At 44.2% G+C, this 72089-nt stretch overlaps 1 protein-coding gene across 1 annotated transcript; it reads left to right on the top strand.

Moving 5' to 3' along the window:
• The first annotated feature begins 23112 nt into the window (after positions 1 to 23112).
• On the top strand, positions 23113 to 52991 carry LOC147632337 (ycf20-like protein). Its single transcript, XM_086806842.1, has 4 exons — positions 23113 to 23333; positions 23484 to 23547; positions 23717 to 23978; positions 52478 to 52991. The coding sequence occupies exons 3-4, from the start codon at positions 23740 to 23742 to the stop codon at positions 52896 to 52898; spliced, it is 660 nt and encodes a 219-aa protein (XP_086662968.1). The 5' UTR covers positions 23113 to 23333; positions 23484 to 23547; positions 23717 to 23739; the 3' UTR covers positions 52899 to 52991.
• The last annotated feature ends 19098 nt before the right edge of the window (positions 52992 to 72089 follow it).

Here is a 72089-nt window from a genome sequence, read left to right as displayed (position 1 = left end):
GGTTGAGGAGGCCTAGGATCTTGTAGCAACTCTTGCTATTGACTTAATTGCACTTCGTCCCAATATCTTGCTTCTTGTTTTGCATCCTCCAATGTTGCAGAGTGTCTAAGGATTACATGCATTTAAGCTTCTACATTTTGAAGGACATCAATGAGTCGACATTTTTTCATCCCTTCATTTGGAGCATTGGCTCCCATCTTCCTCACAATTGTTGCCATATATATATAGGCAGTGATGTGTGTGAACACACTTAGGACTGCTAGGGCACTTTTTCCCTCTTTAGGAGGTTTTTTCCCCTGGCTTGTATATACGCCCATCCTTCTAGGGCTAACTTATCTTTTGTACATTGACACAATCTAATACACTTTGTGTTGTGTGCATTCTTGCTTCTTCTTCTCCAAGCTTTGTGTGCTTTCCTGCAACCCTAATTCCAACAATTGGTATCAGAGCAGGCATCGACTCTCAGGGCTACGCCACCAGCACCCTCCGACTCACGTTCTCCGATTGAGGTGAGCTTTCACGAGCGCTTGCAGGTCCCTATACTCTGCAAATGAGCTCAGAGGGCAATGCGTTCTCAGAAATCGCATCTGAGGTCGTTTCGGGCTCCGTTTTTGCATTTCAAGTTTTGCACAGGTGTTTTCGTCATTTTCTGCAGAATTTTTGACAGTGCAGTTTTCTGCAAAACAAGCATACGTACTCTACTGTGGACCGTGCTACATAGCACGAGTTGTTTTCTATTCAGTCTTTGCTTCATTACAGGTAGCTTTTGCATCAGTTTCAGTCAGTGGCCATGGCTGATAACAGCAATGATGTATTTCGTATGTTATCTGATGACAAATTGGATGGAGACAGTAACTACCCACTTTGGGCAGACATGATTCAGCATGTTTTGGTTGCAAAAGGAGTGTAAAACATTGTGTAGGGTATGGATGTACGTCCAGGTTCTGTGGATGTAGGATCTGTTGAGGATGTTGCAGGTTCTAGCAGCTCTACTATTGCTGCTGTTTTACCCACTGTGCTGAACAAGCTCGTTGGGATGGTAAAGATGCGTAGGCTCATGCCTTGATTGCACTTTCTGTCAAACGTAACATCACCCCACATATTCGTTCAACTAAAATAGCAAAATAGGCTTGGGATATTCTAGCTGGTTTGTATGCAGGTCGTAACGAGGCAAAAATCGCTTACATGCGTAAAGAGCTAGAATTGAAGATTATGCAGGAAGATGATGACATGAATGTTTTTCTTACTGAGATTAAAGATCTTAAAGAACAGTTGATTTCTGCAGGTGAGATTATTCCTGATCATTCTCTTGTGCAGACTGTTCTTGATGCTTTACCTGAGACATATCAGACTTTTGTTTCCACGTGGAGACTTCTTACTGAGAGACAGACCTGATGCTATCAAGTATGATACTTTAGTCAACAAGCCCTTGCAAGAAGCGCAGTCTAGGCAAAATAGGGCCAAGCAGCATGCAGTTGATCAAGCATTTATTGCTACCCAGCAGCAGAGAAGAAGTGGTAAGGCAGTCCCTTCCACTGTTTCTTCTCCTATTAGTAGGTCTGCAACTTCTTCTCCTTCCACAGGTAGTAACAATAAGTCTGAGAAGGCTCTTGATAAAGGCAAGAAAAAGACCAAGTGCAACTATTGTAAGGCAAATGATCATGTCATTAAGAATTGCCCTAAGCTAAAGGCTAAAGAGGCAAAGAAGAAAGAGTCAAATGCAGCCACAATAGCGGATGCTTTTACAAATGCAGATTCTGCAAATGTTGTGCAGGATACAAAATGGGCGTTTAGCGTGTATTGCCAGTATGACCCATCTGTACATGATGCATGTTTGGCAGTTTCTGTTGACTCTCATGTATGGTATTTTGACAGTGGTGCTACAAAGCACATTACCTCGCATCGTGATATGTTCACTTCTCTTGAGGCTGTCCCTAATAGGAATACTGTCACATGTGCCAATAATGCTTCTTACCCAGTGAAGGGCGTTGGTAAAATTATGCTTACTGCTGCAAATGGCAGCGCTTTCACACTTTCAGATGCTTTGTATGTGCCAGGGATAAAGAAGAATCTATTGTCTGTCTCTGCGCTTGCTAGACTTGGACTTGTAGTCAAATTTGTGGATGACAGATGTACTGTTCATGATTTGACTTCTGGTGATACGATTGTTGTATCTGGCACCTTGTTTCGTGGGCTGTATAGGCTCAATTCTTTTGACAAGTGTGTGGAAGATTCAGCAAATGCAGTTTCTGATGAAAAGGCAGTTTCAGATGCAAAACTATGGCATGCTCGTTTTGGTCATCTGAACTTTGCTAGTTTGCTGCGTTTGCAGAAATTTGATATGGTTGCTTCATTGCCCCCTCTTGAGGCACCATTGAAACATGTTTGTGAAGGCTGTATTTTGGGCAAAATGCAGCGTTCTGCGTTTCCAAAGGATGGTTCTGTGCGAGCCATTCGCAAATTGCAACTTGTACATAGTGATGTGTGTGGGCCTATGCAAACTTCGTCATTTGGTAATACTTGTACTTCGTGACTTTCATTGATGATTACTCAAGGCATGCATGGGTATATCCACTGAAGGCAAAGTCCAAAGTGTTTTTGTGCTTTAAACAGTTTTTGCTTATGGTTAAAAATGTAGCCAATTGTAATGTGGGCACCCTCCATTCTGATCGAGGGGGGGAGTACATGTCTAAAGAGTTTGATGCATTTCTGGCTAGTCATGGGATAAAACACCAATGTACAGTGCCGTATACCCCTCAGCGAAATGGTGTTGCTAAGAGGAAAAACAGGTCACTTAAGGAGATGGCACGATGTATGGTCAAGAGCAAAGCTTTGTCACATGCGTTTTGGCTTGAGGCTGTCATGTGTGCTGCATATGTACTCAATAGGTGTCCCACTAAGGCCTTGCAGTCTATTACTCGATACGAAGCTTGGCATGGCAGGAAGCCTTCTATTGGTCACTTGCGTGTCTTTGGTTGCTTGGCCTATGCTTTAGTGCCTGTGCAACAACGCAGAAAATTGGATGATAAGGCTGTCAAATGCATTTTTGTTGGTTACAGTGCTGAGAGCAAGGGTTACAGATTGTATCATCCGCAGTCAAAGCGTATCTTGATTAGTCGAGATGTTGTTTTTGTGGAAGATGCTGTGCAGCCTTTGTTATCATGTACCAAAGAGACAGGTGTGAGCTCACGGGATGTATTTGATAAGTTGTTGCCTCTATTTACAGGTGGGAATTCAAATGTAAGTCCTAATGAGGCAAATATTCAGCCTATGCAGATTTCAAATGACATCATAGATCAGCCTATTTCTGATGCAGATTTACAGGATATAATTCATGAGGATAGGGCTAAAAATGAGCAGGCTAGAGGTATGCCTAAATGGTTGGTGCAAACCTTGCGTGATAGTAAAATTGATGCATCTATATCTAGTCATACTCATTTAGGTTTTCAACATGCCTCTTATGCATCAGATTGTTATGCTTTGGCTGTGTCTAGTATGTGTGAAGAGGAAGAACCTCTTTCATTTGATGAGGCACAAAAATCAGAAAATTGGTTGGCTGCAATGCAAAGTGAATATGATGCTATAATGAAGAATGGTACATGGTCTTTGTGTGATTTGCCTATTGGTAAAAAGGCCATTGGATGTAAGTGGGTTTTTAAGTTGAAACGAAAGCCAGATGGCAGTGTTGATCGCTATAAGGCCAGACTTGTTACAAAGGGTTATGCTCAAGAAAAGGGCATTGATTTTGATGAGACCTTTACTCCCACTTGTCGTATGACTACCATTCGTAGCATTTGTGCATTGGCAGCTCATAATGGTTGGAATGTACATCAACTGGACATAAAGACTGCATTCTTGAATGGAGATTTGCATGAGGAGGTGTATGTATCGCAGTCTCGTGGTTTTGTTCAAAGAGGGCAGGAAAACAAAGTGTGCAGGTTGAAAAAGGCTTTATATGGTTTAAAGCAAGCTCCACGAGCTTGGTATGAAAAGATACATGCATATTTGACTGCACATGGGTTTCAGAATAGTCCAACAGAAAGCACTTTATATGTTAAACGTGTGGATGGTGTACATCTAATCATTGCTCTCTATGTCGATGACATGCTGCTCACAGGACCAAATGAAAGTCATATTGCTGATTTTAAGGCTGATTTGAATGCCTCTTTTGAGATGTCAGATTTGGGGCATTTGCATCATTATTTGGGGATACAATTTAAGCAGTGTGATGGAGGTATTGCTTTGTGTCAGACAAAGTATATTGAGACATTGTTGCGGAGATTTGGCCGTGAAGACTGCAAGCCTATTGCTACTCCAATGGAGACAGTTTTGAAGTTGAGTCTTCATGATGCTGGAGATCACTTTGATGTCACACTCTATCAGACAGCTGTTGGTTGCCTCATTTATGTATGCATTACGAGGCCGGACATTCAGTTTGCAGTCTCACAGGTGAGCAGGTTTATGCATAGCCCAGGGTCTCAGCATTGGAAGGCAGTTAAATGCATCTTTTGCTACTTGAGTGGCACCATACATCTTGGGTTGTTTTATCCCAAGGGGGGATCGTTGTTTGCTGCCAGATTTACATGCTTTTTTGGACTCAGATTGGGCTAGTTGCTATGATACAAGAGTGTCCACAAGTGGTTTTTGTTTCATGTTCGGTAGCTCATGCATATCTTGGTTGAGCAAGAAGCAACCTACTGTGGCCACCTCTAGTTGTGAAGCTGAGTACAGGGCAGCTTTCACAGCTACGGTTGAGTGTGTGTGGCTCAGACGGCTTATGGCTGATTTGGGTGTTGGACAGGAGTCTGCCACCTCTATCTTCACTGACAGTCAGAGCGCATTGGCAGTTGCGAGAAACCTAGTTTTTCATGCTCGCACAAAGCACATTGAGGTGCATTATCACTATGTCAGGGAGAGACTCTCAGCAGGAGAGATTAGCTTGGCCTATGTGCCAACACAAGACAACCTCGCCGATCTTTTCACAAAGGCGCTTCCTCGTGTGAGAAGTTCGAAGCTTTCCACAAAGCTTTGGGCTTGCTCCCCTTTGTGGACTGATCTACTTCGGGCATGGCACTCCCCTATACATGAGTGCCAGCTCTCGTTCACACCATCACTCCTAGGGGGGATTTGTTGCCATATATATATAGGCAGTGATGTGTGTGAACACACTTAGGACCACTGGGGCACTTTTTCCCTCTTTAGGAGGTTTTTTCCCCCGGCTTGTATATACGCCCATCCTTCTAGGGCTAACTTATCTTTTGTACATTGACACAATCTAATACACTTTGTGTTGTGTGCATTCTTGCTTCTTCTTCTCCAAGCTTTGTGTGCTTTCCTGCAACCCTAATTCCAACAACCATCATTTCCATTCATTCGATATAATGATCAATGCTCTCATTTATGCCTTAAGACAAATACTCTAGTTGTTGTGCTTTGCGGTATTGGAAACCGTCCCTTCTAAATTTGATGAGAAAATCTTGTGATAGATCATCGTAAGTTTCTTTTGATATGGCATCTAGATTCCCATACCAACTAGTAGCCTCATCCTTTAAAGTAGATAGGAAGATATGTAACTTTTGGACATCGTCTAAAATTTCATTAGCCATACATGTGACCTCAAATCATTATTTGTGAGCATCAGGATCTTCATCCCAAAGTCCCCCAAACTAGGTGAATTTTGTTAAACGGACTATAGCTCTAGGTGCTAGGACTACGTTGTTTCAAAGAAAAGCACACTTAAGCCTAAGTCTTCTTCTTCAAAGAGATTTAGTGGCTTTTGTTTGTGTAAATGAAATAATTATCTAAATCCAAAATTCTTGTTTTCTTCAAAGTCACTAACTTTCCCTCGAACAATTTGAGAGGGTGTGCAGTTTTAGGCACTACCTTCCTCTTTGTCACTCTTATTCTTATTACTCTTTCATCTTCTTTAATTGGGCTTATATTGGGTTGGTATCCGTTGTCATAACTACAAAGAATGGAAACAATTCGGTCTCAGTATTATGGATCGTTCTCAAATACACTAGAGGCTGTCCCTATTATGTATCCTTCATTTGCATTTATACTAGCCGATGTTTCTCCTCTAAATCCTTCTTCTAATAATTTGTTCAGCCTCTCCAACCGTTTTTCTATACATTGGTTATGTTCTTTGTCTCTACGCTATTGTCTCTCCTCTCTTTCTCTTCTCCTAGCTTCCCTACTACTTTCACCATTCATCTATTCAATGTTTTTGCTCCTCTCTTTCTCTTCTCCTAGCTTCCCTACTAATTTCACCACTCATCTATTCTAATTCTAACTAACTTCCTTCTCAATTCCACTCTATCTCTTCATCTAAATAACTAATAACTTCTTCTATGGTTGGTAACAATGTGGAGACTTCACTCATTAGTAATTGTTGTGCAAAGGCTACACTACAATGGTGGAGAAATTCTTTATGGGCCCTCTAAAGTATGCTAGTCTGCCAATTAGGCATATAAGTTCTATCTGTATGAATGGCATGTCCATTTATAAATAAAGTAATTGCTTTATAGTTCATCCCATAGAGTTTCTAAGTCTTCTAGTCCCTTTTTAAATTTTGGATAGAAATTCACTTTTATTTCACTACAAAGGATAAAGTGTTTGCTCAGATCTTGTAATGTACTTTGTAGGGAATGCCTATCGTTGACCTAGGTTCTCTCGAATACCCACTATAGTTAGAAAAGTGAATAGTTTCTAATTCTACCTTATCTACTAAACCTCTAATAGTTTCTAATTCTACCTTATCTACTAAACCTCATATGCGTAGCTAATTCAATCACGAAGGAACTAGGGTTAGCATCTTCTATATATTCCAAATCATAGATGTTTACAAACAAGGTTAAGCCCTTCTATTTGGTTCCTTCTTCACTAGTTTCTCCCTCATCCACTCCCTTATTTATCTCTTCTTCTTGGGTTTCTTCTCTAGAATCCACCGTGTCTACATTTTTCTTTGTCTTAATGACTCTAAAATAGACACTATGGTTTCCATGATTAAGCTATCTATGATTACCCTCTTTGCATTTTTTGGGAGGTTATTTACCCATCCTAGATTGATATCACTCATTAATCTACCCTTTTAGCAATGTTTCCAATCTCCGGGCATGCAAACATACCAAAAATGACCCTTTAAACTACTATCACATCAACATGCTTATTGGTTAACCAGGTATTAGGTTATTATGTTATGTAAGGATTATTTAGAGAGCAAAATTGCCATTATTACATAATCCTCTTCTTTCTTTCCTTTCTATGGCCTTCCCATTTGTCTCCCTCATTCTCCTTTATAGTCCAATTACATTTTCTTACTTCTAATTCATCTCACATTAGCTTAACTATTTAACTATCTAAATCATACAGATGATAACCTCAAGAAATCTAGGGTAAGGAGTACTTCATTTTGGATGATCACTCCTACACTAACTTAGATAATTAACACATATCTATATGTTTTTTGCTCCATCTTAGTTTAGATTGAATTTGGACCACCCTTAATATTACCATTGTCGTAACTAGAAAATTAGACTAGTCATAAAAATATTTCCTTACTACTTGATTGGTGTTTGCATTATGCTTAAATTCAATTATTTTCCATAGGAGCACCTTACTCGTGGTACCATTTTGCCTTGCAAACCTTCTAAGACCTCCGACACTTCATATATCCAGCAACAGCCTTGATGAATCTTCATCAACATATTCCGAGGATGGAATTTGCCTTGCAGACCTTCTAAGACCTCCGACACTTCATATATCCAGCAACAGCCTTGATGAATCTTCATCAACATATTCCGAGGATGGAATTTGTATTAGGAAGGGGGGCATGTTAACCCTGATTGGACACCTCTCCAATGTCGACACCATCCATTGGCAACCATCACTTCATTTTGCCGTTGACATAAAAAATGCTAACATTGTATATTTTACGTGTGCAATCGTTGCTTGTCTATGAAAGGCGCGCCACAAGATTAATTATGGAGATTACATTCTTAGATTAAGTGTTTGCACAAGCCTAGGCGGCCCTGGATAGCCATGGATCTATATTTTAAGTATGGACGCCTAAGATGTGAAGCTTGGGGGGCCAAGATAAGGGTCATTTTGTATTCTCACCATTCATTCTCTTATGCAACTAATAGAGTGCTCTTCTTCTCTACTCTCTTGCTCTCTTGTGTGTCTTTCTTGCTTACCTAATTCAATTAGAGCTACTATATTCTCATTGTGTATGTGTGAGTACATGTGACAGAGGGAGATTGAGTGAGAGGTGGGTTGAGATTCCATTGGAGTGCGGTGGTGACGTTGGAGTGGATCTTGGAGTGTGGATGCATAGCAACATTGTCTCCTACAAGAATCCAAGCACAAATTCATGAGGCGAGTTACACACCTTGCCTAAGTAATTGTGAGCTAGGTTATGGAAGATTAGCTTCTTGGTTTGAGCTGTTTTATGCTCCCGAGTGCGGTTAGGCAAAACCCCACGACCTTGGCTAGTTCTTGCACTCTTTCTATGGTGCAAGGTCTTCCTATCAGGAAATAATGTTGATTATTAGGGTATTTATTGCATCCGAGCTCCAACATATATGAGAATGAATGGAAATGATGCATCAGCTACTACTACTAACTCTAGGTTTACACAATTCACTGACCTTTTGAGTGAGACACTCCATCTAAAAGAGCAAGTAATAATGTTGATTATTAGGGTGTTTATGGCATTCAAGCTCCAATATATATGAGAATGAATGGAAATGATGCATCACCTACTACTAACTCTGGGTTTACACACTTCACTGACCTTGTGAGTGAGACACTCCACCTAACAGAGAAGCATGCCACTTATATTAGGAGGACAGATAACCATCCTCTATGGGGTGCAGTTGAGAATACTATTAGCTTTTTGTTGGTAATGATTCAATACAATCATGGACATTGATCTTAAGTTCTTTTTCATTTTGGCAAGTGGCTCCTTGTTGGTACTTTCACAATGGAGGGGGAACTAGTCCTTGATTGCTTTGCAGGAAATCTCACGCATGTTTAATTTCAATTTCTCCATCGAAGACATGATCGTTTCTGCTCGTTCGTATCTTGAGGATAAAGGGCAGCAATTTCAGCATACCACTTGAGTACAATCACGTTTGACGGTGTCCAGTACGTGCATGTGAATGATATCGTGCCTTCAACAACCCTGAGACAAAAGTTAAACACGGATGTTTTAAAGGTGCCAGATGATAAGAAGAAGATACACAGTAAGTGCCCCATTCACAATCACAAGTGTCGTCTCATTGCTTACCACTATGGATTTATCTGCTACCTGCATGTGCTGCTTGAGGATGAAGAAGTTGCAAATGAAAAAATTGAGGAGAAGCCAAAGGAACCTCCAAGAGCAGAAGATGAAGTTCAAGAGATTGTGGAGGAGATAAACTTGGCTACAGAGAGGGACTTGAGTGAGCAGTTGGATATTGATGCGCTCAGAAGAGAAGACACCTTAGTGGTGTTACAGGTGACGAGCAGCCCTCTATGATAGAGGAAGCAGGGGACATTCCAACCCCAATACTCCCCACATTTCCTATTGGTAAAAAAGAATATTTGTTAATTACAGATAGTCAATCTCTCTTTGACATAAGGAAAGACTACTCTTTGGCCATCATTGCACAGAATCTTGAGGAAGATGAAGATTTTGTGGATCCAGATTTGGATAAGTATCTCTTATTGGATTCAAATGTCAAGGACAGTGAGTTCCATTCTGCTTCTGCCGACACATTATCCATGATGTACAAGGATGCAAAAAGCTATGAATCCAATCTTCCCACTGAAGGGGAATTTCAGGCCATGGGAAGGGAAGGGGCATCCTCATCGACGGTCCAAGACACTAACTCAACAATCAATATATGGACAAATGATTTACTTGTTAATGACAAAAATCAGAAGGTGTGTTTACTTGTTAATTACTTTTTATCGTGCTGCTGAGTAGCTTATTCTATTTGTTGTGTTGGCTCATCGACGATATTGTTTTGCAGCTGGTTATGTTTGAGGATGAGTTTCTCGGTCGTGGAGCAGGCAAACGCGTGGGAGGACTCGGAATGGACTCAGCACTGGAAGAGTACATAAATCGATTGAAGTTTCCACAATTCATTATATTCCACAAGAAATTCTCGAAAGACAATGCAAAATTTCCTTTGTTTGTAATCAAGACATTATCCAAATACCTTGGGGCATATCCCGTCAGGTGGAATGCAGACAAAGTCATTATATCCGAGTCTAATAAATTTTACCTCAAACGATCCCAACGACAATATATTGTTTTCAGAACACTAAACCATCTAGGATCGTCTTTTAGAATAGATGTATTAAGTGCCCTGTTCATCAGTGTGATGGTAACCCTTTCTAACTTTCTCTCCTTCACAATTTGACACTCATCAAGCTTTAGCACAAATTTGAGGACACCATCACATTCTTCATGAGTAACTTCAAACAACTGAACAGCATATGATTGTAAGGCCTCCAAGTCGTAAAAAAAATTCTTGTATCTATTGTAGACCACATCTCCTGTTGGTGCAGTATAGGTGTCTTCAATATGAAATGGGGTTCCTAGTGCTTGTAGTACCTCTTCGTTTACTTGTTTACGCATTTTTTTTAACCAACAAAGAAGGTGTCTTCAATATGAAAATATTATTGTATCTATTGTAGACCACATCTCCTGTTGGTGCAGTATAGGTGTCTTCAATATGAAATGGGGTTCCTAGTGCTTGCAGTACCTCTTCGTTTACTTGTTTACGCATTTTTTTTTACCAACAAAGAAGGATTTGGCAATAATGATCCTTTCATACTAGAATCCTTCATCTTTTTCTGCAAAGTCTTATAAATGGCTAAGTACCCTCTGCGTGTTTTACCAGCCTCATCAAGTATTGCCTGGATGTCCTGTGGATTGAGTTGATTATCTTTGAAAAAGTCGTCTATTTGCTTTTCTGAGACATTCTTATATTTCTTCTTGTTCATCAGTGCTTCTGCATACTGGCAATCTAAAAGAAGACTTAATTGTGAGCCAGAAGGTTCTATCGTTGATTCTTTATCAAGGTGCAATAATGATCTATATCATATTGAAATGTAGAAATTGATATACATGAACATATGCAATAATGATTGCTATTCATAAAATATTACAATAGAAACAATAAACCAGTTAATAGAAAGGAGCTTACTTGATTGCATGTATTCTCTTCTTGATGCCACCACCTCCTAGCTTCATTTGCTCAATATCCCTTAGTTTTTTTTGTCATTTACGGCGGAGACCTAATGAGGTCTGCTTATGTCTTAATTCAGACATTTGTTTTTCAAGCCCTGAAATGGTTTCCTTATTTCTTAACACAATGCTCCATGGTTTTCTTCAAATAAATGTTCTCCTTCTCAAACAAATCTCTTTCTAATTTAAGAACATTGCTTGTTGCTTCCAAATGATGTGTATATCCTAGGAGTCCATTATAGTCATCTCCAACAAAGTTAAGCAGAGATGTCATATTCCTAATTGGGGATGTGGAGTTTGTAAAAGGGTCTTTTAGATATAACCTCCCATCAATCCATAAATCTATGTTTTTCTTCCCTTGCATCCTCAACATTTCTTTAGAAGTAGTACACAAAGTATTAGGTTTATTTCTCTTACTTAGAGGTTCATATTCATGTTCGAGCTCGATGTGCAGGTTGTAAATGTCTCTTTTCTCTGTATTCCTCCTTGCTCTTGATCCCTCTACCATCCTCTTGATTCTCTCTGTGTTCCTCCTTGCTCTTGATCCCTCTACCATCCTCTTGATTCTCTCTGTGTTCCTCCTTGCTCTTGATTAGTAGAAAAATCTGAATGGAAAGAGAAAGGTGACAAAATAGTAAAAAGAAGTAAAAAGTCCAACTAATTTGCAAAAAAAACCTTGATTTTAAAGGTACCAATACCTGCAAACTTTGATATGTAATAACTTCAAAATTTGAGGTAAAGTTTCTTGTAGGGAGGGAAGTCAAAAACCTTCAAAATTTGAGGTGAAATTTCTTGCAGGGAGGGAGCTCGAACTATTTTTGGATAATCCTTGGTTCAAATTTCAAGAAATATTCTATTTCGGCTTGTACATAGAGATTTTGAGATATAAGCCATTAAACTTGGAGAATTGACCAATTCATTGTTCACGTAGTACATATAGTACATGAACAGATTGAAGACTTCGAGAACTGGCAATATTCTATCATTTTTATGTACATTTAAGAATAGAAATATATCTTCTATATCTCAAGAAAATGCCAAGAGAAAATACGCCAAAATCAAATTCACCTTATTTTTTAGGCTTTTTGGATTCTCTCTCTCTCTAAGCTTAGTTGGCACTTCTTAGAGGGCCCAAAGTTGAGTCCAAAATTCCCCTAATGTTGGGTGTAGTATAGTATCATTGTTGCAGAGAATACAACAGTTTGTGTAGTATAGTACCGATGTAGAGAATATAACAGTTTGTGCATGTCAAACAAGAGTGTTGTTTTTTGGTGAGTTTGTGTTGTAGACAAGATGTCAAATGATGGAATTAATTAGATTGTTTGTAGATATCTTGACAAGAATAACTTCCATGCTTAGAGGTTTAGATTAACAAATTTCCTGATGGGAAAAGGCTACTAGGACTGCATTGAAGGTGAACATGAGGAGGTACCAGAGATACCTAAGATTAATCCAACATGAGGAGGCACCAGAGATACCTAAGATTAATCCAATTGCTGCAGATGTAAAAGAATACAAGGATTGGAATCAAGGAGCAAGAGGCAAGTCATGTATTGGCTTTGTATTAGCATACAGGATGCCAAGTCACCCAATGAGGCATGGGACACCCTGGTGAAGTTGTATGAAACTAACACCAAGGCACGAAAGATTCAGTTGAAGAATGAGCTCCATACTGTGGAGAAGAAAAACATGTCTATGAATGATTATGTCTTGAAGATCAAGGACATTGTGGAATCCCTTGCAACTATTGGTGTTTTGTTGATGATGATGATAAGGCATAAGTATGTCTATGTCGTCTCAGGCCACAATACAAGGCATTCAAGACGTCTATTCAGGACTCAAGAGAACATTCCCAACTTTAAGTGTCAGCTCGTGTTGAGCTTGACATCTCAATAGGCTAGAGAGGAGCTAGACTTTTTTGGCTTGTTACATGGAGATGTTGTGCTTACCTAGGGGACTTGTCATGGAGATGGGTTATGGTACTACCCTCATGCTTAGGGATTATATGGATTTAGGGCGTACGTATGTGGCATTTGACACAGATGTTGATGTTATTCCGTGATTGTGGTGATTGTGTGCAGCCTCTTGTGAGAGCCATGGAGAGTAAGAGGGCTCATCTCATGATGATCCCTTGAGCTCCTTCCTTGATGATGATCTTGACATGCATGCCATTGGGGGAATCCTTATGACTAGTGAGGCCTTCACTTTACTCAATACTCTTTCTTTATTGGGTTTTGTATGCCTTTTTTGAGACATCTACCTTGGGTTTTTGTATCTTAAATGATACTACTAGTCTATGTGTGTGGTAATATTTATGTGCCAGTGCTTGTTGGAGTCATATTTACAAACAACCTTGGAACTATGCATGGTTTTTATTATTATTATCGTGCAATTTGTAATGTTGTTTGGTTTTTAAGACTTGGTTGTTTTATTCATTATTATGACAACATCCGAATGGGATCGTTAAACAAATTGTTTAGTTTTGCAACACTTACGTTGCACAACACTTGGAAAATAGATGCCTCTATTTTAGGTGTGCCTAGGCCTGCTCTAGGAGTATGGAAAGATACAAGGGAGACTACCATTTTGAAGGATGAGATGGAGTAAATGAAAGTTTCTAGGTTTGTTTTTTATACAAAATGGAGTATTCCTCAAGCCAACAAAGTGTTCGTCACACGTGCCAAGTCATTTGCATCCATGCCATATTGATGGAAAGTGGTAAGATCAAGAAGTGCTAAATAAAGGGTTCCATGAGCATGTTGAAAAAGGAGAGAGCATTGTTGTAGAGGTTGTCAAAGAGATGATTGTGCTATGTAATGAAGTGCACATCTTCTATGTTAGAATAGAGGGTCGAAAGCTAAAGAGATAAATAACTCTATGACAAACTTAGAATTTCCATGGTGCACTTGTGAAGATTTCATGGTACATAAGAGCAAGGCAGGTCCATATATGCCTTGCAAGCATATATATACTTTATTTTCTTGCAAGTGTTGGGTTTAAATAGAAAAGCTCATGAATTTATCCACCAAGCCGCACTCACTAAAGTGGAGCTTTTCCAAGCCTTGTGTGGAAGGAGATATCATGTCAACCTTCAAGGATAGCACTTAGGGTTATTCTAGCCATGGGTCTATATAGATGCTAAGTAGGGTGTAGAAATTTTTTAGTAGTGCTTTTATTCCAGTGTTGTGACCCTAGTTGTTGTACACACGGTTGCCCATTTCCATTTTTGAGAGGTTGGAAAGACATATTGCTAAGTAATTTTTCTGTTTTGAGTATATATGCATGTGACTGTTTTGAGTATCTATGCATGTGACTGGTTTGAAGGGATGTGTTGCATTTATTTCATTTTGAGTTTTTATGCAATTTGTTAGTATAAAATGCTTGTTAAGGTCAAGTTAACATGTTATCGTTTAAGGAATTTTGTTAAGGGAATGTAAATTTAATTAGAGGTTTTATGGATGTCCCATGAGGGTGTATTGGAATGCATTGGTCGGTTTTCTCTTGTGTATTGGTTTCAAGTGTTCCCAAGATTGCTTGATTAGAATAGTGTTGACCTTTGATATTATTATAACCCTATTTATCATGTAAATAAAGTTATTCTAGGTATTGTCTTCCGTGGCGATGTAGTTTGTGAATTGCATCTTAGTGATACATGGATGCCACATTATCATTGAAGTTCTGGGATAAAGGAATTTCAAATACTCGATATCTTGCATTGTGTTAATGTATTTTTTATTCAAGTGAGTTTCTACTATGATCAGGCTTGCTTTATAATTACTAGATTGGCCTTACATATCTATTTGTTGTACTACCTTAGTGTTTGTGAGTCTTCTATGTGTGGAGGTCAATATGAATATTCTATATCATGAATCGTGTTAGTATTTTTTTGCTTCAAATTAGTCTCTATTACAATCAAGCTTACTCAACAATTATAGTATCTCCCTTTTGGACTCATGCAATTTTTCCTCTTTGTGCTTGGTAGTCTTTGTATGTGATTGGTATTTAGGATCACTTTTTTTAGCACAATTTACTCTAGGTACTGTCTTGTGAGGTGGTGTAGGTTAATTGAATCTTAGCGAGCTTACATTTATGTTGTTTTATCATTTCATGTTCATTTCTCTCATGCTCGCTCGATTTTAATATATAACTCGATTTCCTTCGCTCAATGTTTCCCAATGCACATCATATGAGAGCAATGAGATGAATTATCAGCATAAGCAGGTGAATTATTAAAATACCCTGTAATAAAAGCATTTGATAGCCATGGATATGCTCAAAAATATTGCCATAATGCATCCCTGGCCGCTAAAGTTTGTGAGGCATAAACACTTGCAAATTCATACAGCTCATCACCAATCATTCAAATGAGGTTGATAAGAGTATTAGAAAAGGCTTGCTTTCCCACATAAAAGATGTGATAACCAAAGAAAACCCATGTCTACAAGCAAAAGCATGCTGATTATGCTCTTGCAAACAAACTATATGTGGCTACATAGTATTCACATAGGACAAAAAAGCCTCCATTTATTTGCATCACAAAGACCTTGCACATTATATGTAAAGCATTTGATTGGATATACATATGGACAACGAGTGTTAGCAAAATAGGTTACCCTTCAACTTGCATGGTTGCCTGGCTCTTCTCCCTGTATCACTATGCAGTGCATAAAGTGGAATATCATCATGAACATTGCTCACATGTAAAAGATTGCCAGAGCCAACATATACATCAGGATTTGACACAATTTGTGAAAACAAGGGGTTACCCCTCACAACTACAGCCCACATTTTTCCCACACATGTAACATTTTTGAAGCACCCTAGAAGTTTGCCCCATTGTGGAGGTTCCTTCTATCCAATTACGAGACACTATAGGTCTTCGTCTGAGAGGCACAGTTTTCTTGGGTGTCTGCCATGCATTTGGTCTTGTTTTTCCTTTTCTTTCCCTTTTGTAATAGGAGGGCTTACTGTGCCAATTTTTACTTATCCCTTATCTTGTGTGACATTCAGGCATGCACGACATTTTTACCCTTGTGTTGTTACATGGGTACAATAGGGACAACCTCTGAAGGTGGCATTGCTATTTTAATGGCGGCCGCAAAAGAACTAATGGTCATTTCGATGTCGTGTGCCCAAACTTTCTGTAAGAGAAACATAAGCTAGTAAAATAAAAAGAACTAATGGTCATTTCGATGCCATGTGCCCAAACTTTGTGTAAGAGAAACATAAGCTAGTAAAATTGCCCCATTTGAGCTTGAAGAAAGCTTCCTGTTTCTAGAGTCCATGCAGCTCAACATCCAAGGCCACTCGGGAAGGAGTTGGTTTATCTGTATCATCCCAAAGGACGCAAAATCTATTGACACTTCCCGAAGACCTGGGAGGGCAAACCACTTTGCTTAGTGATTCTACCAGAAAAGTTAAAGTAGGGTGCATATCAACAGGAAGCTTAGCAACTTCCACATAGAGCATCTATGTTTGATGAAGCTTTGATAATCCTTTATAGGCAACCATGGGTATACATGCACCATCTGCTGCCCATAAAAAGAGGTGACTTTTCCAAAATAGTTTGTTTATGCTGCAGATTAGTAAGTAGAACCTCATATAAGCCTCGAGCAGTAAAGTAGTAGACCTCAACAAAGCATCCTTCAACCATGGATTTAACTCACTGCTACTCGACATTAGCACTTGCAGGCATTTTTCCAAGAAAAAAAAGGATCACATCTCTCTGTGAGAGTTTCATTATAGGGTTTAATACCTAGCCAGTGTTGCCATATATATAGGCAGTGATGTGTGTGAACACACTTAGGACCGTCGGGGCACTTTTTCCCTCTTTAGGAGGTTTTTTTTCCCTGCTTGTATATACGCCCATCATTCTAAGGCTAACTTATCTTTGTACATTGACACAATCTAATACATTGTGTGTTGTATGCATTCTTGCTTCTTCTTCTCCAAGCTTTGTGTGCTTTCCTGCAACCCTAATTCCAACAATTGGTATCAGAGCAGGCATCGGCTCCCAGGGCTACGCCGCTAGCACCCTCCGACGCACGTTCTCCGATTGAGGTGAGCTTTCACGAACGCTTGCAGGTCCCTATACTCTGCAAGTAAGCCCGTAGGGTGTTGCCTTCTCGAAAATTGCATCTGAGGTCGTTTTGGGCTCCGTTTTTGCATTACAAGTTATGTACAGCTGTTTTCGTCATTTTGTGCAAAAATTTTGACAGTGCAGTTTTCTACAAAACAGGCATATGTATTCTATTGTGGACCGTGCTACATAGCACGAGTTGTTTTCTGTTCAATCTTTGCTTCATTACAGGTAGCTTTTGCATCAGTTTCAGTCAGTGGCCATGGGTGATAACAGCAATGATGTATTTCACATGTTGTCTGCTGATGACAAACTGGATGGAGACAACAACTACCCACTTTGGGCATACATGATGCAGCATGTTTTGGTTACAAAAGGAGTGTGGAACATTGTGCAGGGTATGGATGTACGTCCAGGTTCTGTGGATGCAAGATCTGTTGAGGATGTTGCAGGTTCTAGCAGCTCTACTGTTGCTGCTGTTTTACCCACAGTTGAACAAACTCGTTGGGATGGTAAAGATGCGCAGGCTCATGCCTTGATTGCACTTTCGATCAAACGTAACATCACTCCACATATTCGTTCAGCTAAAACAGCAAAACAGGCTTGGGATATTCTAGCTGGTTTGTATGCAGGGTCGTAACGAGGCAAAAATCTCTTACCTGTGTAAACAGCTAGAATCGAAGATTATGTAGGAAGATGATGACATGAATGTTTTTCTTGCTGAGATTAAAGATCTCAAGGAATAATTGATTTCTGCAGGTGAGATTATTCCTAATCATTCTCTTGTGCAAACTGTTCTTGATGCTTTACCTGAGTCATATTAGATTTTTGCTTCCACGTGGAGACTTGTTACTGTGAGGACAGAACTGATGTTGTCAAGTGTGATACTTTAGTCAACAAGCTTTTGCAAGAAGCGTAGTCCAGGCAAAATAGGGCTAGGCAGCGTGCAGTTGATCAGGCATTTGTTGCTGCCTAGCAGAGAAGAAGTGGTAAGGCAGCCCCTTCCACTGTTTCTTCTCCTAGTAGTAGGTCTACAACTTCTTCTCCTTCCACAGGTAGCAACAATAGGTCTAAGAAGGCTCTTGATAAAGGCAAGAAAAAGATCAGGTGCAACTATTGTAAGGCAACTAATCATGTCATTAAGAATTGCCCTAAGCTAAAGGCTAAAGAGGCAAAGAAGAAAGAGTCAAATGCAGCCACAATAGCGGATGCTTCTACAAATGCAGATTCTGCAAATGTTGTGCAGAGAATGGGCGTTTAGCGTGTATTACCAGTATGACCCATCTGCACATGATGCATGTTTGGCAGTTTCTGTTGACTCTGATGTATGGTATTTTGACAGTGGTGCTACAGTGGTGCTACAAAGCACATTACCTTGCATCGTGATATGTTCACTTGTCTTGAGGCTGTCCCTAATGGGAATACTGTCACATGTGCCAATAATGCTTCTTACCTAGTGAAGGGCGTTGGTAAAATTATGCTTACTGCGGCAAATGGCAGCGCTTTCACACTTTCAGATGCTTTGTATGTGCCAGGGATAAAGAAGAATCTATTGTCTGTCTCTGCGCTTGCTAGACTTGGACTTGTAGTCAAATTTGTGGATGACAGATGTACTGTTCATGATTTGACTTCTGGTGATACGATTATTGCATCTGGCACCTTGTTTCGTGGGCTGTATAGGCTCAATTCTTATGACAAGTGTGGAAGATTTAGCAAATGCAGTTTCTGATGAAAAGGCAGTTTCAGATGCAAAACTATGGCATGCTCGTTTTGGTCATCTGAACTTTGCTAGTTTGCTGTGTTTGCAGAAATTTGATATGGTTGCTTCATTGCCCCCTCTTGAGGCACCATTGAAACATGTTTGTGAAGGCTGTATTTTGGGCAAAATGTAGCGTTCTGCGTTTCCAAAGGATGGTTCTGTGTGGGCCACTCGCAAATTGTAACTTGTACATAGTGATGTATGTGGGCCTATGCAAACTCCGTCATTTGGTAAACACTTGTACTTCGTGACTTTCATTGATGATTACTCAAGGCATGCATGGGTATATCCACTGAAGGCAAAGTCCAAAGTGTTTTTGTGCTTCAAACAGTTTTTGCTTATGGTTGAAAATGTATCCAATTGTACTGTGGGCACCCTCCGTTCTGATCGAGGGGGGTAGTACATGTCTAAAGAGTTTGATGCATTTCTGGCTAGTCATGGTGTTGCTAAGAGGAAAAACAGGTCACTTATGGAGATGGCACGATGTATGGTCAAGAGCCAAGCTTTGCCACATGCGTTTTGGCTTGAGGCTATCATGTGTGCTTCATATGTACTCAACAGGTGTCCCACTAAGGCCTTGCAGTTTGTTACTCCATACAAAGCTTGGCATGGCAGGAAGCCTTCTATTGGTCACTTGCGTGTCTTTGGTTGCTTGGCCTATGCTTTAGTGCCTGTGCAACAACGTAGAAAATTGGATGATAAGGTCAAATGCATTTTTGTTGTTACAGTGCTGAGAGCAAGGGTTACAAATTGTATCATCTGCAGTCAAAGCGTATCTTGATTAGTCGAGATGTTGCTTTTGTGGAAGATGCTGTACAACCTTTGTTATCAAGTACCAAAGAGACAGGTGTGAGTTCACGGGATGTATTTGATACGTTGTTGCCTCTGTTTACAGGTGGGAATTCAAATATAAGTCCTAATGAGGCAAATATTCAGCCTATGTAGATTTCAAACAACATCATAGATCAGCCTATTTCTGATGCAGATTTACAGGATGTAATTTATGAGGATAGGGCTGAAAATGAGAAGGCTAGAGGTATGCCTAAATGGCTGGTGCAAACCTTGCGTGATAGTAAAATTGATGTACTTATTTCTAGTCGTACTCGTTCAGGTTTTCAGCATGCCTCTTATGCATCGGATTGTTATGCTTTGGCTGTGTCTAGTATGTGTGAAGAGGAAGAACCTCTTTCATTTGATGAGGCAAAAAATCAGAAAATTGGTTGGCTGCAATGCAAAGTGAATATGATGCTATAATGAAGAATGGTATATGGTCTTTATGTGATTTGCCTATTGGTAAAAAGGTCATTGGATGTAAGTGGGTTTTTAAGTTGAAACGAAAGCCAGATGGTAGTGTTGATCGCTATAAGGCTAGACTTGTTGCAAAGGGTTATGCTCAAGAAAAGGGCATTGATTTTGATGAGACCTTTGCTCCCACTTGTCGTATGACTACCATTCGTAGCATTTGTGCATTGGCAGCTCATAATGGTTGGAATGTACATCAGTTGGACATAAAGACTGCGTTCTTGAATGGAGATTTGCATGACGAGGTGTATGTATCGCAGCCTCGTGGTTTTGTTCAAAGAGGGCAGGAAAACAAAGTGTGCAGGTTGAAAAAGGCTTTATATGGTTTAAAGCAAGCTCCACGAGCTTGGTAAGAAAAGATACATGCATATTTGACTGCACATGGTTTTCAGAATAGTCCAACAGAAAGCACTTTGTATGTTAAACGTGTGGATGATGTACATCTAATCATTGCTCTCTATGTCGATGACATGCTGCTCATAGGACTAAATGAGAGTCATATTGCTGATTTTAAGGCTGATTTGAATGCCTCTTTTGAGATGTCAGATTTGGGGCATTTGCATCATTATTTGGGGATACAATTTAAGCAGTGTGATGGAGGTATTGCTTTGTGTCAGACAAAGTATATTGAGACATTGTTGCGGAGATTTGGCCTTAAAGACTACAAGCCTATTGCTACTCCAATGGAGACAGGTTTGAAGTTGAGTCTTCATGATGCTGGAGATCACTTTGATGTCACACTCTATCAGACATTGTTGCGGAGATTTGGCCTTAAAGACTACAAGCCTATTGCTACTCCAATGGAGACAGGTTTGAAGTTGAGTCTTCATGATGCTGGAGATCACTTTGATGTCACACTCTATCAGACAGCTGTTGGTTGCCTCATTTATGTATGCATTACGAGGCCAAACATTCAGTTTGCAGTCTCACAGGTGAGCAGGTTTATGCATAGCCTAGGGTCTTAGCATTAGAAGGCAGCTAAACGTATCTTTCGCACTTGAGTGGCACCATACATCTTGGGTTGTTTTATCCCAAGGGGGGATCGTTGCTGCCAGATTTACATGCTTTTTCGGACTCAGATTGGGCTTGTTGCTATGAAACAAGAGTGTCCACAAGTGGTTTTTGTTTCATGCTCGGTAGCTCATGCATATCTTGGTTGAGCAAGAAGCAACCTACTGTGGCCACTTCTAGTTGTGAAGCTGAGTACAGGGCAGCTTTCACAACTACGGTTGAGTGTGTGTGGCTCAGACGGCTTATGGTGGCTGACTTGGGTGTTGGACAGGAGTCTGCCCACCACTATCTACACTGACAGTCAGAGTGCATTGGCAGTTGCGAAAAACCTAGTTTTTCATGCTCGCACAAAGCACATTGAGGTGCATTATCACTATGTCAGGGAGAGACTCTCAGCAGGAGAGATCAGCTTCCCCCTGCTTGTATATACACCCATCATTCTAGGGCTAACTTATCTTTGTACATTGACACAATCTAATACACTGTGTGTTGTGTGCATTCTTGCTTCTTCTTCTCCAAGCTTTGTGTGCTTTCCTGCAACCCTAATTCCAACAGCCAGGAACCCACAAACAAAATTGAGGAACATCTTCATCCCAAGCTTTCTGATCTCAGCAAAACCTTCTTAAAGGGTGTCAAATGAATGTTGTAGATCGGGATTGGAGCAACGAGAGGAGAGCAATTTAGATTGTTGAGAGTTTCCTCCTATTTTTCTTCTCTTGGGCTCAATAGAGGGATCTCTCCATTTGTACACTTCTGTAGGAGAAGCCATTTAAGGGAAGCAGCAAGTATGAACAAGAAGAAATAGGCTTCAATAAAGATGAGGCCAAGAAGGGGACATGAGGTGACTACACAGTAGTAAGAGCAGATGATAGCAAGTACAAACAAGAGATGATGAGCAGATGTAGGGGCAGTAACTGTACTTGACAGCCAATAAAAATAATCCTTTAGGAACAGCCAGCCAACTGCTTTCTGCAAGGGAGGAGATCAAACAAAGAGCAGGAAATGACAATCGCGATGGACAACTAGCAAGAAGAAGAGATGGAGGTGGTCGATGACAAACAGGAGCAGCAAACACAGGCGAGCAGTACACTCTGTTTTCACACTGGTCACATACGCGAGTAGCTACCACGTAGTTCACAACGTAAGCGAGGAGCTACCAAACAAGTTGCAAGCACACGTGAGCCACACACACATGAAAACACACACACACACACACACACACCACTTTTACACACAAACACACATATATATGGGGTTACACCACATGAACACATACATATATATGCTTGAAGACTTGAGTATGGGGAATGTAGAACCTGGACCCCAAGGCTAGGGGATGCCATTGCCAAGTCAATCATTAGTGCCCATATAACCACATTAATGCCTCTTTGGCTATAGCCCTGACACCCTCATCTCCCAGCGAGGAGGTGTTGTACCCACTCCTGAAAGGGAAGGCATGGTATCGTACCTAATCTACAAAAAAAGGGAGAATATACATTGAAATGACATTTGAGTGCTCATCTAGTTTTATATAGCCTTCACCTTGTGTATATTTTCTCTTTTATATATACTTCATTCTATAGAATTTCAATTTTTTATTCTATATGTTTAAGATTTTTGTGTAGATGAAGGTTTTTCAATTTGTGGAAAGGATTTCAATGTCGTGTAGAAGGTTTTTATTTGTTGTAAACAATGTTTTTCGTGGACACTTGGAATTTTGGACCGTGACGTCGCATGGGCGGCGAAACGGGCGGGCAATTCTGTGTGTACATATCGTTCACGAGATTGGCATCAACAGATGCGCACGTGCTCTTGCTTGCTGCTCTCTTACTTAACGAATGTTTCAAAAGACTCTAATGAGAAGCTGTGTTTCCTAGAGAGAGAGAGAGAGAGAGAGAGAGAGAGAGAGAGGCTTCACAATGCTTGCACTCATCAGCAACAAGGTATTCTTTTGCACAGTATACATTGCTGTTTTAAACTAACCCATAATGCTAATTTTTGAAACATCTATGATTTATAGGGCCTTTTTTTTGTTGAATATTACTCCACATCTGTGACTTCTAGACATATTCTAATTCCCATTTCCACATCAGGGTTAGGTTTATATACAGGAAAAAGATGGAAGCAGGACTGGGATGCATAAATCTGCCTTTTTATGTAAGAGACCCAGTGCAACCATTGCAAGGCATTTTGAAATTAACATCTATCCCCCTGTAAATTTGGGTTCTTTGATTGTAGTGAGTAGTCTTTGGATGTGTCATACTCTTATCAAAGACACTTCCTTTATGATTTGGAGAATAGATGACTCACATGTTTCAATTTGCAGAGCTGCCCAACTACTAGTGGGCGATGGCACCGAACTGCCTGCATTTTTCATATGGATGTTCCCAGATGGTCTGGAGTGTGACCAGCTCTCAAGTGTTCTCGACTTCATTGCTTTCCAACACAGGCTTCTCTTCTGATGTTTTCCATAGAACGCTGGCTGGCTATAATGTAGGGAGCACATGGGAAAGTGGAGCATTTCACATGGCAACCTATCGCTATCAGTCATGCATCTACGGCTTGTCATCCAGGGCTTTTAACCTAAGGTACTTCCTTTTTCGAATGCATTCAGATTTTCTTTCTTTTTTTAATGCACTCAGTTTTATATTATGACAAAACTGTCTCTAGTAGGAATGTGTTATTCACATGTTCAGACTTTGCCTGCTTGTATTACTTAATGGGCCCCTGGTGGAGTCTAGTACGTCGATCTTGCAGATTTTGTAAGGTTAGGATTACATGAGGAACTTCTCAACATTGTTAAAAAATGGTTTCATGAGGGCATACAGAAGTGATTTGCTAGTAGCATTCATCCTGCACTCAGCCAAGGGACACCTATCCAGTTCATATGGGCCTAGATCCTCCTTGCTCCCTAGGGTAGAGCGTGGAGAGGTGCCTATGGCTGACTGAAAAGCAGGATCTCTACCCGGAAGAGAGAAAAAAAGTGATTGCTGATTTGAGGAGCACGGAGCATGGAGCACGGATCAGCCCTCTTCTCTCTTGTCTTGCAACAATTACCCTTCTTTTCTTTGCTTTCTGATGCAGGAACACCCTATATTACGTTCTCTTCTCTTCTTCTCTATCACGATGGTGGATCTGTCTTTTGAGGGCGATGTGCATGCCAAGGGCCATCATGAATATGCTGAGGAAGCCGAAGAACAGGAGGTCGAAGTGGAGTATGTGGAAAAAGATGAAATGGATCAGCGTAAGGAGGAGATGTGGCTTATGCGAGTGCAACTTAAACTATTACAGCGCTCTATTTTGAACCCACCTAAGCAAAGCTTAAGATCGATTCACTCCCGACATGTTTAGGCATAGACTTGGACCCACCCTCTTTCTGAGCCCCCAAGGCTCGGATGAGGATCTTGATCTGGAACTAATTGGTTTGCTTGTCCTCACTGGGTGACAGCTAACATTTTGAGGGAACGGCCAGCTCTTTGGAGCCCCTGCCGACCACAGAGGGAGTCCGCCCAAGGCTGGACATTGCCCCTCCAAAATGCTGTTGTTGCAGAGGAGGATGACATCTAACATGCAACATTGATTTTAATGGCCTGACTATCCACTGTTTATTTAAGTATGTGGATCTGTTTTTCTTTGGTTTCATGTTTATTATCTTAAGTTTACACATAAAACTTTTGTAACACTTTTCAGTCTGAGACACATCGAGTCTTACGTGGATGTTACTGATCTCTCTCTCTCTCTCTCTCTCTCTCTCTCTCTCCTTACGTGCGTGTGACAGCCTCTATTTGGCGGCGGGCGCTCAAGGTTCTCGTGCTGGTCGCGCTGCGCTTTGAGCCTACGCTGTACGGTCTGTGCTGCGCTTCGAGCCTACTGCACACGCTCAAGTCTCTCTCTCTCTCTCTCTCTCTCTCTCTCTCTCTCTCTCTCTCTCTCTGTGTTCGCGCTGCGTGCTGGTGGTCTCCCTCGCTCTCTTGCGCTGCTCGCCGCTGGCCTGCTTACACTGCGCACCCCTGCTGGCAGCACTGCTGTGCTGACCTGCTTCCGTGCTGTATACAGGCGCACTTCCACTCACTGCGTGTTCCGCCCTGCGCCCCTGCTTCCGTGCTGTACACAGGCGCACTTCCACTGTGTGTTCCGCCGTCCCTTTTCCCACCTGCCCTTGCTCAGGCCCCCAAGGCAGCAACTAGGGGAAATAACACAATGAACTTACAGGAGCTGGAGGCATACATCAAGACAGTGGACGACAACACCAAGAAATTACTGGGCGAACAAAAGAAGGTGCTGGACAGGGTCCTGAACCAACATGAAAAACAGTTGAAAGGCCTCCACAAGGAGATACAAGGAAAGAACAACAGGATTGAAGAACTGACAGCCCAAGTGAACCACCAGGAAGAGGTGATTCAGATGCTTGAAAGAGACCCAGCTGCAACAAACAGGAATGCCAGAAAATGCCCCAATGATAGGGGAACTCCGGGCAGAAATGGAAGCCCTAAAGGCTACGGTCAAGGACCACACAGTGGAGGAAGGGTTTAAGGACTGACTTAGAGCAGTTGAAAGTTGCGAGTGATAAGCTGCGGGAAGAACTGCAGACCACGAAGAAAGATTGGGTGGAGGTGGTGAAGAAGCACAAACCCCCGCAGAGCATCATACATGAGACTCTCGAGGAGGAGAAACGCAGGAATGATAGGGCCCTCCATGTGCGAGTACGGGAGCTACAGGCAGGAATGATAGGACCCTCCATGTGCGAGTACGGGAGCTACAGGCAGGGGCTTCCCCAAAGGAGGATGCCATAACACTTTGCCAGATGCTAGGAGTGAACGGGATCGCCCCCCCCTTTGTAGACACATGGAGGGCAGGAAAGGATATGACACGAGAGCGACCCCTCATCATTAGATTCCCTGATGCCACCAGCAAACAGGGCTTCTTAGACAGGCGGGCTGCCCTCAAGGGCACACAGGTGTACATGGGAGATGATCTCACTCCAGCAGAGGTGGCACACCGGCGTGAGGTGATGGTGACTGTTCATGAGGCCCGCAGAGCAGGCAAGTGGGCTATCTACAGTGATGGTAGAGTCATTATCACTGAGCGCCGTCCCAAATAGGGATGCGGGGTCTATGAGACCAAACACCTGGGGTTGGCAGTATGGAACTGCAATGGCATGCTGTGGTCGAATCCAGGAGGCTTGAGCGAGATTCTCACAGGCAGGGATGTCATTTTTTTTTTTACAGAGACTCATCAAAGCCCTGAGAGGGGCTTACCATACATAGCCGGGTATGAGTGGGAGTCAGCTTTTCAAGGTGAGACCCGCACATCAAGAGGAGTACGTGGCTCTGGGGGGGGGGGTAGCTGTCCTTTTTAGATCCCATCTCCGATAGATCCTCAGCATCGTCCGGAAGGATGAGGATGCCCGATATCTTTGGGTGCGGCTACAGCTTAGCAGTGACAGAGTCATCCACATTGCTGTGTGTTATTTTGTACCACGCCACTCCCCTTACGCCGCACAGCATGGTTGGTCACTGTACTTACCATTATATGAGGATATCATGGAGTTCTCACAGTTGGGGCAGTCCTCCTACTCGGGGATTTCAGCGCTAGGACGGGAAGTCAGTAGGTCCCACTACTCGATCTAGACGACCCTATCAGACTACAGGAGCTGGACATCACTGACACAGGGCTGCAGCGATCATCACAGGACCGTGAGGAGGTCACAGTGTCCGGGAGAGATTTCTTATAGCTAGGAGCTGTACATGGTCTTGTTATCTATAACGGGATGTCCCGATGGCCCTCCTCTGGCGCCCTCACCTCCTTCCCTTGCTCAGGAGGTACTAGCACTGTGGACTACCTTATGGGATCTCCGGCTTTGGCACACCTTATCCCCGACTTCTCCATTCCGCCACCCCCTTTTGAAGCTGACCATGCCTACCTCTCTTTCACTCTTACCTGCACACCACCCGTCCCTCCACCACCTCCCCCCATCTCACATTACACTCAGGTCCTCTTTGATCACGAGCTTGATCTTGTTTACTCCAACCACATCTACCACCAACTCCAGGATGTGGAGCCTACTGTCCCCCTATCCACCCTCACAACACAACTCACCACCATACTCCACACACCTGCCACAGCTGCTTTCGTCTGCACGCGGGGGTCTACCGCCAAGCCACCTTGCGGTTCCATGCCCCAGAACTGTTGGTATGATGAGGAATGTCGGGCCACACGCTCCCGTCTTAAGCATGAGGTATGGATTGGGCAAATCACGAAGCGCCAAGTGCAACGGATTTCTCAACGGCTCACCCGACGCAAGAAACGAGAGTTCTATGCTCGAAAAGAGGATGAGTTATACCGACTTTTCTTAGGGCCGAACTGCAAAGAGGCATGGAGGAAACTCCGAGAACATCACCCCACACCTATCACCTGCCTAGACACATGGCACTCCTATGCACGCTCCCTCTATCATATCCCCCATCAGCCACCCCTACCCCCACCACCAGACCCCTGCCCCACCACCTCCACCTTCTTCACAAAGGGGATGGTCCTCAAGGCCATTCGTAGACTACGCAATGGGCGAGCCCAAGATCATGAGGGACCCACTGCCGAGTACATCTCACATGCCCATGATACCCTAGCGCCCCTACTAGCCTACATGTTTAATAGAGCCCTTTGTGAAGGATTTCCACCGTCTTGGTCCACCAACACCATCACCCCCATCCTCAAAGCCGGAGATCCACTTGATCCTAATAACTACAGGACTATCATGATTGGCCACACATTGGCAAACTCTATGGATCAATGCTAGAGGCGGAGCTCAGTTCATTTGCAGAGAGCCAGGGATGCAGAGCCTCAGGACAGGTTGGCTTTTGGAGGAGCTACTCTACGCTTGACCACATCTTCACCCTCTGTGCCATCATCGAGGAGGGTAGAGCACGACACCAGAGGATTTACTGCTGCTTTGTGGATTTCCGTAAAGCTTTTGATACTTTACCCTGAGCCCGCCTCTTACACCGTCTACAGGAGATCGGAGTCCCATCTGACATGGTTTGGAGCATTATCGCCCTCTACGAGTCCGTCACCGGACGAGTGAGAGCCCTAGGAGCTACATCACAGGAGATTTCCAGCACCATTGGGGTGAAATAGGGCTGCCCTCTATCTCCCACTCTTTTCGGCCTCTACATTGATGAGATCTCGAGCTTTATTGATGGATTAGGCGGGGCTGTTCCCGCACTGGCAGGCATATTGATCCCCATACTACTTTATGCAGATGACATCGTTCTCCTCTCAGACTCAGCCGAAGGGCTTCAGAGACAGTTGGATGCCTTACATGACTTTTGCACTCAGCGGGACCTCTCTGTTAACCTCGGTAAAACCAAGGTAATGGTCTTCAATACCTCTCGCCCCATCACATCCAGATTAAGCTTCACATATAGAGGGGATCCTGTGGAGATTGTCTCATCCTATGTCTACCTTGGTGTCACTTTCAGTGGCCCACGCTTTACCATGCTTCCCGCATCACATGCTAGAGTGATGCGAGGATATGCAGCCTTGAGCTTACTTGAGCGGCAGTGCTTCCAGGCACATTTCCAGGAGCCCAAGACGAAGGGCTGGCTTTTTGACACCCTCGTCACACTAGCCTTGATGTATGGAGCAGCTTTCTGGGGCCAGATTTATCCGACGAGGATTGGCAGCGAGTTGAGAGGCCCCGGGTCATGATGTTCTCCCTGTCATGTGCATCATAGATGCCATGGACAATCTCAGGGCTAGATCCAGAGGGGGCAAACCATAATCTCCAAGTGCACAAAAGCTGGAGTCTTCACGGTTATTGCTGAGGAATCATCACCCTTCTCGGTGAGCCGCTTAGGACATTTTCTCCAATAATGGTCTTTCTTGCCACAATTGTTACAGGTTCTCTTTGCCTTCAAGGCCTCACGATCCACGTCGGGCTCCTGCCCGGAAGACTTCTCCTGTGAAGACTTCCCTTTGTCCTTATTGCGGCCATGCGACCGCTGGCGAATCAAGGCCTCAGAACCATAGTAACATGGGACGGGGAACGGGGACGGGGACGGGGAACGGTAAAAGGCATGGAATGGGGACGGGGGGGGACGGGGACGGCATATGGAATATGCAATTTATTGACTACAAAGCACACTAAATAAAATAACATTTATGTTTTTACACTTTGAACATTCAAGGCATCACTTTAAATGCACACAATGTGGCGCAAACACCGAATAGGCGCTAATAAGACTTAAGTACACCGACAAAGTTCAAACCAATATATCAGCATGGAATGATGATCACTATCAAATAACAAAAGACTAGTGTCTACAATGCACACAAAGTGCTGAGTCAAGACTCAAAAGTAAAAACAATGAAACATAGCTAAATGATAAATCATAGAGCTTGCAATGCTCAATTAGAGGCTGGAGCGTGAGAAGTACTGGCGTCATGATCATGGCTGCCTACATGACCAGTCTGAAAGGTAGTGGCATCATCCTTTGGGCTCTGTTGTGTCTCCACATGCTCATTTCCCTCCTCTTGCTCCATCTCCCACTGAGTAAAGGGATCTGCCTTTGCAATCGCACCCTTGCAAAGCATTCGCAAGTTTGCGCTTACAAAGACAAGATCATTGGCCTTTTCTACACCAAGGCGGTTCCTCTTCTTTGTTGCAATATGGCTGTAAGAACTCCAAAGCTGCTCCAAACAAGAGGAACTTACAGCTTGGCTGAGAATGCAGATAGCCAAGTGTTGGAGCTTTGGCCCATCTGAACCATAGTCTTCCCACCACAAAGCAGCCCCAACCTTCAACCTATCCTTCTGTGCATCCGCACAACCAAAAGCACCACGAAAGGACCTGTATGCAGCAAGCTGGTCTCTGATTTTGCGCCTAATGCCTCCATATGGCACTAGACGATCCAAGATATGCCTCCAACCATCACAGACCTCTTTGTCACTCTCTTGTCCATTACCCTGAAACTCAGGGTCCACCATATATGCAGCTGCATGCATAGGAGAGGCTTAGGAGTTCCACCTCGTCACACATAAGAAACGAATCTCCTCGTATCTGTCCTCATCGGGCTCTAACTCTTGCAACTTCTCTATCATTCTATCCATTGCCTCATACACCTTCTCGATGCATGACTGCATAGCATCTACAAGTCTCAACAAGTGGACAATAGGCCTCACCATAGCATCAATGCGTTTCACATCCTCCCAAAAGGAAGTGCTCTCTGCATGCTCCTTGCATAATATGCCTATGGCTGTTGAAGCCAATGCAGAAGTGGTGAGCTCGTCTCGCTGATGAAGAGCTGCCTTAATGCACCACTGCACTCCCTCAAGCGGGCTAGCATCAAGAAGTTGAAGGCAAATCGGGTGTCTGAGTATTTGAGAAGTGAGAGCCTTGATTTCTTGGAGAACTCGTGGCGGAGGAAGTGGTGGTTCAAGACAAATGTGACCATTTGATTGGCCTCCTGAATGATTAGCTCAATCCATGCCATCTTTCCAATATCCTTTAAAAGATTGTTCAAACAATGTGCCATACAATATGAAACAGTCATGTGTGGATACATGCCCTCAATAATAGCTCCAGCTGCCCTATTTGCAGCCTCGCCATCTGCAACAAAACCCACCACATATTCCGGGTCCATGAGCTCAATGCCACTTGCCCACTCTGCTGCAAGCACATCTGCACTCTTCCCTGTTCCCGAGGCATCACGTGAAGCAATAAAGTACATCTCGCCACGGGAATATGCAATGAGACCATGGATGGATTGCTTTCGTGTGTCACTCCATCCATCTGCAATGAGTGACACTCCATTCTTTGCCCATAGCCGCTTTGTGTTCTTTGCAGCTTGCTCGACAAGGCACTTCTCCTTGTCGAGCAATGTGGTGCGCAGAGACTCCGATGATGCGGGGGTGTGGTTTGGACCATACTCCCCAATCCTCTTCACCATAGCCTTGAAGTACTCGGATTTGATTACAAAAAGAAACAAGTGAACTTTCAAGAATGAAACTTAGAAAAATCATGTCAAGAGGGAAGAGTCAAGGCTTACATAGCAGTACGGAAAGCAATATGGTCATGGAAGAAGAAACGAGCCACAGCTGTATCAACCTCTTCCTTCTTCTTAGGATCCCAACTTCCCTCGAGTGTACTCTGTCGCGCTGCGCGGGTGTGGGCATCGCAAAGGAACCTACACCATGTGGCTGTGGTGTAGATGTGGTAGATGCACCCCCTGACCCTGAAACAGACCCCTCAAGTGGTGTCACAAATGCTGGAGGATCCACAGCCACACGTGCCGGCCTTGCAAGTCTCAAAGCCTCATGCCCGGCAATGCGCTCAAGAAGCTCCCTTCTCTTCTCCAATGTGATTCCCATGCAAAATCAAACCTCGTGCCCGAACTCATGCATAAGGTGGGCTCTCACTTTGTCTGACCCACTCGTCTGCCTATAGGGGCAAAGCTTGCAAGACCACGGGCGTGAACCTCCTCCACTTCCAGGGCGGTTGGCATTAACCTCTTCCCACCATGACCAACCATCGGTTCTTCTAGCACCACCATGACGTGTGGAGCCGAAGGTTGCTTGTGAAGAAGATGCCATGAGAGAGGGTGAAAGTTGAGAGAGAGAGAGAGAGAGAGATTAACGTTTACGAGAGGCCAAAGTCGGCCTATGAGACAAAAAAAAATACAACAGTGTTCTTCCGGTCATCGGAAGAAAAGAAAGAAAAGAAAAAGTGTGCATGTGTCTGGATACAACTGTGAATCATCATGGATCGGTGGAGCCCATATACAAACAATATAAGGGGGGGTGGGGATGTGGATGGAGTGCTAAGGCAAGATGCATCTCTATATGCTGAAGGGGTAGTACAAGCATGCTATGCAGATCTATGTCTAACTCCATCCAGTGCCATAAGAGGGATATAAGATATCATACATCGCCGATGCTGAGGCTGTGAATGGCGTGAACATGTACCCTGAGTCCGAATGAAAGCGAGCTAGCCTCTCCTGTGTCTCCATCTGGTGTCTCATTCGGATAGCTGCTATCTCTCGGGGTGACGGAGTCGGGGTGCTCTATGTCCAGTCTGTCTAGGTCTCCTCCAGGCTCTCAATTCCTCTGCTCTCTGTGCGGTCACCCCACGTGGTACATCAGCTGGCATTGGCATAGCTCTCTGAAAGAAATCTGTGAGCTGGGACTGTCTCCCACCCCTGGTGGGAGCGGGTGTCTGGAGGAGTCTCTCTCGAGAACTATGAAGCTCTTGTAATATGCGGAAGCTTCGGAGAAGGATCGGTACTTCAAAACTCAGAAATCAGCACTCTTTTCGCGACGGAATTAACGCACAAACTGAAAGACGATGTGCAGAAAATAGAGAGAGAAGGGGGAGATGGAGAGGACACAGTATTGGGTCCCAATTACCCTCTGTAGGGCCCCCACCACGGATGGTGTATTTGCTTTATTAGAATGATGTAAATCTGAAAACAAATACAAAGTACTTGACCTTTTCTTGGCTGGAAAACCTGCCCTTGACCTTCAGTCCTTCACCCCTTTGCTTTAGCAAGTTCTTGGCTGTCCTGGCCCTTGTTTGCTTGGAGCACTTGGTGAATTATGAGATGGATTCATGGATTATGGGCTGGGGTATTTATACTCCACATAGCATCCAGTCGGCTGGCTTCAGGAAGCTCCACGACTGGTCTTTAATTAATAAAATGCTTTCACACTTTAATTAATGCTGTTCAGCCTACGCCTGCCTGCTGGACAGATTCCAGGCTGCTGGGCACCATGCGCATGGGTGTGGGACTGCCCCCCACACCTGGCCGACTGGCTGGGTAGGGTTTCTAACCCTATCGGCTGCCTGTCCAGCAGCCCTAGGGCTGGCCGACAGCCCTTCTAGCCCATGCCTTGGCTGGTGGGCAAAGCTTGGGCCCTCCTGGCCCCTTGGGGGTGGTTCTACACCTCCCCCATGCCCATACTAAGAGTGCAAGAGTACTGGGGTAGCCCTATGGGCTGGCCCCATCTTTACATGCAAACCTACATGCCTACAGAGGCCTGGCATCCAGTTGCAAACCAGATACACAGAACATCTGACATCATTCCAGAGGGAGACTCACAGCGCGGACTGGCACTGCTTCATGTGCAGGACAGTGCACACCTGACCTTGGACTCATGTGCAGGACAATGCACACCTGACCTCGGACGACTGAGATGGATCCCTGGCTGACTCGTCCCGGACTGGGCTCACATGGGACCAGTTCACCATCCCAGGTCATGCACCTTCTGTACAGAAATGTCTACGTGGCATCCAAGTGCGGGATGCACGTGACATCCCCTTCTGCTTAACTTGACGGAAGCTGCATAGCCTCCAAATAATCCGTCAATAATGCCGGATAGTCTTCGAAAAATTCTTTGTCGAGCCATACAGCTTCATGAGTTCCTCGGTCCTGAAACTTCGTGAGAAACTGTCGTAGTCTTCGGCCTGAGCCATGCTTGAAACGGTGCAGAAGGATCTGTTCTGGAACCATTACTTCTGCTTCATCAATGATGTCTGGTTCCGCTTCGTCTTTGACCTCTAAAGGGGGTGGACCTGCATATGGCTTTAACCAACTGACATGAAATACATCGTGCATAGTCCAACTCGGAGGTAGCTTTAACTGCATAGACACCTCATTAATCTTTTTCCGGATGGGGAATGGTCCGAAGCTCCTGAAAGACAACTTTGGGCATCGCTTGCCCACCTACTTCAATCTTTGCTTCATAATCCGAAGATACACCCTTCCGAAAACTTCATGTCCCTTCGGTCTTTATTGTGGCCTGTCGAGTGTAGGCCTCTTGCGCTTTAGCCAATCTGTCTTTAACGGACTCTAGGATCTCCTGGTAAGACTCCGTCACTCTGTTCGCCTCCGGTACTGAAGACGAAGTCCTGGCTAACAACGACTGGAAAGGCCTTCCAAACGCTGCCTCATATGGAGTCCTGCCAATAGCTGAAGAAAAAGAGTCATGCAAAACAGCTTGAACTAAAGGCAAAAACGATTCCCACTTACCTTGTTGATCGTGGACATAACACTTCAGCACATCAAAGGCGAACTGGTTGTATATCTCTGTCTGGCCATCTGTCTGTGGGTGGAATGCACTGGAAAAACTCAACTTAGTACCAAAATTATCAAACAATGCCCTCCAAAAATGACTGGTAAACTTGGCATCTCGGTCTGACACTATGGTCCTAGGAATCCCACCAATCGGGTACCAATGCCGAATGAATAGCTGGGCAACATCCTCGGCGGTCACATTGGCCCTGCAAGGAATAAGCATAACAATTTGCTGAACCTGTCAACAATAGTTAAACACTGTGTATTACGCTTACTCGGACTGGGAGGCAGATTTGTGACAAAGTCCATCGAAATATCCTGGAAAGGATCCTCAGGAATTGGCAAAGGCTGTAACAACCCTATCTTCTTTCCACGAGGAGCTTTCACCTTCTGACAAATGTCACAGCGTTATACATATGTAAACACATCACGCCTCATCTTTGGCCAATAGTATTGCCGTTTTAATTTCTCCAGAGTCGAATTCATGCCTCTATGACCACCTGTAATGGCGTCATGAGCATCATGGAGAAGAGTTGCCCGGAATGATTTCATGACACATAGTCGGCCTTTGTAGAAAAGCCAACCATCGCGTATCAGAAAATGGCATGGTCCTGTGGCATCCAATGCCTGTTCCCACTGTGTACCGAATTCCTCGGAATCCGCGTACGTGTGCTTCATGTCTTCTAGTCCTGTACCAACAAGGTCAAGTCTAGTGGTCTGAATCGCAGATACTTGTCCCTTCCTGCTCAAAGCATCGGCCACTGGATTGGCCTTTCTTGGAAGGTACTCAATCATGCCACCGAACTGCTGGAATATCTGGCTCCAGCGGTGTTGTCGATCACTCCACTGTGCACTTGGCATCGTCTGAATCTAGCGTAATGCCTGATGGTCAGTGCGAACCTCGAAGTCACGGCCATACAGGAAATGTTTCCAATGTTTCAAGGCCTGTATAACTGCTAGGAGTTCACGATCATAGACTGAGTAGTTCTTTTCGGCGGGCAGTAACTTACGAGACATGTAAGCTACTGGATGACCATTCTGTTGCAATACACCTCCAATTGCGATGTTACTCGCATTGGTGATCACTTGGAATGGTTCGTCCCACGAGGCAAGGGCTAAACAAGGCGCTTCTGACAAAGCCACCTTGAGGTTTTGGAATGCCTCCAACGCTCGTGGAGTCATTCGAATCTTTTGCCTCCTTGTTTTCACTCCCTTTAGCAGATCGGTGAGGTCTGTCGAGAGATCAGAAAACTTGTCAATGTGGGTGGAATATGCCTGGCATATACCCACAAATGATCTAATGTCATAAGCGGTCTGAGGTACTTCCCAGTTAACAATCTCGGCCACTTTAGCCGGATCAAGTCGAATGCCTTTAGCACTGATTATATATCCCAAGTAATGTACCTGGAACAGATAAAATTCTGACTTCTTTTCATTGACATAGAGCTCGTTGCTTTCCAGCAACTTAAGGACTTTCTCCACATCAATGTCATGCTGCTCAACTGTAGCTGAAAATATGAGTATGTCGTCCAGAAATATGAACACACACTCTCCAATCAACTCCCGGAAAATACGCATCATCATGCGGTTAAATGTAGCTGGGGCGTTCGTCAAACCAAATGGCATGACCACAAATTCATAGTGGGCCCGTTCTGTACGGAAGGCTGTCTTGGGGATGTCCCCCTCTACAATCCGTACCTGGTGGTACCCACTCTTTAAATCCAATTTAGAGAACACCTTAGCTCCATTCAGCCTCTCGAGAATATAGTCAATTCGAGGCATCGGGAATCTGCTCTTGATAGTCAGCTTGTTGAGTGCACGATAATCGACACACAACCGAGAAGACCCATCTTTTTTCTTGACAAATAAGATCGGTGCTGCAAATGGCGACACGCTTGGGCGGATGAAGCCAGCTTGCAACAATTCTTGGAGTTGGCGGTCCAACTCCGATTCCATTGCCTTAGAAAGGCGATACGGGAACTTGCTCGGGGGTTCCGAGCCTGGGAGGAGGTCAATCTTGTGATCCTCCGGTCTGGACGGGGGGAGCTGGGGAGGGAGACTGTCCCGAAGAAAAATCTTCTGGAACTTTTCGTGGAGAACCGAGTACTTCTCGGAAGCACTGGCCACCGTCTGGGCTGTCTGGATGTAAATCATCGCACACTGTGCGCCTTTCCTGACTGCTCGCTTAGCCTGCAAGTGGCTTATGAGCGGAAAGTTTGGAATACCTGGCTCACATTTAATGGTCACCGGGGTGTTTGACACATTCTGATCAATCTGGAACGTGTGCTTGTCCCACTTGAGATCAGGGAGAAACTTGTGAAACCACTGGATACCCAAAATTATGTCTGCTCCTACAAGAGGGGCAACCATAAAGTCACGCACAAACTCTATGCCCTGAATCACTAATTTAGCACCTAGAGCTTCATACTTGACGCTCGTTGTCATACCTGTGCTAAAACCCTCAACCTGTTTGTCCACCGGAGTCAGCTCGAAACGGGCACGCCTAGCGGCCTCTTCCGTGACCACATCCTCCGTGCTGCCGCTGTCAAACAAGACAACGACTCTCTGGCCACCTATGTAGCCCAAGGACTTGAGCAATTCGTTGCGCTCATACTCCTGGTCATGGGCGTCCTTCTGCTTATCTTCGAGCTCCCGGCTAATAATTGCTCCAACTGAAGCACCGGGGGTTGAAGAACTAGGGGTAGCCGCTGGGGTCTGTGTGGGAGCTGTGCTCACCACGGAAGCTGTGGAGGCGGCGGCGGCCTTTGGAGGCTTCTTCGGACAATCCCGAGAAGTATGTCCTTTTGTGTGACAGAAGTAACATCTACCCTCCTTCCTGTACTGAGAAAGCTCCTCAGCACTCAACTTGCCACCTGTCTTGCCTGCCTCCGCTTTCTGGTCTGGAGTAAGCTTAGACGCATTGTTCGAGTTCTTGGAGCCAGAGGCTCCCGGGCTCTGTCCTGGGGAAGATCCCGTCTGGTTCTGGCTTTTGCCCCCCGAGGCGTTAGCCTTGGGAGAAGCCGGCTGGGAAGTCTTGGGCTTGCCACCATTGTGTTTCATTTCTGCACTCTGCGCAAGCGAGAGTGCGTCCTCAAAGGTGGCTGGTCTAAACATACGCACCTCCCATTGGATTTGCGTGTCCAGGCCATACAAAAACTGCCCTTTCTTGTCCGTATCAGATAAGCCTAATTGCAGACACAAGGTCGAAATTCTATTGGCAAACTGAAGGACTGGTTGCGCGTTCTGACGCGCTCCCCTGAACTCGTCTTCGAGTCGCTTAAGGTAGTGGGGCGGTAGAAACCGCTGCTTAAGGTCACGGACGAACTCGTCCCACACATAAGCTGCCATACCTGCTCTGGTGTGGGCATGAGCCCACTGAGTCCACCAAGGAATGGCCTCACCTTCCAAATACCAACTAGCTAAGATCACTTTGTCAATATCTGTTTTCCTAACTGCGGCAAAGTAAGCTTCAAATTGATGTAACCATGAATAAAGAGTAGTGGGATCGAGTTTACCATTGTACTTACTGAAATTCATTTTCTCGGGAAAATGATTCGAGGGCGCCGCCGGTGTCAATCTGGCGTCCAAAGCTCTGAGGTAACGCTCGTGTTCCACTCGTCGCATGGCGTCGTCTTCGCGTTGTCGAATCTCCAATGCGCGCATCTGCATCTCAAGCAAGGAGCTTGGCTGTGGCTGTGACCCTGCGAGAGGGTCCCTGTGACGAGGATCTGGTATCTGGGATACGGAAGGAGAGGGAGGAGGAGATGGAAAACGCGACGCTGGAGAGCGAGAACGCTCCTCCAGAGCCAAAATCCGCGCCTTCTGCTCACCCAACTTGGTTGTCTGGTCTGCGATTGCTCGCATCATCTGCTGGAACATGTCTGTTACACTCAAGCCGGGTGCCCTAGCTGGGCTGCCTGGTGCACTCTGGTCCCATGGTTCTGGTTCTCTCTCGTCGCCGAAGCTCGCCATAGCGGGAAAATGCAATTCCTTTCCGGAACGCAATCTGACCATCCACTATCTGTGTGGGAGACTTCCGGAGGCTTCCGGAGGCTAAAAACCAACCGTCCTTCGAGGGACAGGAGTCACTCCGAAAGGGGTAGTCCACCGGCGTCTAAAAACCAACCACACGAGCGAAAAAATTTTCTGGTATTCTTTGCTGAATCTTTGTCCTTGAAGTGAGCTCTGATACCACTGTAATATGCGGAAGCTTCGGAGAAGGATCAGTACTTCAAAACTCAGAAATCAGCACTCTTTTCGTGACGGAATTAACGCACAAACTGAAAGACGATGTGCAGAAAATAGAGAGAAGGGGGAGATGGAGAGGACACAGTATTGGGTCCCAATTACCCTCTGTAGGGCCCCCACCACGGATGGTGTATTTGCTTTATTAGAATGATGTAAATCTGAAAACAAATACAAAGTACTTGACCTTTTCTTGGCTGGAAAACCTGCCCTTGACCTTCAGTCCTTCACCCCTTTGCTTTAGCAAGTTCTTGGCTGTCCTGGCCCTTGTTTGCTTGGAGCACTTGGTGAATTATGAGATGGATTCATGGATTATGGGCTGGGGTATTTATACTCCACATAGCATCCAGTCGGCTGGCTTCAGGAAGCTCCACGACTGGTCTTTAATTAATAAAATGCTTTCACACTTTAATTAATGCTGTTCAGCCTACGCCTGCCTGCTGGACAGATTCCAGGCTGCTGGGCACCATGCGCATGGGTGTGGGACTGCCCCCCACACCTGGCCGACTGGCTGGGTAGGGTTTCTAACCCTATCGGCTGCCTGTCCAGCAGCCCTAGGGCTGGCCGACAGCCCTTCCAGCCCATGCCTTGGCTGGTGGGCAAAGCTTGGGCCCTCCTGGCCCCTTGGGGGTGGTTCTACACCTCCCCCATGCCCATACTAAGAGTGCAAGAGTACTGGGGTAGCCCTATGGGCTGGCCCCATCTTTACATGCAAACCTACATGCCTACAGAGGCCTGGCATCCAGTTGCAAACCAGATACACAGAACATCTGACATCATTCCAGAGGGAGACTCACAGCGCGGACTGGCACTGCTTCATGTGCAGGACAGTGCACACCTGACCTTGGACTCATGTGCAGGACAATGCACACCTGACCTCGGACGACTGAGATGGATCCCTGGTTGACTCGTCCCGGACTGGGCTCACATGGGACCAGTTCACCATCCTAGGTCATGCACCTTCTGTACAGAAATGTCTACGTGGCATCCAAGTGCGGGATGCACGTGACAGCTCTAGTAGTAGTCTGCCAAGCTGTCGGCGCTGGTCCGAGGCCTCCATCAACTGATGTAGTGAAGAGTGCTCCTCAAACAATCCTGCATATCTATCTCTGACCTCTGGTGGGCTCTACATCTACATACAAAGTGATCCTCAGTCTCCACCTCCTCGCGGCACAATCTGCATATCCGCTCAGCTCTGGGAACCCGTGCCGCTCTCCCAGCCTCTATCTCTAGCTGATGTGATGAGACTCGTAGCTGTCCAATAGCAACACGAGAGCTGTGTGGCATGTATACATCCATGTACCGCGGTCGCTGTATAAACCCATCCCCTGAGATGCTCATAAAGTGGTCTCTGTAATACAGCATCTTCGGTGGTAGTGGGCTCTCTGGTGCTGTCCATGTCTCCTGTATGTAGCGCTGCCATATGTCCTGTCTCATCACTCTGTTCCTCTCATTGAGAGAGAGGTAACCCCGTGGAGCAGACTGATCATACTGAAAAGGTGGCAACCGCCCAATGTCTATCCCATGATGTGAGAACCACTGTAGCATCTGTGCATACCAAGATCCAGTGTGTCCAGCCTCGGCCAGTTGTTTGGATGCCTCAAAAGCTCGGCGGGATAATCTCTCCGTGGGCATCTCCCTCATCCTGTATATAAAGGAGATCGTCTGGAACAATGCCTCCACTGCCATAGGTGGTGCAGCAAACTCAGCTCGAACAATGTCGTGCGGGACGGATGGTTTGCTGCGTATCATCCTCGAGAGCATCAAGATCTGTGGTCTCTCCAGCTGTATCCATGTGGAGGCTGCAAGCCCTGGTGCCCAAACCGCTGCTGCATACATCAAGGCTGGTGTCACTAATGTATCAAAGAGCCACCCCTTCGTGCGGGGTTCCTGAAAATGTGCCTGATGACACTGACGCTCAAGGCCAGCAAGAGCTGCATACCCCCGGCTCACTCTGCTCGGACTGCCTGAGCCATTGTCATGTGCACAGATGCCCATGGACAAGTTCCTCAGCTAGTCCAGAAAAGGCAGCCAGAAAAAGGACCATTAGAACCAGAAGATGGAGCACAGAGAGCTGTTGGCAGTGTAGACTGGAGCAGGGCTTGGAGAGCAAGAGGAAAAGCCTGTCGGCTGTACCACAAGGGAGTCGGCTGTACCAGAGGTGGAGGCGGCTGAACCAAGTTGAAGGGGGGCTGCAGGCGCATCATCGAAAACAAGCATTAATGACCAGTCGGCTGAATTAAATAAACTTTAATGAAATTATGACTGGCCAGCAGTCGGCCAGCATAAAGGGGGTCCAAGACCCATATAAAAAGGCCCAAGTGCTCATTGAATTCATTCAATCCCACTAGGGGTTTGGATCCTTAGAGGTCCCATAGGGGACAGATTTTAGGGCTAACCACCTTTTTATGAAGGCAGCCCATGGCTGCAGATATGTACCCTTTTTGTACCATAGTATATACTGAATTTCCAGCACTTCTCACTCTCTCTCTCTACCTGCGTTTTTGCATCAGAAGGTTTTCCAAGAGTGTTTAGGACTGAAAGAAGACTACCCAGAGCCTCCGCGTGTTACATTGGTATCAGAGCATCAGGCTTAGCAAAGCTAAACACTGATTCAGTCCCAGATGATGGTGTACAGGTCCAAGGTACAGGAAAGTACACGGATTCGAAGCCCAAGGCGGGAACACAGATCGGGAAGAACTCCCAGGAGGTTTGTTGGTGGTGTTCCACAGTGCCAGATGGGGATGGCAGTTCCGTGAGCCAGATAGGTTCTCAGGTAACGGTCCCAAGGGAGGTTGATCCTCCAAGGGTGATGTGAGAGTGCCAGACTCAGTTCCAGGAATGAAGACCAAGACGGTGTTCAGAGTCAGGGCAAGAACGGATTGTGGACTTGATGGAACCAGATGCATAGATCTTCGTCAGAGACAAAGTGGTTTGGAGAACAGGCCGGATGTTCAGAGAAAAAGGGTTGCCAGGGATGGATGATGACAGAGGGACTCGGGGAAAAGGATTGGGATGATGACAGTCATCCAAGAGCAGGTTGGAATCCCGTCATCAAGTTTAGCAGAGGGGGATGTCATGTGCATAGATGCCCATGGACAAGTTCCTCAGCTAGTCCAGAAAAGGCAGCTAGAAAAAGGACCATTAGAACCAGAAGATGGAGCACAGAGAGCTGTTGGCAGTGTAGACTGGAGCAGGGCTTGGAGAGCAAGAGGAAAAGCCTGTTGGCTGTACCACAAGGGAGTCGGCTGTACCAGAGGTGGAGGCGGCTGAACCAAGTTGAAGGGGGGCTGCAGGCGCATCATCGAAAACAAGCATTAATGACCAGTCGGCTGAATTAAATAAACTTTAATGAAATTATGACTGGCCAGCAGTCGGCCAGCATAAAGGGGGTCCAAGACCCATATAAAAAGGCCCAAGTGCTCCTCATTGAATTCATTCAATCCCACTAGGGGTTTGGATCCTTAGAGGTCCCATAGGGGACAGATTTTAGGGTTAACCACCTTTTTATGAAGGCAGCCCATGGCTGCAGATATGTACCCTTTTTGTACCATAGTATATACTGAATTTCCAGCACTTCTCACTCTCTCTCTCTACTCTCTCTCTACCTGCGTTTTTGCATCAGAAGGTTTCCAAGAGTGTTTAGGACTGAAAGAAGACTACCCAGAGCTTCCGCGTGTTACAGCCATGGAGAAGCGTCCAGCTGAGCTAGTAAATGTGATGCCAAGGTAAACATAAGAGCTCACCACCTCGACCCGCCCTCCTGCTAATGTGAGAGTAGTGGCTCCTGACTGCGGGTGAGGTGTGGAAGATCATAACCTTGGTTTTCCCAAGGTTCACTGTGAGACCTTGCTGTGCGCAGAAGTCATCAAGAGCCACAAGGTGTCTTTGAAGCCCAACCTGCGTGTCGGATACCAAGACGATGTCATCAGCATAAAGCATAACATGGATAGTAATACCTGATAGCTCAACCCCAAAGCCTCCTCCCTGTGTGATGTAATAGACCACCTCATCAATATAGAGCCCAAAGAGCGTGGGGGAGAGCGGGCACCCTTGCTTCACACCAATGGTGCTAGCAACTGTGTCGGACAAGCCTCCTGGGCATTGGACTCTCCCAAAGACCTGCTCATATAGCCTGTATATGCCCCACATCATGTCTGAAGGTATGCCTAGTGTCTGTAGTCGTCGAAAGAGGCGCTCTCTGGGCACAGTTTCAAATGCCTTGCGGAAATCTACAAAGCAACAATAGAGCCGTTGCCTCCGTGCCTTGGCCTGATCAATCAAGCACCTCAATGTAAAAATGTGGTCGATGGTTGAGAAAGCTTGTCGAAAGCCTGCCTGGCATGCTGCTCTCGATCCCCCAACCTCTGCATGAGTGGTCAGCTCTGCCTCCAAAACTGCCCCGTATAGTTTGGCCAATATATGGCCAATCATGATGGTCCTGTGGTTCCCGGGGTCTAGTACATCTCCCGCTTTATGGATCGGCACAATAGCGTGCATCGTCCACTCAGACAGAAACCCCTCTGACAGAGCTCTGTTGAAGAGATGAGCAAGAAATGGTGCCAATGTATCAATAGCATAGATGAGATGCTCTCCCTGTAATCCTGTATGATCTGTCGCCCATCCATGTTGGAGTTAGCATATGGCCCTCCTAACCATAGGTGGGGTGAAGAAGGTGGAGACTGTGGAGCATGGCTTTGTGGGCTGTGGTATAGGGGGCTGTGCAGGCACACCATAGAGTCTCTCTGCATATGTCTGCCAGGTCCGAGGATCGGTAATAGGTGTGGGAGGATGGGGCTCTCTGAGTCTCCTCCAAGCAGCAGCAGCATCTCTGCTCGAGCATGTGATATGTGTCCCAGTACTGAGCCTCCTCATAAGCTCGCCGCTTACGGCGGGTGAGAGTATGCATCCTCGTGCCTGCCTGTCTCTGGGTGATCTCCCCGCGAGTCCTCTGCACTTGGAGACTGCGGTAAAGGTTTCTGCACTCATCATCATACCATCGGTTCTGGGGCATGCTCCCAGATGTAGGTGGCTGTCCTGTCTGTATGTGGTATGGGAAACTCCTCGCGGCTGTGGAGTGCAGTACATGTGAGAGCTGGGAGGTGAGCATAGCCATGGGTGCCGATGGGTCTAAGGCAAATAGCTGATCATGAACATGATAGTCGTACACATCGGCTAGGTCCTGAGTGAAGTGGAAAATAGTGCGTGGTGGCTGTATGATGGGTGGGTGGGTCTCCAGTAAGCTCCTGAAAGTGAGGGATAGGTATGTATGATCCGCCCCAATGGGGCATGGTGGTACGGTGAAGTGAGACACCATATCTGCTGCCTCCCGGGATCCCATCACATAGTCCACTGTAATGTTGCCGCCCCCCACTGGGAAGCAAGTCAACCCACTTGAATTTGGCCACTGAGTCATCCCGTTATAAATAACGAGATGGTGTCGGGCCCCAAGCTCCAGCAAATGTTGCCCATATCCAGTGTTGTCAGCTCCTCCGTCAGCGGAGATCCGAGTGGTCCCTGTATCCTCTGTAGCTAGCAGCTCTAGTCTCAAGGGATCCTCAAAGTCATAGATCTGGCACTGTCTGCTCTGAGTCCGTGCATTGAAGTCCCCCATCAAGAAGACTTCTCCCAGTGTCGAATAGTATAAGATCTCCTCAGATAAGACCGAGTATGGAGACTCACTAGCCTCTCCTCCACCCGGCTCCTCGGTGGTGGCAAACCGCGACCCCTTCGGAGGAAAGTAGCAAAGAGCGATATAAATCCATCTGGTCTCCGAGAGGCGTAAGCTAATCCACATGTATCTCGCCTCCGAGTCTTGTGCTACGACTCGAACATGCTCATGTAACCCATGTCTGAAAAGCGCTGTAATACCTCCTGAACCTCGGGAGGTGGCCTATCTCATCCCCTGTCGATGAGCTGACTCCCACTGATAACCCTCAACCCGTGGTAAGCCCCTCTCCGGGCTCTCATGTGTCTCTGTCATCAAGATGATATCCCGGCCCTCCATCACCTCCTCAATTCTCCCTGGATGTGTCCATAGGACTCCATTACAGTTCCAGACTGCTATGTGTATCTCTTTGTCTTCATGTTGTTTCCTTCGTGTCTCATAGGCCAGATGGCGCTATTCGACCCTCTTCCCATCAATGTAGATGTGACCATCCCTATAATGTGCCTTCTTCCCTTCTTTGCGTGCCGCCTTGATCTTCGGCATGCATAATCTTCTGTGCTCCAGCTGCATCCCTGTGAGGTCATCATCGAAGTAGATGGGGTCCCCTGGCAAGCTCCTCAAGATAGCCCGTCTTCTCATAAAGCTCATCGTACTCTCCTCGTCCGGGAACTGTAGCACCATATCTGAGAGAGAGAGAGAGAGAGAGAGAGAGAGAGAGAGAGAGAGAGAGAGAGAGAATGAAATGTTATATTAACGTCTTCAAAAGGCCATAATGACCTATGAGACCAAAAATTTACATCATGGTGGATCTGATACAATGTCTCGATAAAAAACCAGACATTATGGTGGATCTGATACAATGTCTGGAGAGAGAGAGAGAGAGAGAGAGAGAGAGAGAGAGAGAGAAATGACCATAGGCCATAATGACCTATGAGACCAAAAAGTTACAGCATGGTGGATTTGATACAATGTCTGGATAAAAAACCAGACATCATGGTGGATCTAATACAATGTTTGGAGAGAGAGAGAGAGAGAGAGAGAGAGAGAGAGAGAGAGAGAGAGAGAGAGAGAGAGAGAGAGAAATGAAATGTTATATTAACGTCTTCAAAAGGCCATAATGACCTATGAGACCAAAAAGTTACATCATGGTGAGAGAGTGGCCCGTGAGAGAGAGAGAGAGAGAGAGAGAGAGAGAGAGAGAGAGAGAGAGAGAGAGAGAGAGTGGGGCCTGGGCCCTTGGCACTGGGAGAGAGAAAGAAAGAAAGCTGTATTAACGTCTACTAGAGGCCGAACTCGACCTATGAGACAAATCAATGTCTTCTGGATGTCCGAAGTAACTCCTCTCGGGCGATGTAGGTCCAGAGCAGCTCGTGGAGGGTCCACAAGATCCACTATGTCGGTTTCCTCCACCTCCTAGATCCGGAAGAAACTGGTGATGGTTGGCTGTCGAGGGAGGGGGCGGGGTGGCTGGGGCCTGTGTCTCAAGAAGGTGTCCCTGTGTCTGCGGAGCTTAAGCAAGAAGAGGCCCAGGCAATGCTGGTTCTGGAAGTCAATGATCCTGGAGAGTGGACCGAATCCCTCACGAAATAGACAGTGAAACCTCCCACGGATCTCATAGTATACTGGGCAGCGGCATATGTAATGCTCCTTTGTCTCAACCTCTGTGTGGCATAGTCGGCAGATCCTCTCCTCTCTGGGTGTCCATACGAGCTTCCCGGCTCTGAAGATGCGTTCAGCTCTACTTGTCTCCACTCTGAGCCTTGCATGTCACGGTTGATGGCAGCCAGGGCCCAGGCCAACGTGAGGAAAGCAACAGGCAGCTGCCAGCCACCAACGGGACGAAAGCAACGGGCAGCTGCGACGGGCAGAAGTAAAAAAAAAAAAAGCCAAAAAAGTGAAAAAAATGGCGGGAAAAAAAGTGAAAAAACGGCACAAAAAAACAACCAAAAATAAAGGTGCGCGTGGCCGTCCCATTCCAGTCCCGTCCCTGACATGCGCAGCCCGTTCCGCCGTTCCCGAGACGGCGTCCCCTTGTGATGCATCTGTCCGAGGCATCCCCTTCGTCCCCAATCGTGCCGGAACGATTCGCTGATTCGGGATTGGCCCTCCACCCCCTCCGTCCCCTGTTACTGTGCTCAGAACCTCCGCCTTGTGGAGGGTTCGAAAAACACTCTTCTTGGTCCAAGACCATAGTGATCAAGGAGAAGTAAAATGCTGAGTACTGAGAGGGCAAGTGTGACAACAATGTGATGGCCATATCCTCTGACGATATCTCTTTCCCGGCTTGGAGAACCTCTTGCTGAAGAGCCTGCAACTTGTTGATGTGCTCCCGCATCGTTGACGACTTTGCAGGAACCATCACCTGCATTTGAACTTCCAAGGAGATCCTCTTCATGGGTGATACCCTGTTGTACAGAGAAGCCAAATGTTGCCAAATCCCTCCGGCCAACGTCATATGCTTTATATGGTTGATCACCTGTGGTGTGCAATTTAGGAAGATGAAAGAACGGACGCGGGCATTAACATGATCCCATAACTGTGCTTATGCCTCCCATTCCTTCCGTATAGAGGGTAACTCCCCATCTTCCAACTCCGGCCGTGGAACCCCAACAACAATGAAATCGGCCAAGTCATAGGACTCCAAAACAGACTCCATCATTACCTTCATATGCCGTAGTTGTTCCTGTCCAACTGTCGATCCACGGGAAACGTGGGGAGAGTAGAGATCTTCACGTGCTTCTCAACCATCTGAAGTAAGTTTGCCATCGGGGGGGTTACTTTGGTCATGTGAAGGGAGGGTGGGTGGGAAAAAGGATGAAGAAGAGGCTGCAACTAATATGCAAGGTGGCTGTCCAATGGTGATGGCTGCCTTCTACCCAATCTCCAAGTCCCGAACAGCCCAAGAGATCTCCAATCAGCACCAAAAAACCAGCAGTCCCGCAAGCTCTCCAATTGTCTCCGACCTTCAAGCCACCTAGGGCTCTGATACCATGTCAGTGTTAGAAGTCATCTCCTGTCTAGTTTTATACACCAGGGCCTTTGTTGTGGGTGTGCCCGCCCTTATGAGGTGTTTTCCCATTTTTCCCCACTCTCCGTATTTTTCCCCTATTTTTTCCCATTTTTCTGAGGCTTGGGAGGGCTGCCAGAGGGTGCCAAGAGCAGTACAGTGCTGGCCGACTGGGTGTTTATCAGTCGTGGGCACTCTTGCTGCTGGCCGACTGGTTTTGATCAGTTTTGGGCACCAGATTGCTGGCCGACTGCATTTATGCAGTTGTGGACCTTTTTATCAGTCGTGGGCTTTTCCTTATGCTGGCCGAGTGCCCTTTAGGGAGGTATATATAGGTCCTCAGCCCCCATACCTCATTTGTATCATTCCTCGGGATCTTCTTGTGTATATAGAGCAGAGTTACACGCCTACATCTCTCTCTCTCTCGTGCTGTTTTTCTGCCTGCGTTTTTGCTCTCGTGTTCCCAGATTTGGTCATCATCTCCGTTGCATATTCTAACATGGTATTAGAGCCTAGGCTCTAGATAGGTCTTGGGATTTGTGTGAGCAAGAGGGGGACTGTTTTGGTGGCTGATTGGTGGACTGTTTTGGGCTGATCGGGAAGAGGAGAAGCAAGAGGAAGGTGGGCTGATTTGCTGGACAGCCACTTGCAGGTTTTATTTCTTCTTTGTTCCCATCCACCCACCCTTTTCAGAGTACATCCCCGCTATGGCAGATCTGTTTGAGATGGCCGAGAGACATGTGAAGATCCCGACACTCCCCACGTTCCCGGTGGACCGTCAGTTGGACGGGAGCAACTACGGCATGTGGAAGGTGATGATGGAATCCGTTCTGGAGTCCTACGATCTCGCTGATTTCGTCGTTGTTGTTGTTCCACGGCCGGAAGTAGAGGAAGGGGAGTTACCGTCAACCCGAAAGGACCGGGAGGCCCAGACGTAGATGTGGGATCGCGTCAACGCCAGGGTCCGTTCGTTTATTTTCCTCAATTGCACACCACAGGTAATTAATCATGTAAAGCACATGACGCTGGCCAGAGGTATATGGCAGCATTTGGCCTCACTTTACAACAGGGTATCGCCCATGAAGAGGATTTCCTTGGAAGTACAGATGCGGGTTATGAGCCCTGCAAAGTCATCGACGATGCGGGAGCATATTAACAAGCTGCAGGCTCTTCAGCAGGAAGTTCTTCAGGCTGGGAAGGAGATATCGTCAGAGGACATGGCCATCACGTTGCTGTCACATTTGCCCTCTTCGTACTCAGCATTTTACTCCTCTTTGATTACCAGTGGCAGGCTCAGCACCATCACGTGGGAGGAGCTTGTGCCCATGGTCCTGGACCAGGAGGAACGATTCACGAACCCTCCTCAGGGTGGAGGTTCGGAGGCCTTTACTGGCCAACGGTCGAAAGGCCGTAACTCGGGCAAAGGAAAGGCTTCATCGGAGAAGTCTTCTGAGAAGAAGTCCGACGCTGACCGCGAGAAACTGAAGGCAGAGAGGACCTGTAATGATTGTGGCGAGAAAGGCCACTACTGGAGGCAGTGTCCCAAGCGGAAGACCGAGAAGGGTGAAGACTCCTCAGCAATCATGAAGACTCCGGCTTTTGTGCACCTGGAGGTGATGGACACCGATGCTTCATTTTCTTCAGGCAGGGAGGAGATTGGAGGATTCTCCGCAATGGATACTCGGGAGTGGATTCTCGATAGTGGTGCTTCCAGGCACATGACTCCTTCCCGTTCCGGTTTACAGGATCTCTGCAGGCTTTCTGGTCATATTCTTACTGGTGATACGTCCACTATCCCAGTTCACAGTGAGGGCAGGATGGAGATAGTTCCCGATGGCAGAGGGGGGAAGCACTCCTCCCAGGTGTTGTATGTTCCGGCACTTGGTTTTCATCTGTTGTCAGTGCATCAGGTTTGCAAGACTGGCGTACGGGTGGAGTTTGATGAGCATTTTGTTGCTCTCCGGGACAAAGCAACAGGCCAAGTGGTTTGGGAAGGTGGAGTGGAGAATGGAGTCTACAGGCTTTCAGCACTCTCTCTCCCAGGTCCTCAGGATTGTGATAAATGGCAGTCTGGTAATGGCTACTCAAGTGTGGATACGCTGCAGGAGTGGGCTTTCCGAGACCAGGTGGTGGATAGCTTGCCAGTAGATGGCAGCAGTTGGCAGGAACTCTCCAGTACTGATGTTGGTAGTTCTTGTGTTCGTGAGTCAGAGGAAGCTGAACACGTCACTTATGCTCTGATGTCTCGTAGTGTTCGGGACATAGAACTTCTAGTAGTTGAGGATGTTCTCTCCACGGGGACCTTTCGGAAAGCCAGGCAGGTGGCAGGTGCTTACTTGCAGAAGGAGGTGGTTTCTCCAGGCTTTGTGGTTCCGGATTCAGAGGGGGTGGTTGACAGGTTTCATCAGGTTTCTAGGACTTGTTTGTGCACCGTAACAGGTGTTGATCCTTGTGAGCAGTGTGATGTCTCTATTACTCAGAAGCTGTATGGTTCATTGATCTGGTTGATGGACACCAGATTGGACGGGAGCTTCCTGATGAGGCAGTTGAGCTCTTGGTTGCAGATGTCTCTTTGGGAGGCAGGATCGCGTTTCCTGTGGTTTCTGCGGCATGCGAAGGATCATGGACTCTTGTACACAGGAGGGGGATTGTTGGATGGAGTCCGACTCCACGGTTGGAGTGACTCGGTTTGGGGAAGAGATCCGGACACGAGGGGATCTACTTATGGCCCAGGAGCAGTTTTACGGAGCAAGAGGAGGTTACATTGCAGGTTTGGGCTTCCACTGGAGGAACCCATGGTCATCTCGAGGCACTTTGTTCGTGAACAGATCGTTGTTGATGACATCTTGCTGGAGTTCTGTTCGACGGAGGACAGTACGGTGGACCTCTTCACGAAGTCGCTCTCTCAGGATTTGCTCAGGCGGCACCCCAGCTCCCAGTGGTTGGTAACACAGCCAGGAGCTGAGAGGGGGTGTTAGAAGTCATCTCCTGTCTAGTTTTATACACCAGGGCCTTTGTTGTGGGTGTGCCCGCCCTTATGAGGTGTTTTCCCATTTTTCCCCACTCTCCGTATTTTTCCCCTATTTTTTCCCATTTTTCTGAGGCTTGGGAGGGCTGCCAGAGGGTGCCAAGAGCAGTACAGTGCTGGCCGACTGGGTGTTTATCAGTCGTGGGCACTCTTGCTGCTGGCCGACTGGTTTTGATCAGTTTTGGGCACCAGATTGCTGGCCGACTGCATTTATGCAGTCGTGGACCTTTTTATCAGTCGTGGGCTTTTCCTTATGCTGGCCGACTGCCCTCTAGGGAGGTATATATAGGTCCTCAGCCCCCATACCTCATTTGTATCATTCCTCGGGATCTTCTTGTGTATATAGAGCAGAGTTACACGCCTACATCTCTCTCTCTCTTGTGCTGTTTTTCTGCCTGCGTTTTTGCTCTCGTGTTCCCAGATTTGGTCATCATCTCCGCTGCACTCTCTCTCTCTCTCTCTCTCTCTCTTGCGTTTTCTCTTCCACACACAGTTCAGTGTTTTTCTTGCTGGTGGTTCTCTTGCGTTTGCTCATCTTCATGTTGGTGTCTTGCTACGTTGTGCTCTCAACAGTTTGTCTCATATCCGCTGCGTATTCTGACTGTCAGAATACGCAGCGGATATGAGACAAACTGTTGAGAGCACAACGTAGCAAGACACCAACATGAAGATGAGCAAACGCAAGAGAACCACCAGCAAGAAAAACACTGAACTGTGTGTGGAAGAGAAAACGCAAGAGAGAGAGAGAGAGAGAGAGAGTGAGGCTGTGTGAACTCTGCACTATATACAAGATCCGGTACACAATACCCAATACTACAAGTGTGGGGGCCAGGTCAGTATATGCAAGTCGGCCAGGACATCTGCCAGTCGGCCAGGTCTGAAAACAGCCAGCCAGCACACTACTGCCCCATGACCCAGAAAAATAGGAAAACAATACGGAGAGATGGGGAAAAATGAGAAAAGGTACAGGGCGGGCACACCCACAACAAAGGCCGTATGTGAGATAATATACAGACAGGAGATGACTGCTAACACTGTTGTGGGCAGTCAATTCTGATGTGGATGTGTGTACCACAAAGAAATCTGTGATGGCTCTCTGTGATGTGTCTAATCGGAGCCGGGGATTTCTCTCAGCATGCTGCCTCAACATTACGTCCGTGTGTCGTCTGAGCTCGAGGGATTTTATTAACATCTTTATGGGGGCTTGGACATTCTCTTGTATCTGCAAGAGTCCTGGGCTCCCAAGATGGCTAGTTCTTGCATTCAGGCACACAAATAATTCACATGCAATTAAATCCATGCCATGTCCATGCATATACATTAATCTACGCATTTACACATGAAACACTATCATGCATGACTCCATGACAATGAAGAGCTTTTTGCACATGCACAAACACAGATCTCCCATCTTTCAATGCATTGTATTCATGTGCCCCTTCCAAGCATCTCTATTCGGTTCACCAAATTAGAGGCATCAAATTCGATCTGAACTCACTAGATTAGACATCCATCAGCATGATGTCCTTTCCTGCTAAGTGCAGGATACTTGTTTGATCATCTCACTAAATTGCATAAAAATCCAATTCCAGTGAATCTGACGCTCTTTGATCATTAAGAATAACCATTCCACATAATGGGCTGCTTCTTTGTGTGTGGGCAGAAATTTGTACCTCATATACAGGTAAACTTGTGCCACGAACTGACCTTTACCTTTGCATATATCCACCTAGAACTAGTCATGTGCAGGAGTGCATTCTATGTGGACCACGACTTGGCTAGAAGTGCTTTTGAAGGCTTCTCTTTTTACAGAGACTTCACCATCAAATGTTGTAAATTTGGTGAAGGCACTTGGCACTCCAATCAAGAACCTTTACCAAATTTTTTTTGTGTGTCTACTGTCTTTTGTGTGGTGTGGCCATGTTTGTGAAGGTTGATATAAAGTGCAAAGTGGATTTTATTGAAGGACTATAAGATAATGGCCAAATCTCTGTGAAGCCAACTTTGCAAGGAGCAACATGTATGTGCCCTTTGATTGAGTTAACATTCAAATATCTTTTTGGTCTCAGGAAAAGAAGCCAATATGCAAGATCTCAAGTGGACACTGGAAGTTCAAAGGATGGGTTTCCAAACGAAGGTCCAGCTGGCACACGGCTCTCTAGAATGGCAGTGTCTCTGTGGAGTGAACTTCTTGAAAAGTTCAAGAGAGCACGGAAAAGGGCTCCTTTGAAGGTCTTTTCCCTTCTCCTTGGTTATTATTCAGCAAATGCTGTATCCACTTTGGTAGGTCAAACAGGGGATTGGGATGTTATAGTGGTTGGCATGGCTGTAGCCTTGATGGAAGGAATCAGTTTTTTGACATACCGCCTGCCTGTGGCATTAAGCAAGTTTCAGGACTTCATTTGTATGCTGAACTTTTGGAAGGTGGGTTTATCTTTAGGTTTTATATTGGATAAGTTCAAGCTTGAAAGTGGACTATTTTTTCTTTGAGACAGTTTCCTGTATCTTGAACCGAAGTTTGATCTGAACTGTTTGGGATGGGTAGTTCACCAAATAAATCCAAATATATAGCATGTGAGATTCCTTTGTTTGTGGACAGCAATTGTGTTTCTTACTTCATAGTTGTCCTTGTAATAGTTGATATATATAGTATACCATTATTACCATGTTTAACAATAGCAAAATATCTTGACATATTGATATTTACAATAATATAAAATGATTACAAAGCTTGTCGTAATGTGAATCAATACTATATACAATAATAAATTGATGTACAAGAGTAATTTTTTCTTTTCTTCTCTCTCTCTCTCTCTCTCTCTCTCTCTCTCTCTCTCTCTCTCACGCGCACACACGCACACACACACACATCCCTCTTGCTCTCCTCCTCCTTGCTCTCCCTCCCTCGCTTACTCCCTCTCTCGGCCCTTCATGAGCTGCTTTGGACCTATCTCGCCCGAGAGGAGTTACCTCGGATTGAGCCTCTGCACTCTAGTGTGCTCGACAACGCCCTCTGTTGGATATAATAATTCAACTATGATGATCGATCAAAACATACTCAAGGTGGATTAAAGCTTGTATAAAACATCATGAACATGAGGGACAAAAACTAGTATATGCAGAAATTGCTTTGAGATTAATACAAAGACTCTAATTATGATTAGGCATGAATCAAACTTACATAATCACTTGATTACGACTTGCACCTTATTTAGAGACTCCTCTATCCTATTTTTAGTTGCATGAGTTGCATGAACTATATGCACCAACCATTTGTAGACTTTACATACCAACCACTGACCACTAGCCTAACAACCACACATTAAATTGGACTAAGGAGTTGGGAATACATTTATCTAAGAATCCCTCTTTAAGACCAACTACTTACAAGAACATGAACCAAGTCTAACATACCTCCTTGACACAATGAGTAAGAGTCTCCTCTTAACAACAACATAGGGTAGTGTACTCTCCTCTACAATTCGTCAAGTTGGAACAACATAAGTCTTGACTCAACCACATACATGATATAATTTAAAAAGCATACTCATCATTTATATCTTTTATACTAAGACTAGAACAAAGATTTGTTTTTTCTTGTTGGTTTTCTTCAACCACATGTGCCTTTGCTAGCTTTTGATCTTTTTGGTAGCACTTTGAGGATGGATGATTCGTCTTTCCACAATACTCACAAGGATGTTTGGAGAAACAATCCTTAGTAAGATGATTTGTATGACCACTACACTTCTTTTTTGTCGATGTCGTAGTAACAGTATATGCATAAGGATCTATCACATCCTTTGTAATCTTCTTGTCTTCTTCTTGTAAAGAATTTATGATACTTTCTAAGGAAGGGACTGGCTCCTTCTCTTTAAGTACCGTTACAATTTGCCTAAAGCTTGAAGATAAGCTTTTAAGCCATCATGAGCTCCAAATTCTCCGACAAATTCAACGGAACTGGGTTTCATACTTGGCAAATCAAGGTGAAGGGCTACCTCATGAAGAAAAATCTATGGAGTACGGTCAAGCCACTTCCTGAAGATGAAGCAGGTATTTCTGCTGCAGTTACAAGAGCTACAACGGCTGCACTTCAAGCAAAAGATGAGAAAGCACCTGGTATTATCATTACTGCTTTAGAATATGATTTTATTCATTATATTGATAATGTTGAGTCAGCTATGGAAGCTTGGGAACTACTAGAACGTACTTTTGGTGCAAAGGCAAAGCATTTCAAGATCAGTTTGAAGATGCAACTCTTTGATCTAACCATGGAGAGTAATGAAAATTTGACAGCTTTGATTAACAAGTTGAAGAGCTTAATGACACAATTAGTTTATGTTAAGTCTCATGTTTCTGAAGAAGATGCTAAATATGATGCTTGATGTTGATAACTTGCTCATATAGATGATTTAAGCCCAAATAATAAAAATATCATCAATATAAATCAAAATAATAATCACCATGTTGCGGGAGTAAAAAAGACAGAAAACAGGCGACTGAAAAACAGCTCCGGTGGACCATATGCTTCAAGATTTTGTGTGCTGAATCCTCACATGATGACCTTGGATCACCTCAGAGGAATTAGGCCAATTCGTTGAGACGACGGCGAATGGTTGCGATGAGCAGAAAAACGCTTGTTTGGATGGCGATGAGAAATTCGCGAAGCTCCGATGAAATTGGGCTGTGATCTCCGTTTTAGGGCAAGCGTGGGAGCAAAGCAACAAGGCTATATCAAAATCTTGGGATATAATCACCTCAGATGCAAGCATGGAAGCAATCTACAGCATGCTATCCAAACAGAGAAAAACTGGCTATGGTGATTAAGAGATTGATTAAGATTTTTGCTAATCAACTAAACCTAATTGGGTCATGCTCTGATATCAAATGTTGGATATAATAATTCAACTATGAATATTGATCAAAACATACTCAAGGTGGATCAAAGCTTGTATAAAACATCATGAACATGAGGGACAAAAACTAGTGTATGCAGAAATTTCTTTGAGATTAACACAAAAAGACTCTAATTATGATTAGGCATGAACCAAACTTACATAATCACTTGATCACGACTTGTACCTTATTTAGAGACTCCTCTACCCTATTTTTAGTTGCATGAGTTGCATGAACCATATGCATTAACCATTTGTAGGCTTTACACACCAACCAGTGTCCACTAGCCTAACAACCATACATTAAATTGGACTGAGGAGTTGGGATTACATTTATCCAACAACCTCGACCCCCCCGTCGGCCACGATCACCTCAACAGCTCTAGATCCAGGACATGCTCCACCGCCATCGAGCTACCTTTCCATGTGACATAGCTGAGGGAGACCTCTCGGCCATACTCGTCAACCCCATGCTTGACATTTTGGAGAGTGATATACCATCTACTTGGAGCTGATGTTGCTCCCATGTTTTTATGTTTTTAGTATTCCATGACGAGTTTGCATGGACAGTTTTGTATTATCCCAGTGAGATAGCTATATTTATGTTTTCATTCTGTTTTATTTTCCATTCCATGATGAGATATGCCATGGACATTATTGTACCACTTTGGTCTCATAGGCCCATTGGGTCTTTAGTAGACGCTTAATATATCTCTTCCTTTCTTTCTCTCTCTGTCTCTCTCACACACACACACACACACACACACACACACACACACACACACACACACACACACATTGTCCATGCAAACACAAAACAAACTTGTAGTGATTCCATCACAAAGAGGATATTAGTAATTATGGAGAGAAGAAATGAGGCCAACTTAAAAGAAAGTTGCACGTGCGCATGTTGGTTGCATGTTCTTCATTTTGATATTGAGTATTGATCGTGAAGAAAAGAGTAAAAACACAAAAAGGGCTTCATATGTCCATCATTATATCCATTACAATTTGCTCAATGGCACTAAAACCTCATTAAACAATACGCCCATGTGGTTCTACACAGTTTACGTCTCTCCTTAGATCTCTTGCAACTCTCACGAGGTCTCCAGTCTCAACAAAGAGGTCTAGCACCACATCTCCCGGAATGGTCAGGTACTCCAAGAAATTCTTCCAAAAAGCTCTTCCATGTTGTAACTCATTTGTTTATGAACATAGCAGAGTTATCAAGCTACCACCAAGATTTCAAAATACACTTATTCTTATCAGTAGAAATGAAACATCCATCTCTATATGCTTCTCTCATGACAATCTATTTTCCCCTACCTTGCTCTGTCTTCATCCTTCCAATAATCTAGCATAGGGTATATGTAAAACGACACCGATGATCCCCTCATAAAGAAGGATAGTACTAGATTGTAGGCATGCAATATGAAAAAACATCAAGGTGCTTTAAATCAAAACTATTATTGTGATAATTTTTGAGATTCATGACTACACGTTGAAAAATCAACTTACATGGCTTTCATGGATTATGCCAACCTCTATTTTGCACCTCAATGTGTGCATCATTACAAGCTACCATCCACACGACAAATGGCTATTATCGATGATACATACATAGAAAAATATATAAGCTAGGGAACAAAATTCACTACTTTTTTCTGTAGCGGTTGAATTCTTGCTTTTGGCTTTTGTTACAGGCTTGTCTTGGAGCTGTTACATGCCTTGCTTCGATGGAGCTTGACTTTTAGATAATGGAGTCTGAGTTTTTGCTTATTGCTCAGGTGGAGCATGAGATCTTTATTGTTGATTGTGTGTAGAGAAAGCTTTTGCTTGCTTCTTGGGTGGAGCCTAAGTTTCTCTTTGTTTCTTAGGTTGACCTTGAGATTCTGCTTGTTAGTTGGTTGTAGCTTGAGTTTTTCCCTATTGCTTAGGAGGAACTAGAATTTCTTTAAGGTGATGCTTGTTCTCCTAGTTACATATAAACTCAAATTTTTTCTATAAATCATCACAAGTAAATATCATTACCACTATACATATTGTGCCAACCTATAAATCATCACATATAAATATCTACCACTATACATATCCATAGCAAGTTATGTAAGTTTATATGTTTATGTCTTAAGATATGAAGTGAAGATGAACCAAAGTATTTAAAATACCTTTCTTGCTTTGTTTGCCTCCCTTTTCGTTGAATTCTTAATGAACTCCTTGTTTTCCTTTGTTGAATATTTATCATGTGGGAAATCCAACCACCAAGGGCACATTCTCATCACTTTAGGGTCCTGAAAATTCTCGGCCTATAACGTGGTGTACATTGTCTCCTTGAAGTTCTAGTCTATCCACTACACGACCAGTGGTGGCATTACCTCTAGTTCGTTTCTCTCCATGCATGTGAGAAACCATCTATTGAAAACACTTAACACCTTCAATGCATTTAAATTTGTCTAAAATGAACTACTACTGATTGTGTAAAATAATCTACTAGTGATTGTTACTCACCTATAAATGCAACACTTTCATGCTTTACACTAGGCTGTTTGTTACCCACCTATAAATGCAACACTTTTTTTGCTTGCTTTACACTAGGCTGTTTGTCTAAAGGAAAGGCAGCCTTGGTCTTGCCAAGTAGCTCCTGAAAGACACTTGCAAAGTGCTTCCGTTTGACCTCAAGAGTCATGATTGAAAACGTTGCACAACAGCCTCAATTCGTAAGTTCGCTCCAAGAACTTGATTAGTGTGTTACCATACTTAACACCATAGTACCTCCTTTTTCAAGAATTTTTTAAAATCTTGCGTATCTGTGTTCCAACCAAAAGTAAATGTTTTAGAAAAAGATGAAGGTAGAACCAAACTCAACCTCATGTGAGTCTCACTTGCATCTTGGCTTTTGTTGCATTCTATTCTTTGTAGGAGGATAGTTTCACTATATAAACGTACATTATCACCATGTAGCATCACATTGATACTTTAACTTATGTAGCTAGTTTTGCATAGTTTATCCTTTTGCATGGTCATCACCACTCAGCATCGATCTTGAGTTTTCATTAGCTCGAGGGATGTTGTGATGCACATATTATGTAAGTTGCTCTTCGTGTGCTATGTGCATATGCTCTCTACCTTCATTATTTGGTTTCATAGTACAGTAGTAGAAGTGACTTAATTATTCTAGGTTAGTGGGCGAGTTCGGGTGGTGTCCCTTTACCTTCCTTAATAGTACATAGTACATCAGTAGAAGTGACGTAATTATTCTAGGTTAGTGGCGAGTTTGGGTGGTGGCTCTTTACCTTTCTTAATAGAGGGTGATTTTGCTGCATTTCATACTTTGTAGGAGCATAGTATCACCATGTAGCATCACATTGATACTTTAGCTTATGCATCTAGTTTTGCACAATTCATACTTTTGAATGGTCATTTCTTGAGAAGAACGTGGGGGAGAGGATGACCTTGCATTCCTTGTAAGAAAACATACATACATAAGCGTAGACAAGCACACATGAGAGATGGATGACTGAATTTTCTTATATTCTTTGCTTTTCTTACAACAATAACATAAAGAGATAAGAGTACATAATATAAGAGAAAGTACTCTCCTACTATAACAACATACAAATGTTGGCTCATTGTGTGAAATCGACAACATGAATTGGTGCTATAACTGTCATAACTATAGTACACTAAAGTGGCTATCACACAGCTTGTAAACCACAACTAGTGGCGTATCACCCATAATCTCACCCAACCTATAAAAACCAAAGTGTCTATCAGCATGTTTTGGTGGCATATCATCCTTATTATCCTTAGAAAAAGGCACTAATTTCCATGTTACATTTATATCCAATGTTGCCATCTCCTTATCCATGGCATCTTTCCATTTTTGATTTCCAAGTGCTTGCTCAAAAACAAGGCTTTATCTCCTATATTGATTTAACCATGTAAGCATAGTAATGGGTTGTATAATCATATTTTAAGCCGTCAACGTGGTATCTAAAGCTCCTCCTTTCAAGGCTTTTCTTAGAGCCACTAGAGTCACCATCCACATACGAGTGGCCTACTGTGATAGATCAGGCACAAAAGGTTGATCTCCCTTTTCCTTACGTGATACATGTGTACTAGCACCTGGATCCATTGTTAGAGAACTCTCTAGGTCCACTAAGCACATGTGGGACAACATCATTACTTCTTATGTTTGTGCTTACTCTTCACTTGTCTTCATTGGTGAACACTAGTGTATACAAGGTACTCCTCTCATCATCAAGGCAACATCTGTACTTACTCGCATCTCATGAGTGGTAGGGTTATAGCATCTATAATCTTTTTGCTCCAAACCATAGCTTGAGGATGCGTTTCTCTGCCTTTGGATCCAACTTGGTTCTCACTTCATCAAGAATATACACATATGTAGTACATCCAAACAAATTGAAGTGAGACACATCTGGCTTTTTGCCTGTAAACTTTTGTTTAGCAGGCGTGTCATACCACCAGGAACAACTGTAGTGGAGGTCTTATTCAGAAACAGCAACAGTTGCACTACTTCTTCAGCCCCAAAAAATTTGGTATATTCTTTTCACACATCAAGGCACAAGTAACTCGTATAATGTGCCCATTGGTGTTCTTTTCATGTAGGAAAGCATGTTTGGCCTACTTATCAAGCTAGCACATTCTACATACTTTGTGCATACCATCAACCTTCTTAAACTTCAACAAACCCCTGTAATAATATTTTGGGCCTACATAGACTTCAGCCCCATTGTATATTCACACGACCAAAGCACTTGTGCCATATGTCAATATTTGCACTGACACATGTCTCATGCACAAACATGGGTGCCTTCACAAAGTAAATATCCTGCCATTTCTATAGTATCCTTTGCAAAACCAAGCAGCATTGATTTTTAAAGTCTTCCACAATGAACCCTTGAGGATTGAACCTCACTTGTAGACCCTACTCAATCATATGCTCAACAGAAACCATGTTTTCATAATATTAGGTACATGAAGTACATCTACCACCATAGGCAACGGCTCTTTACCAACATACACAATGGGGTGCATAGTATTATCACCTATTTCCACATACCTTGGTTTTTTCATTTTTTGTATATCTCTAAACCACTCATCACCATGACTATTCATATGGTTAAAGGCACCAGAAGCCACATAATATCTCCTGATCTTGATACATCTTTTGTCATGGAATTGAGCATGTGCTACATCTCATAGTATCATGGAATTAAAGCATGTGATATATCACAAACAATTGCTCACTTATATCATCACTTAATTATTGCATAGTTGGTGTATTATAACTTTCCACTTTTGATATCATTTTGGTTTTTATAGAGCAGTCCTTTATAATGTGCCCTGGTTTTCCACACAGTAATAGTAGCGACATGGAGTACTGGGAGCACATTTAGTAGGAGTCCTCATATACTGATATGCTTGTATGCACATGATATTGTTCTTATTTTTGATTCACTAGGGGCATTTGGATGCATTACGAGCCTTTTGTGAGAGAGGACCGGGACCTCACTATATGGAAAGAAAAAGGTCATGATCTTTAACACCTCCCCACAGTGGATAGGTAGATTTGTAGTACAGTTTACATATAGTGGTGAGCCTGTGGAGTGCGTTACCTCATATGTATACTTGGGATCACTTTTGCTGGACCTTAGTTCTCGATATGCGGAAGGCAGCTCAAGCTAGATTGATGAGGGGATATGTAGCCCTTGGCTCGCTATAGAGAGGCAATGCTTATAGATACAGTTTCAGGAGTCGAGGACGAAGCTTTAACTATTTGATACTCTAGTTACACCTGCACTAATGTATGTTGCCCCCATCTGGGGTCCCAGCTTATACCACATGAGGAGATAGAGGAGAGAGCGGCCAAGACAGATATAGAAGAGGTATATGATGGGTGGAAGCCGATGGAGAGGCCCGTAGCGGCGGATCTCGTGCATGATTAGGAGAGAGAGCCAACAGTGCCACATAAGATTGTGTGGGCAGAGATGGGGATTGCACCGATAGTGACAGAGGCTCTATTCCATATACTGACATACTGGCACATGCTATGGGAGCTTCCACTAGATAGATACCCCTAGCTAGCCCTAGAGTCCTCGAGACAGCTGTGCTGACACTCTCAAGAGAGATACAGAGTGCTGGTATGCACATGTAGGCACTTGGTTTGGCATGCATGGCACGCAGATGGAGGCACTCCCATCGTTTTAATATAGCATAGAGGCCCCATCATTTTCTCTTAGCCGCATAGAGCAGAACAGAGTTATCAGGAAGGACATTGCCAGACTGGATACTTAGAGGACATGGAGTTCACCTAGTCATCCAACTGGGGACAAAGATGGCCTTCTAGAGAGATCACCTCCTATGCCTGAGGATGGTTTTATCATCCACCCCACACTACATGGACACACACCTATCTTTTGGGGTGAGATGTGCAATCGGCCAGATCCGTACCTCATCCCACCAGATGGCCTTCTAGAGAGATCACCTCCTATGTCTGAGGATGGTTTTATCATCCACCCACACTACATGGACACACACCTATCTTTTGGGGTGAGATGTGCAATCGGCCAGATCCGCACCTCAGCTGAGTGGAGACTGCCAGATGTGGGCCCAAGGTGGCCGCACCGGAGGACATGATATGCCAGCTTTGTCACACAGAGCCCGAGAGAGAGAGGATCATTACATATGTCGATGCCCTGTATACTATGAGATTCAGGGAAGGTTCCATTGCCTCTTCCAATGGACCACTTTCCAGGATCATGGACTTCCTAGATCAGAGATGCCTGTGACTTTTTCTTCTAGAGCTCCGCAGACATAGGGAGTCCTTTAGTGAGATCCAAATCAGTTGTATTTTCTCCAGGACCAGCACACAGAGAGCTCTCATTGACTTCTTCCATACCAGCACTCTGAGGGCCGATCCACCAACCATACTCAGACCACAAGCTAGTGTAGGATCTCGACTGAGAGGTGTGACACTCGACACAGCCACTGAGTTATGCAGAGCTCGATGCCTAGACCCCATGGCCCTCGCCTACGGCACGCCACCACAAGAGGATTCGGGCCATCATCTCCCATCATTGCAGGACCTTCTCGAACAAGCTTAGTTTTACTACCTTGAGCACCATGTCACAGCGGCCCATGAGGGATGTATTAGGATGATATGAGAGCTCTCTCCTTATGTACCTAGATTAGATTTTATAGTTCTAGATTTTGTTATCTTTCTTTATTACTATTTTGTACCCAGGATGATGTACCTTATGGATATGATGCAACCTTTTGGTCTCCTAGGCCATTTTGGCCTTTTGAAGACGTTAATACAACTTTCTTTCTTTCTTCTTCTTCTTCTTTCTTCTTCTTCTCTCTCTCTCTCTCTCTCTCTCTCTCTCTCTCTCTCTCTCTCTCTCTCTTCTCTCTCTCTCTCTCTCTCTCTCTCTCTCTCTCTCCATTTGGGGTGGGAGAGGTGGGCGAACTTGCGCCACTTAGGGTAGGGAAGGTGGGATTTTTGTTTTCAAACTCAACAATTTGTATGACTGATAATAGAAACTATTTAAAGCAACTATGGTGGGTGTGGCCCTGTCAAAATTGAAAACCCACTTTCCCTACCTGAAGTGGCACGAGTTCGCCCACCTCCCCATCCCAAAGAGAGAGAGAGAGAGAGAGAGAGAGAGAGAGAGAGAGAGAGAGAGAAGAGAGAGAGAGAGAAGAGAGAGAGAGAGAGAGAGAGAGAGAGAGGTAAGTAAATAAAGTGAAAAAACTTAATTTTAAAGTTAAAAAAACCCCCACCTCCCCAATCCCAAGTAATGAGGGGGGGTAGTTTTCAAATTTTGGGATGGGGGAGGTGGGCTTGCCACTTGGGGAAGGTTGGGTTTTTTTTAAAAAATTACTGAGAGAGAGAGAGAGAGAGAGAGAGAGAGAGAGAGAGAGAGAGAGAGAGAGAGAGAGAGAGAGAGAGAGAGAGAGAGAGGTAAGTAAATAAAGTGAAAAAACTTAATTTTAAAGTTAAAAAAACCCCCACCTCCCCAATCCCAAGTAATGAGGGGGGGTAGTTTTCAAATTTTGGGATGGGGAGGTGGGCTTGCCACTTGGGGAAGGTTGGTTTTTTTTTTAAAAATTACTGAGAGAGAGAGAGAGAGAGAGAGAGAGAGAGAGAGAGAGAGAGAGAGAGAGAGAGAGTTTATTTTTATAATTTAAAGAAAAAAGAAACCCCCCATCTTCCCAATCCCAAGTGGTTTTGTTTTGTTTTTTTTTCAAATTGCTGAGAGAGAGAGAGAGAGAGAGAGAGAGAGAGAGAGAGAGAGAGAGAGAGAGAGAGAGAGAGAGAGAGAGAGAGAGAGAGAGAGAGTTTATTTTAAATTTATAATAAAAACTAAAAATCCCACACCTCCCTAGTCTTGTGTAAGCTCGCCACCTTGGGATGGGGGAGGTGGGTTTTTAAATTTTTTTCCTTAAAAAAAAAGTTAGAGAGAGAGAGAGAGGTAGAGAGAGAGAGAGAGAGAGAGAGAGAGAGAGAGAGAGAGAGAGAGAGAGAGAGAGCGAGAGAGAGAGATGTATTAACATTTTCAAAAGGCCAAAGGAAATTATGAGACCAAACTATTACATCATGTCCATGGAATACATCATCATGGTGGTGCTGAAAGTAAAACTAAAAGAAAATATCTGTAAAAAACAAAGAGCCTCAAGCTCTTGCATCAGACAAGAATATCTTGCATAGGCCGCAACATGGTACCTAATGTAGTAAGGCTGAGTCAATGGGAGAAAGTCATGCGGTGGTGGGAAACGATGGCTATGATCCTCTTGAGGTGACATGAGCGTGGGCTGCAACCACTGTGTTGGGGGCGTCAGGCTTTGCATAGCTTGGTGGCTCTATCTAATGTTACTCCTCTCGGTCGGGGGCTCCCACATCAACCAGTGGGTGGATGTTGCTCTTAGAGGGAGTTTAAAAAATAAAAAGAAACCTCCATCTTTGGAGGTGGGGATGTTTTTTCAATATTGTTTTTCAAATTACTTTGAGAGAGGAAGAGAGGTGAGTGAAAAAACTTAATTTTAAAAGAAAAAAAACCTACTTGGGATTGGGGAGGTGGGTTTTTTTTTAAAGATTTTATTTTGAGTTAGAGAGAGAGAGAGAGAGAGAGAGAGAGAGAGAGAGAGAGAGAGAGAGAGAGAGAGAGAGAGGAAAGTTAAAAGAAAAAAGGAATTAAAAAAAGCCCAACTCCCCAATCTGAAGTGGTGAGCGTGACAGGAACGAGCATTTTTTGAGTGAAACTATTAAGTGCTTGAGGGTCGAACAATGGCTACTCCAAAAAATCATCATTTGTATTTTCTATTTTCTTTGAGAAACATATAGTTATATACAAAGAAATAAAAATATAGTATTCAAGTAAGTAGATATTGTACTATCAAATATTCTTTAAAAAGGATTATACAGATTGCTAAGAGAAATAACTTAAGACGTATCCATTTCATGATAATATACTATTGATCATCCTAAAGGAGGAAACTATTGATCCTCCCAAGGAGGAAAGGACTACATATGCAATATATTCTCATTGATACAGTCCCAAAATTCCATACATACTTCCTTTCAAAACATCAATCCTAAACATCATGGAAAAACTAAAATGGCGATCTTATATGGGATTCCTTTCTTTTGAGAGCCCTTATTTTTATTTTAAAAACCATTACCATTGGAAGCAGCTGCAAAGAGAAAAATTCGTTTTGGGATAAGATATTATTGATCATCCAAGGAGGAAAGGACTACTCTAAATCAATCAAACATCATTCTGTTGACTCGATTGTAAATGCATGAAAGTGTAGGAAAGCGTTTCATGGCGTGAAACGCATTGCATTTCACGACGTGAAACACCATTGGCCATTAGTGTTGAAAATTTTGGGATTGCCTCACTAAAGTTGTGTGTCTTATCTTGACACGACTGACACAAGGAAACAGAAAAGCCTTATCTCATAAAAGTGCAGCGAAATAGTTCATGTCGTGAAATACATTTCATGACGTGAAAAGTAGTTTGCTATTTCATGGAGACTTGCTATTTCACGGAGACTTGCTATTTCACGACATGAAAGTGTTATTCACGGAGTAAAGGATTGTTAGACCAGAGGTAAGACAGGGTCAGAAGTGCATTATAGGAGTCTCCCCAACTTGGATTGATGCAATTCTAAACCAAAAATTCAAAGTGTGAAACACAAGTTGTTCACGATGTGAAACATAGTCTACCATTTCACGATGTGAAACGTAGCCTGCTATTTCACGACGTGAATTATCAGTCCGACAAAAAACTGAGCTTAACAGTTGGAGTAGTGAGTTAGCTTGTTGAATCGTATTCTCAGGCAATTGAGGTTAGGGAAACTTATTGGAGACATCCTCACCCCCAATGACAGTGCATCTAATCAACCAGGTTCCTGCTACCAGAGAAGTGTTGGTTTAGGTCGCTCGGTGAGCACTCTCAAATGAGTATTGCAGCTTGGAGAAATCTGACCACTATAGAAAACTACTAGTAAAGAATCCATGGAGGAAGAAGGATTAAGGTTCTCTAGATTTGGAGAGGAAGGGAAACTAGCTTCTCCTGTGAAGTCTCGTGGAATCTTTGATATGGCCAGGGGGATTTTTCGGTCTCCAACATGGCACAGAAGATGAAGCGCAATTTGCGGGCACGGGCCTATCAACAAGTGCAGGACATGGACCAAAACCGGACTTACCAGACATACATCCCTAATGTTTGGACCCATGAACACTAACCCTTTGAGACCTAGTGGAATGACTCCTAGGGCCAAGTGCGACAAGGAAAATGCTGCCAAGAGACAGGTCAAATCTTCTTCCCCACATCTGAGGAATTAGAAGTTTACATAAAGATGGCAGAAGAAGAGTGTCAAATGCGACTTCTGCTTACAAAGGCCAGATCTCGATCCACGAAGAATGATAGTGCAGAGAAAAATTGTTGGTAATTCGAATATGTTTTGGCCATGTGGCAAGGAAATAGAAACATCTAGAGAAGCCACGTATAATGTGGGGATGGGAATGGCAGAAGGAGGAATACTAGCCCTAGAACCCATAAATGAGAAGCCCAAGGCTGAGGAAGACCTCGACTTGCACGAAGAAGTGAACAATCTACCTAGGGCATCTCCTGAAGGAGAGAATCGCCTCTACGCCAGAGAGGAGATAAATGAAATGATCAATAATCCCACTTTCTTACAGAGGATGGAACTCTTAATTCAACAAAGGCGAGATGAGGCCGCTAATGATGAGCCAGGTGATGAAGAATTGCCCAGACCTAGCCATGGACCTGGACTAGATAGATGGAACTACGCAAGTAGGGGATGAGGTCTAGGTGGTGGTGGTGGTGGGGGGTAGATCCTTGGAGGTGGTGGTGGTGGGGGGGGTAGATCCTTGGAGGTGGTGGTGGTGGGGGGGGTAGATCCTTGGAGGCCAATAATAGGTCCCCACACAGATCTTAATACAGCCACAAGGGCGGATTTATTGAATATGGCCACATAAATGGGTAGAGGCATGGTAAGGGAACTAGGCAACGACCCTTGAATCTAGAGCATCTTATATAAAGCCACACATTATTTCAAAACTCGTGTACAAATTCCTGGGGATGGGGACCCCAATCCAACACATAGAGATCTTTGAGTTAACATGTGGGCCGGTGAGTGATCTGACTATGATACATGCCTTTTCTCTAACTTTATAAGGGAAAGCTCACCAATGGTATCAAACCTTAAAGCCTGAAGATAAAGTCAATTTCACACGGCTTAAGAATGTGTTCATACCGAGATTTGCTCGAAGTGGTGATAGGTGGAGTCCTGTGGCTGGCTCAACTCCATAACATAAAGCAAAAAGAAAACAAATCCATGCGAGAATATGTTTCTCGACTCAAGCACCTAAACTCAAGGTGTAAAGTGAGGGAAAGGCTAACTGATGATCAGTTATTGCACTGCTTTGGGTGAGGAGTCTGAGATCATAAGATGCATGATTATCTGGTGTTAGCCCACAACTGACTACTTTGGATATGTGCTGTAAGTTAGCCATTGAATAGGAAGATAACATAATTGACTTGCTGTAACCAGAAGATGCCAAGGCAGCTTCGGTGGTAGCAGCATCACGAGTCTCTAGTCATCAGGACGTGGGATCAAAGAATAAGCAAGTTAGCATCATGACAGTTGAAGAACTCAGCACTGCCATTTTGGAAAAGTTAAAAATCAAGGATGGGAGAGAAGCATCACTAAATGTTCATCTCTTCCCCCGAAGAGACTTGATCTGGTGCTCAATCTATAGAAAAAATCATACGAGCACTGAATGCCCTTACCTAAGATCGAGGAAGTTACTTTATTGTGTTCACTATCAAAGACTAGGAAACCACGATAATGCTATGTGTAGATACTCGAGGATACAACCTTTAGCACAATTGCCAGCACCTAGAGTACCTCTAGCTTTACTTGCACCACCATTGCAATCCCAATGTGGCTGTAGGGCAATCGAATACATCCTACTTACCAAGAGGAATGTTTAAGATGTAGAACATGTCGCCATTACCACCACCACCATTGCAATCCCAATGTGGCTGTAGGGCAACTGAATACATCCTACTTACCAAGAGGAATGTTTACACATGTCGCCATTACCACCACCACCTATTCTACCACCACAGACACCACAAGCCAAGATCAACCAAGTGTTGATTTAAGAACCCTTGGAAGAGGGGGAAGCTATGCATGAAGTAGAAGTGAATGACTACTACTGTGAGGAACCAACTGAGATTACACCAAGGTATTATGTCTTACAAAATAGCACGCAAATACCAGTATTTCAGACCACGGTACAATGGAAGGGAAAAGACATAAACTCGACTATGAGAAGGGGACCCATGAAGTGTTATCATTGTAATGGACCTCATCGAGTAGCGGAGTGTCCTCTTAAAATGTGGCTAATGCTGGTCAAACTCAGCTGATAGCAGCATAGGCCTATGTCATGCCCACTCATGTGTTAAGTGTGGTGTTGATCATCCGATCAAGGACTACCCATATCGCGCTAATGTTAATGCCTCTACATCTAACCATGCCACCATCACGATTATAAGTGTGCAACCTAGAAATATCACACCAGTAAATGTCTTGACACATGCACAAACAAAACATGTGGACAAAGGGAAAAACTTGGCAGGCATTACAACCTCTAAGACTGGGAGAAGAAGAAGAGTGAAAAAGGTGGGCAAGCATGACACCTTGGTCGTAATTCAGGGTGGATTCAAGGAAGATACCATTGACACAGGTTCCACCCAATCAAAGGAAGGAGACGATCAAGTGCCGAGGCCAAATGAGCAGGCAAAAGAGAGACTAGTAACCTCCAAGGGTGTTGGAGAATATCCAAATGTTGAGGAGGAAATAAAAAATGCTTGACGAAGCTAAGGCCCTTGTAGAGGAGTGTCAGTGCAACCATGAAGCCAAATTGAGGGCTAACAGGGCTAGGGATATAGTGTATCCACAGAATGAGCTATTAAAGGAAAGAAAATTGGATGTGTCTACTCCAATTCTAGAAGAGTTCGGGGAAGGGACTCATAGAGTGATTTGATGGCAAGAATGTTTACAAAGGTAGATCAAGAATTGTCAAATCATTCATTCCCTAAGATTGAATATGAGACAAACACGTGGAAGGATCGCTCACTTGCTAGAGAACCTAGAGACATAGGCAGTCTTCAACAATACGGTCTACAATTGTCAAAATGCCACTTGGACCATTGCTATGCAACACGCCGACATTGTGTGGGTAGATGTCAAGGATTGGGTAGAAGGGAGAATGAACCCAATGACTATGACACAGGAGAACTAGACACCTATGGTACGGAAAAACCAAGTACTTGAGGAAAGGAGAGCACCCAAATTCATCCAAATACCTATCAATTGGGGAGGTATTATGAGAGTGATAATACAAATGCCACAATTCCAATCCACCATAATGACTTGCTATCTTAGATGATGGTACAGGTGTGATCATTATCACCAAGCAATGTGCTAGATGGAGGCGCTGGATATGGGCTACCAAGGAGAGAGAAACCAGTTGTCCGAAGATTGTTTTAAAGCCGTGTTCAGGTGTGTTAAGGTTGTCATCATTTTATGGGTTTATAATGCTAGAGATATATTTATATGCCAAGTTTGGTGTTTGAGAAGCTTCTATATGGATATATATGGCAATCATGATGTGTTTTTTTATAGAAGGTTGGCAAGTTGAGGACGATGTATACATATATAAGTTGAGGACGATGTATACATATATGTATGAGTGTGAGCAATATCTCACACTGCAAGGCAAAAATAACCACATAGTGCGGGCAACAACAACCGCAACACGAGCGACGCCGTCATCAACCACACGTGAATAAGAAACACAGCCGCCGTGCCCAACGTTGAGAAGGAAAATTGACGACCACCATCAGTAAAACCGGTTGCTGTGAGGAGAGCACCATCAGTAAAACCGGTTGATGTGAGGAGAGCACCACAGTAAAACCACCTTATATAAACCCACTTTCTCTCCTCACACAGTAGAACCACCTTATAAACCCACTTTCTGCACAAAGTGGTTTTGTTGTTTTCTCTACCCCTTCTCAATTGGCTGTTATGGATGAAATCACCCTTGGCTATAGCTTCTCAAACCACCCTTCATACCTACTGTAGCACACACAGGGCGGCTCACACTATTCGTTTTTTTTTCTACTCTGCAGAGGTCATCGTTCATCGTTTTGAAGTGGGGTTATAATCCATGGTTTATAATTTTACCAAGGCTTATAATCCAAGTTTTGAATACTCAAACCTTTACATTTATCAAGCCTTTGAATACTCAAACTCTTACATTTATCTCGAAGTTTACCTCGGAGACACCCCTTCCCTTTTATCCCTTTTATCTCGAAGTTTACCTCGGAGACACCCCTTCCCTTTTATCCCTTTTATCCTCCTCATCTCGTGATCTCGACAACACCAATCAAGTGATCAATTTTGATGAGGATAATTCATTGGTGCTCGAGTAACCTCCACTCTCAGCTTTCAATTTTTTTTAACTTCATCGTGCCGTCATCAAGCAACAACTCGTTGCAACAAAACTCCGACATGACCCAATCTTTAATATCAAATCGCCACATCCAATGGCCTTCTTTTACCCAAAATTTTCACCCTATGCATTAGGAAAAATTTGGACTCAAATTGAGTCCTTTAAGGATTTGTACACATTTTCTCTCTACAAAAATGGGCTAATAGTGAAATTTTTATAATCAACTCAAAAGTGAGTGGAGTTTGAACATTTGAAATCTACTCTTTGAGACCTTTCCAATGATATATAAAAGTCTCCAAATTTGGTGATGACATGTCATGTAATATCACCAAATTTTGAGACTTCTTAAATATGCAAAATTGGTAACATGCCATGTCATCTCAACACTGGGAACTTCTTGAATATGCAAAATTACCCATCATGCTATATATCATTGGAAAGGTCTCGAAGAGTAGATTCCAAATGTCTAAACTCTGCTTACTTCTGAGTTGATTTGCAAAAATTTTACCAAGCTCCATTTTTGTAGAGAGAGAATGTGTGTAAATCCTTAAAGGGTCCAATTTGAGTCCAAATTTCTCCTAATGATCCAATATCAACCAAGCCACATTAATGTAGTTGTAGATGCTCTACGTCATAGACCTCTTCATGATAACCAAAGTTCTGTTTGTAATTCTAATTTATTTGATGAGCTCAAACATGCTTATTTGAATAATGTGTCTGATATTCAAGTGTATTATGGATCCTCTTAGATCCTACCGTGACTATTGACCAACCCTCTAATTTGGATCAACATTTGTCTCTACTTTAATTTGCTTACAACAATTTGCTATTGACCAACCCTCTAATTGGGATTAAAATTTATCTCTACTTCAATTTGCTTACAACAATACCCCATGGTTGAGCTCCCTTTGAAATTTTCTATGGCAAGAAACTTCCCATTCTTGTCTCTACCATAACTAGTGATGTTCTAGTTGTTGCTGACACTTTAGCTCTACTATTCTATAGCTGAAGTAACTGAATCTATTAAATGAGCACAATTGAAATACACAATTGTCTCTACCATAACTAGTGATATTCCAGTTTGCTGACACTTTAGCTCTACTATTCTATAGCTGAAGTAACTGAATCTATTAAACGAGCACAATTGAAATACACTGCTCAAGTCAATAAGAAATGACAACCAATGACATTCAAAGAAAATGATCTAGTTTGGCTTCGCATATGAAAAGACGCTTAAAGAATATTACCAAGCATCCTAAGATCAAGTTAGCTCCTAGAGTTTATGGACCGTTTATAATTATCCAATAAATCAATGAAAATGCATTCCACTTGGGCATTCCCACTTACTAGAAGATACATAACTCATTCCACATTAGTTTATTGAGACCCTTTAAAGGCCCCACTCCTGGTAACGCTGTTATTAATGAGCCTCCTCTCCTCGAGAATGACTCTGAAAGTATTATTGACCATCTCCCAACAACCACCCATACTGGCATTGTGTATAATCGTTACTTGGTGAAGTATAAGAATCATTCTATTCAGGAATCATAGTGGATTCCTGAAACATCGCTTACCCCGCACTACTGACACTTGATTCTGGCTTACCACTCACACTCACATTGATTCTTTTATGGACACTGATTCATCGATTGAGGTAGTGTCATAGTTCTTCATGTTTTGGTGTTGATTTGCTGACTGAGGTAGTGTCAT

Source organism: Cibotium barometz, chromosome 13, assembly GCF_041138505.1.
Source record: "Cibotium barometz isolate CiBa-2024 chromosome 13, ASM4113850v1, whole genome shotgun sequence".
In the NCBI taxonomy this organism is placed as follows: domain Eukaryota; kingdom Viridiplantae; phylum Streptophyta; class Polypodiopsida; order Cyatheales; family Cibotiaceae; genus Cibotium; species Cibotium barometz.
The sequence above is the reverse complement of the archived record's forward strand: the minus strand, read 5'-3'. Positions and strand labels throughout refer to the sequence as shown.

Excerpts from the sequence above, each read along its gene's own strand:
- LOC147632337 (XM_086806842.1), top strand. The coding sequence starts at position 23,740 with ATGGCACCGAACTGCCTGCATTTTTCATATGGATGTTCCCAGATGGTC. Across the intron at positions 23,979-52,477 it reads TCCAGGGCTTTTAACCTAAG|GAAAAGAAGCCAATATGCAA; the intron begins GTACTTCCTTTT and ends TTTTGGTCTCAG.